The sequence below is a fragment of the Nicotiana tomentosiformis genome, chromosome 5 (assembly GCF_000390325.3).
Source record: "Nicotiana tomentosiformis chromosome 5, ASM39032v3, whole genome shotgun sequence".
In the NCBI taxonomy this organism is placed as follows: domain Eukaryota; kingdom Viridiplantae; phylum Streptophyta; class Magnoliopsida; order Solanales; family Solanaceae; genus Nicotiana; species Nicotiana tomentosiformis.
Window position 1 is genome coordinate 91,372,802 of NC_090816.1, and position 72,089 is coordinate 91,444,890.

Sequence of the window (72,089 nt, forward strand, 5' to 3'; positions counted from 1 at the left end):
TAGATAGGATTATATGATTCATTCTGACTGAGTTGTGTTGCCAGCTGTTGTAAGTGTTGATCTCCTTCATAAGATGACATCACCCTTGCAAGGAAGTTTGAAGATACAGTAGAGATTGTTAATAATTGAATGTTATTCATAGGGAATCTTGATAGAGCATCTGCTGCCACATTCTCTTTTCCTTTCTTGTACATGATGCTATAGTCATATCCCATGAGCTTAGCAACCTATTTCTGCTGACTGGGAGTAGATACCCTCTGCTCTAAGAGGTACTTGAGGCTCTGGTGGTCTGTTATGATAAGGAAGTGCCTACCAATGAGGTATGGTCTCCATTTGTCTACTGCAGTTACAATAGCCATCATTTTCTTTTCATATACTGAGAGGTGTTGGTGCTTATCATGCAATGCCTTCCTCAAAGAAGCTAGAGGATGATCTCCTTGAATCAATACAACTTCTATTCCATATCCACATGCATCAGTTTCAATAATGAATTCTTGGGAGAAATCTGGGAGTGCTAGTACCAGTGTTGTACTCATAGTCACCTTCAGAGCCTCAAATGCTTTAGTTGCTGCCTCAGACCATTCAAACCTGTCTTTCTTTAAAATATCAGTCAGAGGTCTAGCTATCACACCATACCCCTTCACAAACCTTCTATAGTACCCTGTTAAGCCCAGGAATCTCCTAAGTTCTTTCATAGTCTTGGGAACATGCCACTCAACCATCACCTTCACCTTCCCTGGATTAGCTGCCACCCCCTGTTGAGTGATAATATGGCCCAAGTACTCAACCTCTGTTTGACCAAAAGTACACTTGCTAAGCTTTTACAAATACATTATTATCCTTCAAGATTCTAAAAGTTTGCTCTAAGTGTACTAAGTGTGATGACCAAGAGGAGCTGTATATTAAGATGTCATCAAAGAATATCAGTATAAACTTCCTTAGGAAAAGCTGAAATATGTGGTTCATCAAACTTTGAAAAGTAGATGGTGCATTGGTCAATCCAAAAGGCATAACTACAAACTCATAATGCCCATTATGAGATCTAAAAACTGTCTTCTCAATATCTTGGTCAGCCATCTTAATCTGGTGATAACTAGACCTTAAGTTTAGTTTTGAAAAGAATTTTTCCCCTCCCAATTCATCTAACAGTTCCTCTATCACATGAATGGGAAATTTGTCCTTTACAGTGCAACTGTTTAACTGTCTATAGTCTATACAGAATCTCCAAGTGTCACCTTTTTTTTACCATGACAATAGGTGAGGAATAGAGGCTTACGCTAGGCATGATAACACCAGAATCCAGCATTTTCTTGATCATTCTTTCTATCTCATCCTTCTGGTTAGCAACATACTTGTAAGGTTTAACATTGACAGGTAAAGTTCCCTCTTTGAGTATAATCCTGTGATCACGGCTTCTTTGAGGAGGTAAGCCACTAGGTGCTTCAAAGAGAGCAGTGTGTTTGCTCAATAACCTTTGCAATTCATCAGAATATTGCACCTGCTGGGAGTTCAGGGTAACAAGTTCACCCCTGATTGGTTAAACATAGGTTGTGACCATCATGCCCAACTCTCCAGATTTATGCAGCAACCTTTGCATTTTGTGATTATCCAACAACATGGGAGCTCGTGGTTGACTTCTTTTGAGTGACACCTTTTTACCCCCAATCTGAAACTCCATCTTTAACTGCCTAAAGGTCCATTTTATGTCCCCCTAAGGTGACCAACCATTGTATCCCTAGAACAACATCAGCCCCTTCTTAAAGGCATGACTAGCATGTCAGTCCTGAATTCCACTCCTTGCACCTTCCATTTAATTCCCTTGTTCATGTATCTACTATGAATCTTGCTGCCATTGGAAACTGCCACAGAGAAAGGAGGGATAGTCTCCAGCATGTACCCTAACCTTTTGGCTATATCCAGGTCTTCCATCTTCCCTTTTACACCTCCTTATACCCTCATTGTCCTATAATCTACTGTTCCATCAAGTGCATGAATAGACATCTGAGGGCTTAGAGTTGATTCCTCCTTATTTTCATCCTCACTAAAATTTTCAGTAACATCCCATTCTTCCTCCTCTTCTCCTACTTCGAGAAGGTATATTTGCTTCCTTCCCCTGCAATTATGGCTAGGAACAAACTTCTCATGGAACCAAAAGCACAACCCCTAGGCCCTCCTCTCATCCATTTCAGCCGTAGAGAGCCTCCTAGATCCCTTCACTACAGACTTCCCATTGGAACCAAGGAAATTATTCCCTTCTCCACTTCTTCTACTCCAAGCGCCTTGAAACTGCAAGTTCCCTCTTGAGTTTGAATACCCAGAAGCGGTTGGAGTTGGCAATAAGAGTCTGAAGTTCCTCTGATTATTTTGTAAATTCAATGAGTGTTCAGCTAACTTGGCTAAGTTGTAGGCCTCTGTTAAAGTTCGTGGAGACAACATCTTCACTTGCACCTTTATCTTTGGTTTAAACCCCTTTAGGAAACAACTGATGAAGTACTCTTCAGATAGCTCAACCTGGTTTAGCAATCCATCAAAAGAGTCCAAGAAATACTGTATACTCCCTGTTTGTTTCAAGCTAATTAGCTTGGCCATAGGATCCTCATACAAGGTATGACCAAATCGATGGTATAACCCCCTAAGGTAGTCATTCCAGTTGGCTAACCCCCTTTAAACTCGAGCTTTCATCATTGCTTGATGCTATTGCAATGCCCTACCCTCTAGATTAATGGCTGATATTCTAACCTTTTTCTCCTCACTCGTTCCCTCATATTCAAAAGATTGCTCACAACAATAAATCCATCCCTATAAATCATTCCTACTGAACTTAGGGAATTCTACTCGAGAGTATTTGTAATTAGGGTTACCTCTTTCATAAAATTATCCATCATCCTCGTGAGCTACAGATGGAGGCGCCGCCGCCTGGTGATTTTCCACCATTGCCGCTATTAGTTGTCGAATTTCCCGAATCACATCATGTTTTTCCCCCAATTCCCTAAATTGTTCTCTGATTTCCTCAATTTTTCGCCGCATCTCGTTATTTCTCATTGCCTCCGGCATGATTTTCGGCCAAAGATACTAAGGCTATACCAAATGGAGTGTACTTAATTGAATAAGTGTGAATTTTGTAAATCTAAGGAGTTAAAACAGAATAATAACCCCTGAACAATTTACAAAGAGTCGGTCTAGACTGTAGAAAGAGAAAGAGAATATTATTTCTTCTTCAATGCTTTACAATCAGAATTATTCTCCTTTAAGTAGTTTCTAATCCCCCTCTAACACCCTAACTATTGTAACCACTATAACAACTTCCTAACAACCTCTAACTGCCAGCTATTGTTATTTGCTAAGGTACCCCATTATTTTCTATTAATTTTCTTTACTGCCCTGTGTACATTATTGTCATATAATAGACGGAGGGAAGGTAGATGAGGGCGGGTCAAGCAGGACTGGCAGGCTTCTAGACTGACAAGCTTCTGAAGAAGGGGTGCACATATCACCTTAGGCGAATCCCACATCAGAATGGGAGAGGAATGTGAAGAGCTATATAAGGAATGACACAAGTTTACATGGTACGCGCACTTTTAGGGCTCGAGGTGGCGTACCCCAAAAGGATAAATTCGTGCGGGCCTAGGCCCAAAGCAGACAATACGTTCCATGGGCATAGATCGTGACAACAACAACAAAGATTCATTTAGAAAATGATAATTATGAGAATGACACTTTCGATTGACTATTTTCTTTACGCATGCAGATAGACTTTTCTTAAGTATATTAACTTAATTTTTGCAAGAATCAAACGAAGCTCAACTTATAGGCTCAAAACCAAATATACAAAATATCTGATCTGATTAATCTAAATCCGAACTCGAAAAATCTGATCCAATCCGAGCTTATTTGGATTGTAATTTATTTAATTCATAAACCAAAAATTCAAACAGAAACTTTCATATTCCCATACCTAATATTAAGCACTTATACTTGTTAATGACCAAATTCAAAACGTTACTTAGTTTCTATAGTTATCATTTTAGAACCTTATAGGTGATGGAGAAATATATTTTACCTAGTGCAATTATTCCATTATAAACTTTAATATTTTCTGGACTTGTGATGTAATGCTTCTCGTGTTTTTGGATAATATCAGGTTGGTGGGTGGAGCCAAGTATACAAAGGGCTGACTTATGTAACAGTAAGGGGAGCAGGACACAAGGTTCCCCTTTCCCGCCCTCGTCTTGCTTTCATTTTATTTAGGTATTTCCTCAAGAATCAGATTCTGCCACCATCTCCAACTTAATTTATAATTTCCCAATAATTTTAGATGTATGGTGTTGTAAATTCTAATATATATTGATAATTTGTCCCACTATATAGGTCTAAATACGATTGTTATTTAAGCTATGCTTATTTCGTTAACTTTTCTGTTTGGCATGTGTGCATTCAGCAAGAGCCATTAATAAGTCTAATCTTATTCTTAGCCAAGGGAATAATAATTATCGATCCCATATAACCTTCTAACATAACCCCTGTTCAGCGAATGCTTAATCAACATTGAAGATAAATGCAGTTATGCAGTAGATAGAATTAGTACAACTATAGGAATGCATAACTCTCGTTAACCGAAAGTAGTCTAAGTAATTCTCCCTACAGTATATTCCGTAAAATAAGAAAAATTGAGTTCTGTCTCAAACAAAATCATTCATCAATTTGAAGAAGGAACAATAGCAAAGGAGCTGAGATTAAGGAACACCTTTGTCAATATAGCTGAATCCAACACTAGTTGACTAGAAGGAAGTAGTGCAAGCTCGTAGCATGGTAGGCAGAGAAATACATAGAGAAGGAGGCAAACCTTTTATTTATTTATAATGTTCCATCATATTGATGGAGGAGTTAGGCATGACTCTAACCCTTATATTCCAAAAATCATAATTACATGGAGGAGGACATATACCTTGGCTTCTATAACAAAATGTAGGTTGATAGATTCCAACCTAATAACAAAAGGAGAATGATTGATGGGAAACAGATTAACGGCCTCATCCCTAAGCTTAAGGATCTGTTCAGGTTTGTAAAAGGCTATTGCATACAAAATTGTAACATCAGAAAGTTCACAAATAAGTTGATAAGTTATGTGCCTTTTGTTTTGATGACTTAACAAACTTCATATGAGAACAAGATAGGGAACCTGATACAAAGCCTCTCCGTGCTCAGAATAACAAGTCAAATATCTCGCACAAGTTCTAATGAAATATGTTAAGGGATCGGTAGAGAAACAGATAGATATCAGTTTCTCCGGTCACAGTACAAGTCAACTCTTTACAGTTGTTAAAGCTGCTGCACTGCATACGTAACAATGCAACAGTCACTGTTGAATCATGTTGTGTACCGGACACTTCCTTGCATCATCCTTGTGACCTCACTTATATATTACCAACATGAGGCAGGAGATTATACACACTTACAAACCCTAAAACATATTTTACTCTCAAGTGTGCAGCCGCCTTTATTTACTCCAAGGCATTGAAGAACAAAGTAGCAACACAACGAAGGACCAGATCCCAGCATTGAGTATATCGTGTGTCATTAGTATTGTTGTATCTTTATTAATGTCATTCACTTGTAACTCCTACTCAGCTTATTTAGAATCATCTCGTAAGATATCTTTGTAAACCATAAACCCTGTGTTTGTGTTTGACTAGAGTTAGTCAAAGTAGTTAGCTTTGTAATAGAGTTATTACAAAGAGGCTTGCAAAATAGTTATTTCAAGTAGGTGAGGGATTAAGAGTTTAATTCCTAGGTCAAAATAGGTTGTAATCTAAAGTTACTAGGTTAGTGAATTTGAAATCCTACGAGTGTAGGTCGTAATTTTTTATCCCGTGAACTGAGAGTTTTTCACGTAGAATATTGTTGCATTATTTACTTACTGCTTTGTATGTATTCCATGGCAACTGATAGAGAACTAGGTTCTCTATAAAGTTTGGTGGACTCTTAGTTTACATCAATTGGTATCAGAACAAGTTCTTTCTATAAGGTTAACACCTAGAAATGAGCTATATGGCTTCTCCACCAAATGTTGAAGAAGGTCAATCAAACTACATACCACCAAGATTCAATGGACAATACTATGGCTGGTGAAAGATAAGAATGCATGATTTTATCATGGCTGAAGATTCAGAGCTTTGGGATATCATCTGTGATGGACCCTTCGTCCCTATGAAGACAATTGGAGAGACAACAATCACAGTTCCAAAAACAAGGAAGGAGCATAATGATGCCAATCGTAAAGCCATCGAGAAAAACTTCTGAACAAGGAAGATCCTCGTCGGTGGTATTGGACCAGACGAGTACAACTGAATCTCAGCTTGTCAATATGCCAAGGAGATCTAGGAGACTCTCCAAACTGCACATGAAGGTACCACTCAAGTCAATCAGTCAAAAACCAACATGCTCACTACTAAGTATGAACTCTTCAAGATGAAGAAGGATAAGTCTATTCAGGACATGTATACTCGTTTCACTTTCATCATCAATGAGCTTCATTCTCTAGGAGATATTATCCCAAGGAACAAACCGGTTAGAAAAATACTCACTGTATTACCTGGTTCCTAGGAGAGCAAAGTCAATGCTATCACAGAGGCAAAAGATCTGCAAAAGATAACGATTGACAAACTCATTGGAAATCTGAAGACCTACGAAATGAAGAAGAAAAAGGATCATGAAAGAAGAGAACCCAAAAGGAGAAAAACCTGTTTCTCAAAGCATACAACAACAATTCAAGTGGTGATGATGCTGACATGGCTTATCTAATATGGAGGTTTCAAAAAATGGTTTGTAGAAATGGAGGTATTCCTAAAAGGGGTAGCTCTAGCAGAACTCAAGGCTATGATTGCGGTCACAAATGCGGGAAGCCAGGATATTTCATCAAAGATTTCCCTATCCATAAGCAGGACCATTACAAGCACAACATAGACAAGACGGCCAAGAGGAACCCGGTCCCCGATAGGAAATTCAAGAGAAAAGATGCAACTGATAATATTGTGAAACAAGCTCTTGCTGCATTGAGAGATTCCTTTAGTGAATCTGATGGTGATGATGAAGAAGGCAACACATCCATGATGGCCGTTGAAAGCGAAGCAGCAGAATATAACTCCACATTTGCCCTGATGGAAAAACCCGGCGAGGATGAAGATGATGATGACGATGAGGTAAACTTTCTAGACGTTCAAAGAAACTTGAAGTCTTATTCTCAAAAGAAGTTGGTATCTTGAGCTAATGTCTTAATTGATGCTTGCCATAATCTTATTAATGTTAAAAATGCTTTAACTGAGAAAATAGGAGAGGTAGAGCATGAGAGAGATAATTTACTGGCCGTAGTTGTTGATTGAAAGAAACAATAGAGGACTTAAAGAAAGAAAAAGATGTTTTAACTGAGAAAATTGAAGAGATAGAACATGAGAAAGATGACTTGCTAGTACTAGTTGTGGATCTGAATGAAACAGTAGAGGAGTTAAAAAAGGAGAATAATCCTGTAAAAACTTCAATAGAAAATTGCGTGAACTCTTCAAAAGGAAAGGAAGTGGTGAGTGAGGCACACCTTAAGCTTGAAAATGAACTCAAAAGGGCAAAAATGAGTCTTTGTGCCGAACTTGAAAGAAATAGACAACTTCAGAAAGATCTAAGCAGGATTAAAAATGAATTACATAAATCTCTGAAGTGGACCTGGTCCTCTGACACGATCACTTCCATGTATAAAAGTAACGGGGGGAACATGCAGGGAATCGGGTTCCAAAAAGAAAAGGCTCCCTACAACCCACATAACAAGTATGTTACTATGCTTGATAACTGGCTTTGTACTCATTGTGTTAACACTGACCATTTCAAAGATTCCTGTAAAGCAAGGTTTCAGTCCCACCAAAAAAAAAGTTTTTGTTGAAAACGTATTTACTACTAAGGAACCTGGTTCTCTAAAAAAGAAACGTGTGATGCCTGCTTGAACAAAAAGAAGTTTAATTCACCCCTTTACTCATTACAAGGGACCCAAAAGTTGTTTGGGTTCCTAAGTCTAATCTCTGATTTCCTTGTGCAGGCAACAATGAAAGGAAGTAGCCAAAGATGGTACATGGACAGTGGCTACTCTAAACACATAACTGGAAGTACTAATGATTTTCTTTCACTCAAAGACCTGCAAGGTGGGAGTGTGTCCTTTGGTAATGGAAAAAGGGGATACATTCTGGGAGTTGGAGAAAATGGGAAGACACTCACTCATTCAATTGAAAGTGTGTATTATGTGAATGGCTTGAAATACAGCATGCTGAGTGTCACTTAAATCTGCGACAAAGGAAACAAAGTGGAGTTCTTATCAGACACTAATCTTGTAACTGGTGAAGTAGTTCTGGTTAGGGTTGTGTATGGATCGGATCGGGTCAGATTTAGCACATTTCGGATTCTATAAAATGCAATCCGAATCTAATCTGAATTAATATCGGATAGGATCAGATTTTAAAGTTTGGATCGAATAAATATTTCGGATTTTCGGATTAGATTATACGTATTATTAAGGCTATTGTTAATCTAATCGGCTAATACATCTGCCTTATCTGCTTCTTCTGTGTTCTATGCTAATATAAACATCTCTTTGCTTTTCATCCCTTTTACCAGCATTGCGTCTCTAAGAAAATATTTCTCTGGAGGTTCGAGTTATTATGCCTCTAAGTTGTAAAATGCATACTTATATTTTCTTCGTAGAAGAGGCAATACATCAAGAAAAATTCATGTTTCTGCAATTATGAGGGTACTATAGTGCCAATGTAGCTAAATCTAGCAATTGTAAAGGTAATAACTTGGAGAAAGATGTAAATGAAGTATTGGCTATCCGAAATTAAAGTTTAGTATTTATACATGTCCTAATAATTTTGGATTTCGGATCGGATCGGATTAAAATTATACCAATCTGAATCTGATCCGGATATTCGTAATTTTAATAAACATAATCCGAAATTCGATCCAAATATCCAAAATTTGAAATCTGAAATCCGAAATTGAGCGGATCGGTTCGGATATCCGATCCTAATGCACAACCCTAGTTCTGGTGGTAAAAAGATTTAAAAACATCTATATTGCAGACTTTGAGTCTCTGAACAGTGGCAATCATACATGTTTGAGTGTTGTTGATGATGATGCTGAACTGTGGCACAGAAGATAGGACATGCAAGCTTCTCTCTGTTGAACATGCTAATCAAGAAGGACCTGGTTCGTGGGCTACCGAAGTCAAAGTTCAAAGATCACAAGGTGTGTGATGCATGTGTGAAAGGGAAGCAAGTCAGGTCCTCATTTAATCCAAAGAAGGAAGCAAGCACCTCAAGGCTACTAGATCTTCTCCATATGGATCTGTGTGGGCCTATGGGGATGCCCAGAAGAGGAGAAAAGAAGTACATCTTCATTATTGTTGATGACTATTCCAGATTCATATGGACATTGTTCCTCAGAACCAAGGATGAAACCTTTCCAGTCTTTGATGCCTTTGTGAAGCAAATTCAAGTGAAGATGAGCCATAATGTTGTGAACATCAGATCTGATCATGGTACCGAGTTTGGCAATATAAATTTTGATGAATTCTGTGCTGAAAATGGTATAAGTCATAATGTTTCGGCTCCGAGAACACCCTAAAGAAATGGTGTTATGGAGAGAAAAAATTGGACTCTTGAAGATATGGAAAGAACGATGCTAATTGATAGTGGCATACCCAAGAGCTTTTGGGATGAGGTAGTAAACACTGCCTGTTATCTGACAAACAAGTGCATGATCAGGTCCCTCCTAAACAAGACCTTGTATGAATTACTAAACGGAAGAAAACCAAAGCTGACTTACCTGAGAGCATTTGGTTGTAAATGTTTTGTTCTCAATAATGATAAGGAAGCGTTGGGAAAATTTGATGCTAAAAGTGATGAAAGAATTTTTCTTGGCTATTCTTCACAAAGCAAAGCATACAAGGTCAACAACAAAAGAACTCAATGCGTAGAGGAAAGCGTACATGTAATCTTTGATGAATCACACCACTCAAGTGGAAAGGATTAACATGATAAGAATGGTCATGATGGAGAGTATTCAAAGGTCCCTGGAGAAGTCATTGATATGAAAAATGGGAAGGTAGATCTGATGAGTCAGGTCAAGGTGTTGGGAAGAAGAAGTCTCACAAGAGAAAGCTAAGTGGTAGTGAGGAACCTGGTTCCTCAAAAAGGGCTAGAGTTAATGTGTCTGAGATTGAAAGAAAAGTAAAGCTGAAGAAGCAAAAAGTGTTGTGGGGAAGGGTTTTTGATACTGACATTCTTGACAAGTCAGGCATAAGGCAATTCGTTGAAATATGTGAAATCCAAAAATGGACTCATCTCTTTACTGTTCTAAGTCCAAAGGTCTATGAGGAGGAAGTACGCAGTTTCTATGCTGATATGTTCATTGTTGAGGCTGATAACATCTGCTAGAAGGTAAATGGGGTGGATTTTGTGCTTGATGAGGCTATGTTGGGACATATTTTTGATGTGCCTGTTGAGGGGCTTTCAACTGTTGAGGGGACCTATTCCTCAAGTTTTAGGAAGCTCATTCTAAAGCCTCAAACTGTTCAGCAAGGGGAACGAGTGCACAAGAAGGCACTGCTTCTAGTATACCAACTCATGTTTGAGATGGTGAACAAGGTCCTGCTACCTCAAGCAGAAAGACAATCTATTACATTGATAGCGGACCTGGTTCTTTTGGAGGCATTGAACGGATACAATGCTATCAATCTGCCTAGGATCCTGATTTAACACATGAAAAATGTGGCAAACTTCAAAGATAGGAATCATGGTCTGCCATAGGGGTTCCTACTCACCAAAGTTTTTGAACATTTTAAAGTCCCTTTTAGGAGAGCAGCTGTGGGAACTCATAAGCAAATATTCTCAATGAACACCTTGGAGGAATGCGAGTGTATTGATAAAAATGGGGAAGTTGGTAGCAGTTCCATAATTTCTCAGTTGATTGATGCTCAGAGTGCTGGTAACGAGGAGATAAGGAGGCTGAAAGACCAGAATGTCATTCTTAAGGAAAGCTTAGTCAAGGGAGCGCGAAACCTGGTTCTAGCAGTGCTCAAAGTGTAGAAGTTGCTTGCTTAACGGCTGAGAATGCAGAGTTGAGGAAACATGTTGAGAACCTGAAAGAGCAACTGATCAATGAGAAAAGGGTTGCTAATTCTCGAGTGGATGGTCTCCTCAAGGCTCTTGCCCCTTCGTCCTTCCCTCCCTTTTCTAGTGACCCCTATATTGTCCCCTTGTCAGTGACCAGTATGTGAGTCCCCCTTCTATTCTCCAGTGTCCTGTTTTGATATCTTTTCCCTATGATTGTGGTACTTTAGTAATGTTTATTCTGTGCATGTTTTGTAATGAAGGTACTACTACTTGTTGTTTTTCTCCTTCAATTAATGAGCATCATAGTCCTTTTTAAATGCATGTTATACTCTTGTGTTCTATTTTTAGCTATGATGTGTGCACACAAGTGGCATGAGTTAACTTTGCTAGACTTCTTTTTTGCGTTTACTTGAAAAAAAAAATTATGATGCAAAAAAGGGGGAAGAACATTGAAAGGAAGAACAGGTTCTCAAAGGAGAAACAGGTTCTCAAGGGAGAAACATGTTAACAGGTTCTCAAGGGGAATATGGCTATTCTGCAGGGGGAACAATATGGAGATCTGATTCTCAGGGAAAATTTCAATTCTAAATTTGTCATCATCAAAAAGGGAGAAATTGATAAGTTATTTGCCTTTTGTTTTGACTTAACAAACTTCATATGAGAACCAAATAGGGAACCTGATGCAAAGCCTCTCCGTGCTTAGAACAACAAGTCAAATGGCTGGCACAAGTTCCAATGAAATCTATTAAGGAAATGACAGAGGCAACAGATAGATATCAGTTCCTCCGGTCATAATACAAGTCAACTCTTTACATCTGTTAAAGTTGCTGCACTATATGCGCAATAGTATAACAGTTACTGTTGAAGCATGTTGTGTACGAGACACTTGCTTGTATCATCCTTATGACCTCACTTATATATTACCAACATGAGGTAAGGGAATACACACACTTGGAAATCCTAAAACATATTTTACTTTGAAGTGTGCATCCGCCTTCATTTACTATAAGGCATTGAAGAACAAAGTAGTAACACAACGAAGGACCAGATCCCAGCATTGAGAACATCGTGTGTCATTAATATTGTTGTATCTTTGTTAATGTTATTTTCTTATAACTCTTACTCAGCTTATTGAGAAGCATTTCGTAGGATACTTTTATAAATCATAAACCTTGTGTTTGTGTTTGACTAAAGTTAGTCAAAGTGGTTAGCTTTGTAATAGAGTTATTACAAAGAGGCTTGCAATATAGTTATTGCAAGTAGGTGAGGGATTAAGAGTTTAATACCTAGGTTACAATATGTTGTAATCTAAAGTTGCTCGATTAGTGAAGTTGAAATCCTACGAGTGTAGGTCGTGATTTTTAATTCTGTGAGCTGGAAGCTTTTTACGTAAAATATTATTGTGTTATTTACTTATTGCTTTGTGTGTGTTCTGTGGGAACTGATAGAACCCGATGCTCTATACAGTTTGGTGGACTCTTAGTATACATCATAAGTCTAGGAAATTCCATCAATAATATTTTAGTGTTTCCTCTTAGTTTTGAATCTGAAATTGGGTATCCCATTTTGATCAAACTTCAAAAAAGTTCTAACTTGACTAGGGATGGAAACAACTTCATTGAAGATATCATGATTCCTTATTTAAACTTCCAGATTAGCAAGATGATCTGCAATAGAATTACCTTCTCTAAAGGTATGTATAAATTTATAGTTATAAGTAGAGATAACATCCCAAATATTTTCAAGTATGTGCTTAATTTGCCAATGAATTTTGTTCCTCTTGTTGATCATATCTACAAGCATCAAGGAATCAGATTCCACCAGGACATTTGTTATCCCCAAAGTGTAAAAGTCTTACACATACGTACACCTTGTAAAATAGCTCTAGCTTCAGCAATATTATTTGCTACATATGCCATAGAAACCAATAAAAGATTTGACCAAATCACCTCTGTAGTTTATAATAATTCCTCCTCCACCTGCTAAGCCAGGATTATCCTTAATGCAGCCATCAGCATTAAACTTGAACCATCCATCAGTAAGTTTCTTCCATGGAATAATTTGAGATTGGATGACTAGTCTCAGGTTGTCCACGACTTTACATTTGTCCAGCTAGGAGGAAGGTAGTTGAAGAGTAGAAAATTGGCATTTGAGAATAAGGTTGATATAGTTGAAAACTTGATGAATAATAAATCAGCTGGACATGTTCTTGTTATTAAATCTGGCTGCACATCTATTCTTCCAGATCTCCCAGCAAATTACAAGAGGAATGCATTTAATCATAGTGTCATGCACCTCATTGTTAGTTTTGGACAGCCAGCACATCATGAGTCTATCTCTGATATGATGGTTATTGCATTGAATATGACTAGCTTTACCAAAAAAGGACCAAACCTCCTCAGCAATTTGACTAGCATTAATAAGATGGTTAGAAGTTTCCTCTTTGTAATTAGAGCCAGTGTTTTAAAAGGCGTGGGCGTAAGGCGGGACATTTTACATATGCCTCAGCGGGGCGTAAGCCCTATAGGTATTTAATTTTTAATATTTTATAAAATAATATAATGACAGTTAATATTTATAAATAGGTAAAATTGCATAAAAATTAAAAAAAAAACTATATATATATGTGTTCTCCATCCCCACAAAAAACTAATCAAAACAATCTATTATACGTTACTTACAAGCACAAGTAATTTGAGTCTAAAAGAATAAAGTTTTCTATATGGAGGAATAAAAAGGATAATTAACCTGCAATTTAAACTTTGAATTTGCTGCTATGAAGAAAAATGTAGTTCTCTTTGTATTTGTAAAAAAAAATTAATTATTCGTTGCTTTTGAAAGATATTAGTAGACTAGCAGACAAGATAAAAATTTGAGAAAATCATGAATTAGGGCTTAAATCAATAAAAAAGATCTTTACTTTTAAATTTAATACTTTTGAGTTCCTTTTAAAACCTTTTGAGTAATTACCAAACTGACTTTTGAGAATTTGGGTATTATATAAAGGACTAATTCAACAAATTTTATTTTAATTTAAAAAAGTCTCTGGGGCTTACTCCTTACTAAAATAACGCGCCCTGAACGCTCGGGCGTATGTCCCGAATTGCGAGACATACGCCCCAAATTGCGGGGCGTACGCCTCTTGAGAATTTCGCCCCACACCATTGCTCCGGGGCATTTTTGGTACGCCTCGCCCTAGAAACGCTTTTTAAAACAGAGATTAGAACAAAAAGAGCACCTGGAGGGAATTACTACCCCAAACTTCTTGAGAGCATCATTTATAGCAATTTTCTTCTCAAGAAGTCTTTTAACAATAATAAAATTTTAATGGGAATAGTTTTTTGCCAGATGCTTTTACAAGAGAGTGTACTCCCCTTTCTATCTCTAAGTAATTGCTGAGCTGATTTAGTAGAAAAAAGTCCAGTATTTTCAGGTAGCCAGTAAGGACAATCTTTGCCACTTCCAGTAATATCCACCTTCTCAATGGTATTGACAATATTTACAGACAAATAGTTAATAAGTTTATAATGATTCCATGTCCCATCTTGGATGAAATCCTTTATTTTAATACGTCTAGAAGCCCTTTCCAGTTGAATAACATTGGCAAGAGGACCAAGACCAGTCCAATTATCCCACTAGAATGAGACATCACCATTGCCAATTTTCCTGAAGATATGAGGTTCAATATCTATCTTGATGTTCATAAGTCTTCTCCAGTTATAGGAGTGCCCATAGTTCCACTTCTTTGCCACATGATGTGATCTTTTGCAGTATTTAGACGTAAAGAAAGCCTCGAGCATATTGTTTTGAGTTCTACAATTCCACCAAAGTTTGGCAGAGAAAGCTTTACAAATATTCTGGAGAGCTCTAAATCCAACTCCTTGTTCAAGGACTGGAAAACATAGGTCTTTCCAAGCATTCCAATGCCTTTTGCTCTTGCTAATGTTTACCCTAAAAAAACGTTAGCCACAATCTTGTGAATTTGATCCAGAGTATTTTTGGGGGGTTGAACTACCGAGAGGATGTGGATAGGCATAGACTGGATAAGAAACTTGATCAACACTGCTTTTCATCCGTGGGAGAGGAGTTTCCCATGCCAACCCTGGAGTTTGTTAGAAATTTTGGCCACCATACTGTTGAAGTAGATAACCTTTTTCCTCCCAAGGTATATAGGACAACCAAGATAGATCACATGGAAGGGTCATAAAGAAAAACCAGTGATCCTTTGAATATCAGCAACTTTGGGATCATCTTCTCTGAAGGATACATAAAAATCAGATTTGATTTTGTTGATCAACTGGCAAGAAACGTTTTCATAGAGTCCAAGGTTGGTCATCACCATGTCCAAAGACACAGAATTACAAGAACAGAATATGGTAGTATCATCTGCATAACACAAATGAGTAATGTTAGGACCCTTTTTTCGCAAAAGTAAGGAATGAAACCTGAATCTATCATATTATTTAGTAATCTAGATAACAATTTGTCACCAATAACAAAACGGGATGGAGAAAGAGGGCCCCCTATTTAATTTCTCTACTAGTTTTGAAAAAACCATGACTTTCTCCATTTATATTAATAGAGTACCAAACAGTAGTCATTAATCTGCATATCATATATCCAGCATTCAGAAAAATCTATTTTTCTAAGTACTTGACACAAATAATACCAGTTAACCCTGTCATATGCCTTGGTCATATCCAATTTGATCATAACATTTTCACTTGAAGATGGTTTGTGGATATTATGGACCATATCTTGTGTAAGCAAGATATTTTCAGCGATAGATCCGCCCTTAATAAAACCTGTTTGATTAGGAGTGATCAGTTTCTGCATCAAAGGGCTTAATCTCTGATTGACCAATTTGGAAATAATCTTGAATGAAATATTACTGAGACTTATAGGTCTTAGTTTTGTACATATTTAAGGGCATTCCACTTTAGGGATTAAACTAGACAGGTGTGAGTGAGAGCTCTTAGGATTGGTGTACCTGCAAAAAAAATCAAGGATCATAAGAAGTAAATCATTCTTAATAATTTTCCAATAAGATTGATAAAACTTCTCTGAGATTCCATCTGGGCCCAGTAAGCTTGAGGACATATTGAGAAAACTATAACCTATACTTCATCCATGGTGGGAGTAGCAGTAAGCATATTGTTGTCCTTATCAGTGATTAGTTTAGGAATGCAGTTTAAGATGGAGAAATCAGGATATTGCTCTTCTCTAGTGAATTGTTTTGGAAGAAATCCACAGCCTCATTTGCAATATCATCATCCCCTTCTATCCAATCACCATCGTCCTTTTTCATCTTCTTAAGGGTCAATCTCTTTTTCCTTCCATTAACCACAGAGTGAAAAAACTTGGAGTTAACTTCATCCTCCACATACCGTTTTACTCCAGACTATTGTTTCCAGAAGGGTTCTTCCTTCTTATAAGCTCTAATCAAAAGAAAATTAGCAAGGTTCAAAGTTGCTCTATTATTCTCAAAGTTATCAATAATAATAGTAGTTTCCAAGTTAGCCTCAAGATCTTTGACCTAATATAAAATGTTTCCCACAGTATTCCTTGACCATTCTGATAGAATTTTGCAAGTATTTTCCAATTTTAAATGGAATCTCCACATATGAGATCCATGAACATCACTATTCCAAGATATTTAAACCATTGAATGAAAATAAGGTTCTTCTGTCCAGAAGTCCAAAAATCTGAAGTACTTGATATATTTTTTCTGGCTATTGTTGGCAGTGATAAAAAGAGGGGAGTGATCAAATCCAGTCCTGATCAAGTGGTTAACACTAGTTGAATCAAATAGATTTATTCATTCATGATTGACTAGAACTCTATCAAGCCTTTTCCAAATTCTTTTGTCAGGGCACCATCCATTACACCAAGTATAAGGTGATCCTAAATAACCAGGATCTATAAGATCACAATTCATAATGCATTGGTGGAAAGGAATACTTTTTGAGATTCTATGAGGGTTTCCCCCCCTTTTCTCGACGGGTCAGTGAAAAAATTGAAATCTACAGCAATGTACCAAGGCAATGAATATTTATCAGCAATATTCTTCAAACTATCCCATAACCCTTCTCTTTGGACATCATCACATTGACACACACAGAAGAGATAAGGATTGTAACTTGTTGCTCATCTTCTTTAATAACCTGACATTCCAGAGTATCATCCCAAAAAAACCATATCTGACTATTACTATTGGAATAAGCATTACTAAAGCCAAAGAGCCTTCTGTACTTGTCCAGTTTATTGACCTTGTAGAAAGGTTCATAAAGGGCAATAAAAGGAAAGTGTTAAGATCTGATGAGTTGTTGAAGTCTCTCAAAAGCACCTTTTGAATGGATGCTTCTATTATTCCAAAAAAAGAGACTTAATCATAAGATTAGTTGGTGAGTTATTTTTCCTGTGATTGAGTCATAGGCATTTGTCTAGAGTTTCTGCCACCCCTTTCTCTATTTTGTTGTCTGCCACTTTACTTAGCATATCTACCTCTTCCCCTACCTCTAGGGGATAGTTGGAGATTACCAATACTCTTGTCAAATTCTAAGGTAACCTTTACATCAACCAAGGTTTGAGAGCAGAAAGTTTCCACTAATTTGTCAACATTAGCATCACTATTGTCTTCATCAGTTTCATTGTTCATGTTGGTTTGGCCAGTATCATTAATCCTTTCAATGATTCTGGTGTTTTGGTCCTCACTCAAGTCTTCTTAATTGATCACACTAGCGTAATCTTCATTGTCTGTATAGATGTTCTCCTCAACATAATACAAGTCTTCTGAGAACTCTTCTTTTTCTTCAACAGAATAATCAGGTTGATTCCCATCATATTCTGGCCCACTGTTCTTGTCTTCCTCCAAGCTAGAACCACTTATAAGTTTTAGGTAATTATTCTGTACCTCACTAGGATCAATTACCTAAGCAGGGTCCATATTACTGGTGGTATCATTGTCTTGGTGAGCAACTTTCTATCGTGTACTATTAGTTTGTTGTTCACCAGTTTTTATGTGTTGCACGACTTCCTTAATTGCAATTGTAGTACTATTACCTTCAGCAATATCCTTTTTGTTGCTATTTTGTTCTTCTTGTTGAGCCTTGGTCTCATTGATATTCTCCGAATTTTGGAATTGTTTCTTCTTGCTTCTTTTCTTCTTCTTCTTCTTCTTCTTCTTCTTCTTCTTCTTCTTTTTATTGACATCAGTAACCTGTTGATGTTAGTTATTCTCTTCTCCAACCTTCTGCTTTTCTTTTCCTGACACTTCCATCATTGTATGTATATGATTATCAGTGATATTTTCATTAATATTAATACCTTTGTACCTGTTAAATGTTTTGATGGGATCCTTCCTCTAATTGTTGTTAATTTGGGGTTGCTCAATAGGTTGTGTTAGCTTCTTTGGATCTCTGTCATCTTTGGCCGGGGATTGAATGTTCTTGTTCACATTCTCTTCCGTAGCTTGTTGTTTGGTATATCATTCTTGATTTTTAGTCCTCTTTTACTCTTTAATGTCTAAAAATCCTTCTCCCTTATGGCGTCCACATCATTCTTAATTTTATCTCTTTTAGTTGTTCCCTTTGAGCTTTGATCCTCTCATCTCTGGTCTTATTTCTTCATTTTCTCTCAAGGTGACCTTGCATCTTGCAGTAAAGGCAATAACTAAAAACTTTTTCATACTTGATGTCTACCCATTTTCCATCATCAGAACCATCTAATCTTTTGAAGCTAAGCCATATCTGATCAGTTCTTGATTTTAGAAGGTCAATTTCAACTTTAATTTTTGCAACATTACCTCTTGAATTTGAATACGTGGCTTGATCAGGGGCCACATCAGTCCCCACTTCTCTTATCATTCTGCCTATAGTTTGCCAGTTAAATAAGTGCCATAGAAGTTGGTGGTAACTGGAACAATAGATGTTTCCTCTTCCGACTTGAAATCCGTAGTCCATTTCAAAGTTTTCATAGGTGCATCCCCAATATTAATATATTCTTTGAAGAAGATATGATTATAGTCTACTTCATTTTCACGATCGATATAAACATGCTAGGGATCAAAATAGGCAATCTTTATGGGGGTAGTGAGATGGAATTGCCAAGAAAAGACTTTCTTAATATTTTTCATAGTTGGTTCCCTCCCCCCCTCCCCATAAAAAGTTTCCAATAATAGTAAACTTACACTCTTTGGCAAGATTAATTAAATAGTCCCGTGCCAAGAAGAAGACAGCAGGCTTACCAAGCCATGTTGGATCTCAGTAGTTGGTTCTCCTACATTCAATTTGGGGAGTATATCTTGAACCATAGCTGCGAATGTTGGTTTTGACACTATTTGCATCCTACTATTTTGGGGATCTTCAATTTTACTGCTAGCATTAAACGGAATTCCTTTTTTGCATGTTGATAGTCGTCTTGTTTATTTTGGTATTGTTCTAGTTGGGTATTGGGAGTTTTGGTGGCTTCAGTTTTTTGGGAAAGGATTTTGGTATTTTCGATTTCACTGATTTGGTTTCTTCCTCGATTTAGTTTGTCGAAATTGGAGGAAACTTTAGGTTGGGGTGAAAAAATTGGATCTTTGACAGATGAGATGGTGTTATTAGTTTTGGGTGTTGGGTTTCTGGTGGTTTCATTGGTGGTGCTAGTGGAAATGGGTGTTGGGTCACTAGCCGTTGTGGGTGCTATTGTGACTGTTGTAGGAGGGAGGGTGGAGGAGTTGGTGTTAGGTTGTTGATTTGTCATTGGAGCAATAGATGGATCTGGTGGGTACGGTGGTTGTACGGTGTGGGGTCAGTTGTCGACATTTGCTGAAGTGAGATCAAGGGTAGAGATAAGTTAGAGAGTTTTAGAGAGAGAGAGAACCGGTAAACTATTTCCTTTTGTTAATAGAAAACTTCACTTCTTGTTTGAAGAAGGCAAACTAAGCTCATACGATCCAGATCAAGAGAGTTTATCGATCCGTTTTCTACACATATCTATACAAATCCACAAGAAAACTATCAAACATCTAAACACTATAATAATTCATAACACAATTCACCCAATTAATAAATTCGCATTGTAGCTTAAAGTGCAAAAAAGTTGAAGATCAAACAAAAAAATATTGCAATAATATGGGTCGAGGTCTAAGTGAGTGGACATCCTAAATGTAAAAGCCGAATAAATTTCGTGGAAGGTCACACAATTGTAAATTTTTTCATCAAAGTTACATAACTTTGATTTGTAATAGAAAAATCATAATGCTTTCACTATACTAACACAAAAGCTATAATGCCAAAAACCAACCTTCCGAATTATGATGCACTGATCCAATTAAAAAATGACACGGCCCTATCCAAAAGCCACCTGCCCTTTGACAGTAACCAATCACTGTTATTTGCTTAAAATTGGTAAATAGTCACTTTTGGGTCGATTATTAGAGTTTGAACGTCCTTTCAATTGTATTGGCAAAGTTGCCTAAAAAGCACCCCTATCTAAAATACGGAGGAACTCCAAAAATCTATATTGTATTTCAAACATTCTACAAATGAAATTCAAATATAATATACTGGAGTCCAAAAATTCTCTACAAGAATAATCCCAAATACACACTTTACTGAATTTCGAATATTCATAAGTTCAAACTCCAGCAATAATTATTGGGATTCAAACTTGTATAGGTTCAAACCCAAGCAATGATTACTAGGTTTTGAATCGTGTTCACATTGTTTCACTCGAAGATATGTTGTTTTGAACTCCATGACACAATTATGGAATTCTAACTTCCACAAGGTGGAACTATATGATATTATCCTTGAGTTCAAAAGATGTACCATAGAGGAAACAATCCTTAGCAACAATTACTGGGGTTTGGATCCCTTTTCACATTATTTCACCCATGAAGGTTTGATCCCAATTATTTTAAACTCCAAGAATTGTTCTTGGATTGTACACTAGTAAAGGTTAAAAAATCAGGAAGTGTTCCTGGGACTTCGAACTATACTACCGATTGTTTGAGTTGTATTCCATGTTTTAGTTGGAGGCAAAAATGTTAGTTTAATCAGACCCGTGAATACTTTGCCATTATAATTTAGAATATAGCTAAAACTCTAATAGCCGGCCCAACAAGTGACCCACCCAACCAATTTTCCCCTGTTATTTATGGTCTACTAGCGGGCCTCGTTTGACAGCAATGTACCCATTATTGTTTGCTTTTAGTTCGTTTATTGTTTTTGAAAACAAAAATACATTCTAGTTTTCTAATTGTTAGGCGTTTGGACATTAAAAAAATGAGAACTGGAATTCTTTCAAAAAAAATTAAGTTGACAAAAAGATGTTTGATAATTAAAATTATGTTTAGACATGCATTTCACTTGAAAAACTATTATATTTTTGTGAAGGAAAAATATAATTTTACTTGGCTTGAAAAAGTATAAAACCACTTTTTCAAAATTGAAACTCCATCTTCAAAAATTTAGTCCAATATATAATCAGAGGCGGATCCAGGATTCGAAGGTTGCGGGTGCCACCATGTTATGCATAAAGTATATATGTCAGTAGCTACAAAGACAGATTAGGAATAATGGGTCGGTTCGCTAAGTTTTTGGTTAATTTGAATAGGTCTTTCATTCACAAAGCAAATAAGTTTGATTTTAGTTTAAATTTTTAACGCTTAATTTAAACAAATTCTAAATAAAAATTTAAAAGAAAGATAATATTTCATGAAAGAGTGCCTCAAATATAAATATTTGCTTACAGAGTAGCTTAACTACACTATATATTCTTTGTTTGACTAGATTAATTTACTTGTATTGTTCTTTGTTTATTTTTCCATCTTAATTGTTGAGTTATATGACAATTATTTTCAAAGAAAAACCTTCAACATTCAACCTATGATATTCGACTCAAACGACTATCAATCAAGCCATTTAATTTTTTTCAAAACTCAATAGAAGATATTGCTCAAATTATATTGCAATATATAAATTAATATCGTTTTATTAAAAATAAAAAAATTATATGCTAATTAAAATCAATTCAAATTACCTATAGAAAATAATTGTTCATAAAGTAAGGTATAATGATAGAAACAAAACGAGGACCGAAAGTTTAAAAAAAATGAAGAAGAGAGACTTAGCAAGTAATAAAAGGAGAGAAAGAGCCGAAAAAGAAGGAAAAAAGGTGAGGCCTATGGCTCAACTGAACCAATGACACCCACTTTTACTTTGTGATTTCTAGGTGCCACTCTATCCATATATACGTTTCTTCACAGAGATATTATGTACATAGTAAGAATTTTAGCGAAGCGAACGGGTGCCGTAATACCCCTACCTCATAAGGTAGATCCGTCCCTGTATATAATCAAACAATGTTTCAGAAGATATATACTCCATAAGTTGTCATGCACGATCTTATACATTTGACAATAGCTCTAATTTGCATGATTAGTCAAATACATATTTATATAGATCGCCGATTGTAGATAATAGAATCTTCTTTGTTTCTTCGGTTCGTCGGATGAACCAATAGTTGATTAGTAGGAACATTCTACTAGGACTTGAATACTCGTTTACTTTATAGCTTTTACTTTCGTGATGAAATAGGACATTACCTTAGTACCATTTCACCCATATAACGATGCTGCAATATCATATTGAAATACTTTTTTTCGCTTTAAGTATATATCATGTACCCAAAATTCATGACTGGCTTGACTAATATATGGATTCACGCTGGATCAGAGATAAATTTAGCATTTGAACATTATAGGTTAAAGTTTTGGATTCTTTTACATCCAAATTTGAACCTTATAAAATATGATCTACATGTGTTGGGTAGCCCCTAATAATAAATACTTTCTACTGTGTTTTCTTCAGGCTCGAACTTAAAAGATTGAAAAATTTGCAACTACCTAACTACATTCGTCGATGAACATAATAAAACACTTGGTGGTGTTAGGAAATAGACGGAAAGCATCTTTAGTATCAAAAGCTTAAAAGAATATCTATTTTAAAATTTAAATATCTAAAAAGGTTATCCACCATTTGCAGCCTTGAGTACGCTTACTTGACTAAACTATAGAAAAGCTTAATATATAGTACTACCTAAAAACAATTCTCTACGACAATATGGGCCCTAAGAATTAGTGGAGCTGAAAAAGAGAACCAGAATCTGAAAACAAAGGCAAAGAGAAGATAAGAGAGATTTATTTTTGAATTATTCCATTCCCACTTCACTTGGATATATACAAAAATACGTAGGCTAATTCTTCTTCTCATTATGCTTTTAAAAAGGAGGCAATAATGGGGGCCCTTATTACTAGCTTTTAATTTTTGAATTGACTGAATGGTCCCTTATGCTTTCCTTGCTTTGAGCAATTTGAGTGAATTTGATGCCTACTTCCTAGCTCCTCGTTTAGTTACTTAGTAATAAAGGAACTAAAAATGATCGACCTTAGACATTTATATACTCTTTTTTTTGTCTGTGATAACTTTTTGGAGTATATGGCGTTCGATTATTACATTTATTAATAAGATGATTATATATCTTTCGTAATGGATTAGTATAATCAAACTAATTTATATACTAGCTCTGCCTTTCCTTGAAAGAAAACTGAATTTTTGATCAAGTATTGTACTTTCCTCTTTAGGAATGCGTGCATGCCCGGTCAAGACGGATCTAGAAATTCTTAAACATGGGTGCACCACTAAAAAAAGTCGAAAAAAAGTATTAAATGAGAATCGATCCTTATTCCTTAGGGTAAATAATCCAATATTCAGCCAAATGCACCATTTAATATTTTTGGAGTATGGGTGCCAACAAATAATATTAGACTAGTTATAGAAAATACTTACATAAAATACATAGTTTGATGGTAAGACCATGGGTTCACGTGCCCCATGATTGGGGCTATAAATCCGCCCCTGCGGTCAAAAGGGTGTTTGGGTAAGCTAATAAGCTGGTCAAACAAATTTATAAATAATTTTTGATTTTGCTACACATTTGTTAAAGTATTGTCAAATTATACAAAAATATATAGGTAGCATGAATTAGAGATGAACAAATTCTGTAGCTAAACAGTAAAGTTCATCGTTAATCCTACTTAGCGACATATTATCGATAGATTATCAAAATATTCTGTTAGCTATGAACGATTTAGTGATAAATTATATAAAGTTCATAGCTAATAATATATATATATATATATATATATATATATATATATATATATATATATTTATTATATGTCATAAACACCATTAACAAAAAATTTCACCATTACTCCTATGTGTTCGAACTTTTTCAATGTCTCTGAGGGCAGATTCTTCAAACATAGAATGTGACAATTTTATCAAGTATTTATATATGTCATAAACACCATTAACAAAAAATTTCACCATTACTCCTATGTGTTCGAACTTTTTCAATGTCTCTGAGGGCAGATTCTTCAAACATAGAATGTGACAATTTTATCAAGTATTTACCACTACATTATGTGAGATTTACTTCATAGCTAAGAAATGCAAATCTTGGTCAGTCACTGTTATCCAAATAAAAATATTCCTTATTCCCCGTAAAGTAATAAACGGATGTTCATATATACTCACGTCCATAAGGTTCTTCTATTTGAAACAATTTGCCTCCCCTTGAAATTAAAGCTAATACGGAAAGCTGAACAAGCCAGCACAAGAAAGAAAAACCCAACACCATAAAGAAACCCACCAACCCCCACGTACAAATAACTCACTAAGACATTCCTTCAAAAACACACACACACACACTAAAGAGAAACTTAGAAGCTAGTGAATTAAGTAGCTAAAAGAACATGTATAGATTCAGCAACACAGTGATAGGTTTCTTGAATCTTTTCACACTGTTAGCATCAATTCCAATCATAGGAGCTGGATTATGGATGGCAAGGAGCAGTACAACATGTGAAAAATTCCTCCAAACACCACTCTTGTTTCTAGGTTTCATAATCCTCATAGTTTCATTGGCTGGTTTCATAGGAGCTTGTTTCCATGTTGCATGGGCACTTTGGCTATATCTTTTTGTCATGTTGTTCCTCATAGGAACATTGATGGGGTTAACTGTGTTTGGTTTTGTGGTAACAAGCCAAGGTGGTGTGGTTGATGTGCCTGGGAAAGTGTACAAAGAGTATCATCTTGACAATTACTCAACATGGTTGAAGAAGAGAATTAAGGATCCTCAATATTGGATGACTATTAGGGCTTGTATTTTAGGTTCCAAGACTTGTGCTACTGTTATTACTTGGAGTCCCTATGATTATCTTACCAAAGATTTGACTCCTATCCAGGTAACTCTTTTATTACCAACAACTTGTACATGTGTTTTTTCTTTATTATTTGACAAATTTGGTGGTCTAATTCTAATATATGGTTTATGAAAACTTAGTGATCTAAAATTAAACATGGTTTCTGAAAGTGCCCTTGTCCTTCACTTCTTTAAAAAAAGAAAAAAGGAATTGTGTGACTTACCTGGCGTTTGATCATAGATTCTCAAATTTATTCTGAAAAATCTGATTTAGGTGAAGTTTGGTTTGAAGATGAAAATGTATTTAAATATCTGTTTTGGGTGAAGTTTGGTTTGAAAAAAATATGAAATATGACTTATACCCAAAAAGGTACAAAAATGTGTCCATATTTTACTTAAAATATTATTAACTATTTTGCGTCTTTAAACGCATCTCTATTTGATATACACTAATTTATCTTTTTAATGTATTTTCACAGTCAGGGTGTTGCAAGCCACCAACAGCATGCAACTATGGATTGACAACAGTGTCACAAGACCCGGATTGTTACCGTTGGAATAATGACCCGAATTTGCTGTGCTATGAATGTGACTCTTGCAAAGCTGGAGTTCTTGAAGATGTTAGAAGAGATTGGCAAAAGATATCTGTTCTTAATATTGTCATGCTCGTTTTCCTCATTGGAATTTACTCCATTGGTTGCTGCGCTTTCCAAAACACAAAACGGGCTGTATCCGATTACCCGCATGGCGTAAACCGTATGTCTAAAGTCCGACCCAGATGGGATTTCTACTGGTAAATAACAACCAAGCCCCCTTTTATTTAAGGATGTATATGTTACGATCATATCAAATCTTTAAATGTCTTTTGACTTAGCTTTATTCCTATTGCTTTTTTGGTTGATAGGTGGAGATGGTGGCACGACAGAAGACGTCAGCTTTATTAGACCAAACTTGGCAAACTCTTCGTTTGGTGCACATCGTTCTGTAAAAGTTAAAAGTCAAAAGGGATGTCACTTCTCTTTGTTTTCCCTTAAAAACTCAACGAATATTTCAAAGGATTTTTCCACATCTTTTCTCTGTTTATCATAGCTTGTTTTGATCGCCTTTTCTGTACAAAGAAAAAGATTTTACTACTCTACTTTGTTTCACATTCTACGCTTTTCCTTTTCCACTTTTTATCTTTAGTCTTTTTTCATTTTTTTCAAATAAAGAATACGTATACTACTTTCGGAAAATATGTTTCGGCTAGATCCAGAGGTGTAGCTAAGTTGAAGAAAGGGGTTGGACTGAATCCTTTTTGTTGAAAAATTATAATGTGCAAGTAGAGCATAAATATTTTTTTTTAAATAAATTTACACGGTTGAATCCCGGAAGGCAAATTTATACTAATTAAAGTGGCAAAGAAAGTTCAAAATAGTTTTAGGACATAAGTTCAAATCCCAGGTGTGATTTTGTATTATTTTGGATCCTCTTGTATAACTTCCTCTACTGGCTACCCTAGTAGACGTACGGCGAGTTTAGCAACAGTTTAATTTGAACTTACAGGTCAATCTTTAATTTAATCTCGGTGAACACAAGATTGGAATTATAGAAGAGTTGCAAATAATTACAACTTCATCCTATACCACACAATTGAAGGATTAAATTTTATCAAACATTTTTCTCCAAAAACCTAAAACCATGGCACGCATGATTCTCTCCTTTCTGTTCGATTGCAAGCCAATCAATTTTTAAATTCCTTTTGTTCAGAAGTAGTTCTCAAATACATTGAGAATCATATCATGGTGACGTGACGGAAACAGAAAAGTTATAGAATAGACAATTTACTGCAAAGAGATGTGGAAAGAAAGAAAATTGCTTTTTTTGTTTCCTTTGTTTTTTCTTGTCTAGAAGTTGTTAATTGAAGCGCTTAAGATTGAGACAAACACGATCTTCTTGTGTTCTTATTTTTTGTGAGAACTTTGATATAGGCAAATCACTTTTCATTTTGAGCAAAGGTGTTTATCGGACGGGTCGGACCGGACTGGGTGAGAATTCCGAGCTGGTAGTGGGCTAGAAAATTCCAGGTTTAGGTCGGCATGTCTGGCTTTGGGCCTATCCGGTTCGAGCCGGGCCGTGTTTTTAAAGTGTATTATGATTTCTTGATAAATGTAATTGATACTTAAGTGTTTACAAACTTCTAAATTATAAAATAAGTTTTTAAGACATAAAATTACACTTTTGAACTTTAAAGTGTTAAATTTGAAAATTGAAAATATTAAGTGGTAATATTTAATTACTTAATAATACCAATAAGTAAGGATAAAACTTCAAAGGCTTTTCATTCATTGTATAATAATACATCAAATTAACTTGCAAGTTTTATTTTAAATTTTTTATTTTTGAACTTCCAAATTAAAAGTTTAAAAAATTTATAAAAAATAAGAAAGAGTACATCACTTGCTTTGCATCATTTTTATAAGTTCTTCCATGTCAACACGAGGTTCTTGATTTCCGACATTGCTTGAATCAGAACCATAAACTATTATATCTCTAATTTCTTGACCCTCTGGTTCATCTACCTCTTCACGTCCTTGATTTCGCCGTTATAATCTTATCCAATCTCTGAAGCACACTAGAATGTAACGACACAACCTGTCGTTTTGAGCATTTGCATTCAGTTCGGTGTTTTGAGGTAGTGAGTAGATTCATATGGTGTGTTATGACTTGCGTGTCTCGTCGATTTTGGTTTTCGACTGGTCTGGGATTAACTTGGAAGAATCATTTTCAACTAGGAAGCTTTAAGTTGGAAGAATTGACCAAGTTTGACTTTTGTATATTTGACCTTGGATTAGAGTTTTGATGGCTCTGTTAGGTCTGGATAGTTGTTTGCTCGAATTTGTATTCGGATGGTTCTATAAGGTTTTGGCTCTAATTGGTGAAAGTTGACAACTTGAATGTTTGGAAAGTTCATAGGTTTGATCGGGAGTTGACTTCGATGTTATCAGGTTCAGATTGTCATTTCGGGAGTTGAAATAGGTTCATTATGCTATTTGGAACTTGTGTGCAACATTTAAGGTGATTCGGAGTTGTTTAGACATGTTCGACGTAAGGTTAGAAATTTGGAAATTTGAAAGAGTTTATTAAGCTTGAATTGATGTGTGATTCATCGTTTGATGTTATTATATGTGATTTGAGGCTTCGAGCAGGTTAGGTTTATATTTTGGGACTTTTTGGTATGTTTAGATGGGATTTTGAGGGTCTCGGGTGAATTTCGGGGTGGTTTCAGACCATTTTCTCACATGTTTGCACTGTTGATTTCTTTGATTTTTTTGGTGCTGGGAGTGTTCTTCTCGATCGCGAGAAGAGGACCGCAATCGCATAGTTTATGAATGGAGCACAGTGTTTCTTTTATTCACGTTCGCGGGTGGAGGGTCTCATCCACGAAGGTTGTGGGACTTGAGCATAGCATTCGGAGACTGTGGTCGAGTTCATGCTGGAGAGCTGGGGGCTGGTGAAATTTTCTTTGCATTGGCATTGTCCAAGGTGAATTCACGGAGCGCTGGCATCTGTGGGCATCACATTCGTGTGGTCAGCATCGCGAACGAGTAGAACATTGTGCCACAGAGTATTTTTTGTGCATCGCGATCGCGATGGTACAACCGTGATCGTGTAGGGTACCACTAGGCAGTGCTTATAAGATGTTATATTCGAGGGTTTTACTCATTTTACCATATTTTGAGATTGAGAGCTCAGAATTGGGTGATATTTGAAGCGTATTTCACTATTTGAATTGGGATAAATAGTTTTGACTCGGAATTTATTATTTCACATGATTCCATCTTTGATTTTGGAATTTGAGTGATGAATTTAAAAGTCAATTTGAGGGTTTTTGTCAAAAACTTTTCTAACGTGAATATTTGAGTTTTGAATATCGATTCGGAGTCGGAATTGAATGAAACTAGTATGGCTGGAGTCATATTCGAATGGATTATCAAAATTTATGAGTTTTGTCATCTTCCGAAGTACGGATCGAGGTTGACCTTTTGGTTGACTTTGAGTATTTCATTAAAGATTCGTTCTTTATTATTCGGGTTTGATTCATATAGTATTATTTAATATTATTGAGTTGTTTTTGGCTAGTTTCAAGTCGTTTAGAGGTTGATTCATGTGTGACGGTGCTTCTAGAGTATCGATTTGGCTTGCTTGAGGTAAGTATCTTACTAAACATGGTTGACGCATTAGTTGCCTGAGTTATTTGTGATAGCTATATGCTATGGGTGGCGCACATGTGTCAGGTTGATCCCATGTGCATGCATCGAGATATTTTTCTTGCTCAGAGTAGTATTTAGGCTATGATATTCCTTGGATTGATTGCGAAGCTTCATACTGTGACGATTCTTATATTTGTACCCCTGTTGTGAGCTATTCGAGCCATGTCTGAGATTACATAGAGGTTAAAATCCTGATTTAACCTAATAATTGCTACTTTTGTGATGTATTTGCTGATTTGAGCTATGATAACACACCTTGCACATTTATAAACCATAGCATGTCACTTATAGTCCACAGATATGAAATTTTATGTTCTTTGATCATGTACATATACTCTTGTATATCCACTTTCTGTATGAAACAGAATGTGATATTGAGCCTTTGACCACACCAGGTGGATTGTGACATTGAGCCTCTGACCACGCTAGGCAGATTATGAGATTGAGCTTGTGACCACATCAGGCGAATTGTGATTTTGAGCCTGTGACCACGCCAGGCGGATTGTGATATAGATCATGTGACTAGGTCAGATAGATTGTCATATTGAGCACGTGAGTTGTCTGTGCACTTGATATTATTAGCACTTGATTTGTCCGTGCGGATCAAAGATATTGTTATTAACATGTGAGTTGTCCGTGCAATCTGTGAGTTGTTCATGCGATTGATATTATTAGCACGTGAGTTATCCATGTAGTGTGTGGATATAGATCCACTCCCTATAGTCAGCATCTCATGTTCCTTCTTGATGGTGCACACACGGATTGTGAGAAGCCAACAGGTTTTTGGTTGATGTGGACTTTAGAAAAAATTGTTTAGAGGTTTGGTTCGATTATTGTATTTCTGAGGAAAGACTGGCCAATGTTTGATTTGGTTATTGTATTTCATCTTTACTTGAAATACCCTTGGTTCTTTACTTGATTTATTTGCATATCTTCTTTATATGCAATATCCTTGGTAAGTTATTGTATGCACTAAGGTTGTTTATCTGTGACTCATGACTTGATCATATTATTTTTTGTACTTGTTACAATTATGAACTGTACAGGTGATTATCGAGTATTATTTATAATTCTTGCTTATATTACCTCACCGAGGTTAGTTATGATACTTACTGAGTACATAGGGTCGGTTGTACTCATACTATACTTATGCACCTTGCGTGCAGATCTTGGAGTTGGGATGCTGTGGATGACGGGCGTTGGCACTGAAGATGTACCTACTTTCTGGATATAGTTACCACTCGTCCTTGGTGGTTTTAGATTCAAATTCTGTTTATGCATATTCCAAATAGATGTTGTATTTATTTCACACCACCTTGTAAATCTAAGTTTTAGTGGCTCATAACTTGTACCATCAATTCTCAGTTATTTCATTTATCAATTTATTATTAATTTTATTAGAATTGTGTTGACTGTTATTTGACTCACCTAGCGGGTTGGGTGAGGTTCCATCAGAATTATGTGGATTTTGAGTCGTGACAAATTGGTATTAGAGCTCTAGGTTCATAGGTTCTACGAGTCATGCGCAAGTTTCTAGTAGAGTCTTGCGAATCGGTATGATGACGTCCATACCTATCTTTGATGGGCTACAGGGCATCTAGGAAACCTCCCATATTTCCTTCCTTATCGTGTGATATTGATTTATATTGAAGCGTATCTCTTTGAATACCTTCCATCCACTCGAATGTTATGTTGAGCACTCAGTATCAACTGTGCATTAATGACTTGAGATGTCAAGGATGAGGTGAGAGATGTGTTCTTTGTGTTGAGGAGATAGGCCAGTCTAGAAGACTCTGGGCCAGGTTCAAACCGCAGATTGGGTTCGGTAGTTTCAGTTGTGTGAGTATCTACTTTTGGACTTATATGTCTGGTAGTATCCCTAGGAGTGGGATTAATGGCTCAGTGAGTGGTTCGATAGCTATATAATGAGTATTATGTGACTAAGGAATCTGCGTAGATGGTTCGGATGTGACAAGAAGAATTTTGCTTGGGATGTGAACGGACTAGGGATGCTTGATTTCTGTCTTGATGTGTTGTACAGTCTTGAGTTACAAGTGTGTTAAGGATCTTTCAGTTGCTCATTTGTAAGTGAAGCATATTCTTATGTCTTGTTGAAGAGTTCAGAACCAGAAAGATTAATTGATTACATAGTAGTTGTGACTATGATAGGGTTATCGAGAGATGCCAGTTTGAGGCTAAGCAGGTAGGTTAACTCCTTCACAATGTTCTGAGGTTGTGTGATACTTATGATATTTCTGTGAAGAGTTTTCTTTCTACCCTGTGGGATGTATGTGATGCAATTTGGTTCATATTTCTTGAGGAAGGCTGCACAACTGTCACGAGGATTGATATGCGTTTAGAAGAAGATTTAAGGTATTCTATGACTGGTACTACATGAGTGTATGAAGGATTTAGTTAAATTATAGTGCGAGATTATGACAATGATGGAGTAAGGGTATTGTGGGTAATCATATGTTATATTCTGTGGCTTCGAGCCAAGTGGGGGAGTGTCCTATCGACGATCATATTGCATGTTCATGTGTTATATTATTTTTGGTATAAGGCATACTTGTGGATTTCTTATGACTTGAAGAGGTTGATTTCTAGGATGACTCGAGTAAGAAAATTTCTAGATGCATGAGGTATTACACTTTATGGATATATGAAAATCTAGGAACGATTTAGTTTTGTTATTCATGGTGATGTCGTGTGCTAGGAGAAGTAATTTACTCGGTTGCTGAAAAGCAATGTTACTTCTTTAGGTGTTTGTGTGCTAATGGAGCACAAGTCGTTCGACTCGTTTGGGCGATGTATTGGAGATTAGAGCGGAGTGGATGACTTTTGAGATAGTTCTAATGAGTTCAAGATTCACATTTGGTATTTCAGGATGTCCCCGAATTTGTATATTGCTAAGATCTGAGATTTGCATTTGGTTGGTGTCTAGACTTGGAGTATGTTTGTATTATTAATTATTCTATATTTAAGTATCAGAAATGTTAAAAAAGCAGTTTCAAATTCATATAAGGTCTCTTTAGAGTGGGCAGTCTAGCTGCGGTACTATTGGATGCTTAAGAGGGAATGCAATGGCTTATGGGTTATGAGACGACATGGTTTCATGCGAGTATCTTTTGTGGTGAGCTTTGGGTTAAGGATCGTAGTACACTGGCAACGAGAAGTGTTAAATTGAAGGAAAGTTGAGAGTAATTCGAAGAAATGAGTTAGCTAAGTATTGGTTTGGGTCAACATAGTAATGAGAGTTATCGGTTCTTTCGGTGCAACAATCTTACATATGTTTTGTGGCAATACTCTTGGGTTGGGCCATCTGCATGACTTGGTTAGGTTAGAGGAATTCAATTTTGATGGCTTGGCTTTGTGATAGCGGGTTTCAAAGAATTCTCGATAATTTCGACCACAGTTTGGGTCACATATTTTCTGCAGGCATGGAGGAGTTTGTTGCGTGTTGTGAATTTCTCCTGGATAGGGTAAAGTGGAAGGTTACCGGTGGATGAAGTGTGTATCCTTCTTGTGATTCAAAGTTGATAATGAGATTATCGTGTTTTCATATGATGGCATGATAGATGCGGTCCGATGTGTGGGATCAAGGTTTGCATATACAAGGTTGTAGTTCAGTTTTGAAGGAAAGGTCATGAGTTCTAGACATCATGGACAGTTTTAGATCTTTAGAAGAAAGTTGGCACTCTTTGGTATCACCTGAGAGGGGTGGATATTTCAGAAGGCACACTGTATTTGGACTTGCGGATGCTTGACTGCTATTATGATAATCGCTTGGTTGATCGACTACTGATGTTTTGATTTTGTATGTGGAACAGGAGAATTATGAAAGTAATTCTCGTGAGATGATTATGTATGAGGGACGTGTCAGTCATTTGAGTGGTGGAGTCGGGATCAGACATGGAGATTCTTGTATTACAGGGATTTGAAGACTAGGAGGATTTTCATAGGCAAATTATTCTTTGGTTGCGGATGGTGAATGTATGTTAAGAGGTTGGCAGTTGATTGTATGTGTTATGTATAAGTTATTGTGGACTTTTTGGAGGTTATCTACCTATTTCGGAGGATCAAAATCGATTTAGAGGCTATTGGTAGGCCCAATGAGAATGTGTATTCTGATAAGTGGGGATTTTGACTGCTTATTAGCACCTTTTAGCTTTTGTTTTAGTCCGAAAGTACTTAATTGTGTTTCCGAAACTAATGAAATTGTGCAAATTGCATGAATGCTAGAAGTTTAGTCTCCCATGATTAAATCCGACTAAAACATTAGTGTTCCGAAGCAGAAGGAAAAAAGTTGGCTCATGCCTGCCTATTTGACTTAGTCTCTACTTGAGAAAGAGGGACCTAGTCTAGGATAACTTGGCTAACAAGGAATTGGGTTAATTGAGAGATTGATTAGCCTAATTAAAGGGTTCAAATTAGATATAGTAAGAACTTGACTTGAGCTCATATCAACTATTTTGCTTGATACACATTTGGACTTGAGAATGCCAGATTGAGAAAAACCACTATTTGACCGAGAGGTATTGAGTGGGTAATGTTGAGTTGAGAGCTATAATAGACCCTAGTCAACAAAACAAGTGTTAACGTATTTATCCCATTAGGCAAACACCTAGGTTATGGTCACATCCCTAGGCCATTAAACTATTTGGTAAAACATTCAATATATTCATCTCTAGTCTATTTGCTTTACCTTGCAATCATTAGAGTAATAGTAGAAGTAGAAATCAAAACTCTATTATGGAAGTACAATTTTAGGTAGTTCATTCGCTTGCTTCAAATATATACTCCTGAAACCCCTTATAACTCCCAGTGGATTCGACCCCCGAACCATTCCATTAACACTTCAGATTAGTTGGCGAAAAAGTTCATTCCTAAGTTCTTCTCTCCGGGGCGCATGGCTACACTTCGAGATGAGATTTTGTCATTCAAGCAAGATCCGAATTAACCACTGCACGAGATATGGGAACACTATAGATAATGGTTAAGTAATGTCCCAACAACGATATAACGGAGAATATGATTCAACAAACTTTCTGTTACACCCTGTGTGTCCCAAGGTGACGTAATAAATATAAGACTTGTTATTTAAAGTTATAATATGGCTATATACGATGTTTAATAGAAAATATAAAGTTTGGAAAAAATCGAATTAAAGTTGCGGAAAAACCGACTAAGGATTTGCCTTGTAATAGAGCTTTTTGAGAAAAACGATTTCGTGTGCTATATATGGTCTTTTTGGCACATATTATATACCAGATTGAAGATCTACGAGTCTCGTTTCCAACGTATTAAACTTTTCAGAGATATCCATATTTTTACGAGACTGCGCAAGCAACTCAGTTGGGACCCACTTGAGACGACCACCGACCTTACGTCTTTTAAAAGATATTACAGCCTCATTTCGGGTCATTTCTCACCCAAATTTCATCCAAAAGCTCTCCAAAACCCTCCATAACATATCCCAAGATCCCAAGAACCAAACTCAAGGAAAATCAACTTAAATCATCATCGAAGGTGTTAAAGACTACAAGAGAATGCTTCTATGATGTTGTGGTGTGATTGAGGGCTATTTTGAGCTAGGTTGAGATCGGGTTTTGAGTTGTATCTACTGTGCAAGGTATGTGTAACATCTTCTTGATTGTGCATAAGGTTAATCTTATGTTGTTTGAGTGAAAAACCATAAGATAGCACTTGAAAGAACATGAGATATGGTTGTCTTTTTGGTTGGACTATTTTGTGGTTAAATATATGGTTTGTGGTGGCTGGAAATTGTGAGAAATAATAATGTTGTGGCTACTGTTGTTAAGCTTTTCTAGGTATTAACTAAGTTGATTGAATAAGAAAAGATGAAAAGCAAGTGATTGACGATAAAAATTAAGGTGCTAGACGTATGAGGCTGTTTTGGAAGGCATTTTGTGGATGTTTTGAACTAGAAATAATATAGTACATATACGTATGATGTTATGAAGGTTGTAAAATAATTTATGGAATAAGATTTGGATTCAATTTATATCTTGTTATGAGTAAAAATGAGCTGGCCGCTCAATATGATTGTTAAGATAATCAGAGAAACTCATATTGGATTATATTGTTGTTGTTGCTATTGTTGGTTATAGTTATTTTTGTTGGGCTGTTGATGACCCTTAGTGGTTTTTGGGATGTATTAAAAATAGGGGAGTTGCTTCCCGATTTTCCTTAATCCATACGACTAGCCAAATACGATGGTACAATATTATATGTTAACGGCAATATCATTTCACTTGTTGTAGATGCAAGAAGTTGTGTTGAGCTTGGTTGAGTAATAAGGAATAGATCATACAGGTATGTTAAGGCTATCCCTTCTTTCCTTTTGGTATGATCCATATGATACAACGAAACGAGCAAGCATGCCACTTTCACGAATGATTCTATTCCTAGAAGTACTAGGGTTACCTATGTTCTTGATTCTCCATATGTCCTACTATCATATCGTCTGTTCATGGGTCTCATGACATTCCGAGAGATCTTATTGACTTACTTCATTATGAATTGCATTTATTTAAACATATATATTGACCCATGACCAGATGGCATTATATACGCGTATAGTATATATATATATGGGGTATGGGGAAAGGTTATGGCATTATATACGTACCTCCACCTGATAAGCTGGTATACGCTTATGATTTCGCCCACAAAGGTTGAGATGATATGATGGGATGCCCTCGGAGGCTTGATGATGTTATGCATGCATATACCTATGCATGATTTGACATTTATACGCATGTACATGACATTATAAATATTTTCATGATTCATAGAGTTATTCATATTTACAGGTTGAGTTCTTTACTCCATGTTTCTTTCATGAATTTTATATATTGATTTTTATGCCTTACATACTCGGTACATTATTCGTACTAACACCTCTATTGCCTGGGGGCATGCATTTCATGCCCGCAGTTGCAGGTAGACAGGCTGGCGGTCCCTCTCCTTAGGATCGTAGCTCAGAGAGAGTTGGTGTGCTCTATTTGATCCGGAGCTGCTATTGGGTTTTGTTACGATACCTTTGTATACATATAATGGTTTGACGGGGCCTAGTTCCATCTTTTATACAGTTTTACACTCTATTAGAGGTCTGTAGACAATCATCTATAGTTGGATAGTATGTGGCCTTGTCGGCTTGCCCTACTGTATTCCGCATGTATATGTATATATGTCTTTTGAGTATGTTTCCTAACGTATGTTATTCATATGATTCAGCAGTTTAGGGGCAGATGCTATGCATAACCTATACATATTTCATATTTATATCTTAGATGTATGCTTAGGGGTATTCAGTAAGTAGAACTCGGGCACTCGTCAATGTCCATCAGTTTGGGTCGTGACAAAAGTGGTATAAGAGCAGTTCCATCCTAGGGTTATCTACAGACCATGTCTAGTAGAGTCTTGTTTATGAGTGTGTTGTGCACCACACTTATAAACAGGAAGTTGCAGGACATATAGGATATTACCCTCCCTTCTTATCTTAGATCGTGCGATATAAGAATTCATTTTCCTAACGTTATGTTATGTTTTTCAGCGATGCCCAAGAAGGCTACAACCACCTAGAAGGGCAAGTCCATGGATGATAAGACTACAATTCGAGCGCCACGAGTTACCAGGGCTCGGGGAGAGTCACATAGTGAGACTCTATCTCATACTTCACACACCCTACACTCTTTGGAGGAGATCCGAGGGGCACCAGCTCCAATGCCAGCCCCAGTACCCCCAGTTCCTCAGCCAGATGAACATGTTCTGGAGATGAGAGATGTTATTCAGCTATTGACTCGATTAATGGTTGCACAAGCTCGACACCAGGAGGTAGGTATTGGTCATGCAGATAGGGCCATCAATGCAAGGGTTCACGATTTCAATAATTTGGACCCTCCCGTATTCACTGAAGCAGATCCAAATGAGGACCCTCAGGTATTTCTTGATAGGATGCAGAGAACTTTGAGGGTAATGAAGGCCACTGTGACTGAGTCATTTGAGCTAGCTTCCTATAGACTTCGGGATGTTACAGTTAATTGGTACGAGTCTTGGGAGTTGTCTAGAGGTGAGGATGCCCTTCCAACAGTATGTCAAGAGTTTACAGAGGCTTTTCTTCGTCATTATTTGCCACCAGATCTTAGACAGGCCAGAGTTGATAGGTTCTTGACCCTCCGGCAGGGTAATATGAGTGTTCGGGAGTACAACGTTCAGTTTGATTCTTTGGCTAGGTATGCTCCCCCTATTGCAGCTAATATGGAAGATTGGGTTCAGTGGTTCATGATGGGGTTGAAGCCGCACCTGCTTAATGACTGTATATCAATCTCACTTCAGCCAAACATAGATATTTATCATATTTAGGCATACGCTCAGGGTGTAGAGGAGCGTAAGAAGAAGCAGAGGGGCGATCGTGAGCATGATAGGGGTCAGAGTAAGAGAGCGAGATCTTCAGGTCCTCCTACTAAGTTTTGAGGTGGTCAGCGACAACAGTACCCAAGGTATCTAGCCCAGCCATCGGCTAGTGCACCCCCTCAGTTTGCCGATAGGATATGTGATTGTTCCACATATTTAAGGCCCAGTCAGAGTTTCAGAGCCTCTAGTTCTCAGTAAAGGGGTAAATCAATTCAGATGAGGCCACCCTTGCCATGATGTGCTTAGTGTGGTAAGCAGCATGCTGGGCAATGCCATGCAGGGTTGGGTGTTTATTATACTTATGGTTATCCGGGCCACGTTATGAGAGATTGTTCGATAAAAGGTGGTGCAGGTATAGTTCAGTCAGTGAGATCTGTAGCCAGTTCGTCATCATCAGTATGCCCCCCTGGTAAAGGTTCACAGGCACCAACTGGTCGTGGTAGAGGCAGAAGTGGAGCATCTAGCTTGAGTGATCCTCAGAACCGTATTTATACATTAGCTGGTCGACATGATCAATAGTCATCACCTGATGTTGTTACATGTATATTATCAGTCTCCTCATATGATGTATATGCATTGATTGATCCAGGTTCCACCTTATGGTACGTCACTTCGTTGGTTGCTAGTAAGTTTGAGATAGAACCTAAGTCGATTAAACCTTTTGAGGTGTCTACACCTGTTGGGGATCCAGTGAAAGTTAGACGGGTATATAAAGACTGTATAGTAGTAGCTCATAGTCATTCTATAGTAGCAAACCTGATTGAGTTAGATATGGTGGAATTTGATGTTATAATGGGTATGGATTGGTTGGCTTCTTGTTATGCTAGCGTTGATGGTAGATCAAAGATGTTTCGGTTCCAGTTTCCAGGGGAGCCAATTCTGGAGTGGAAAGGTAATACTGCATCACCAAGAGTTAGGTTTATTTCCTCTCTCAAGGCAAGGAATATGATCACAAAGGGCTATATTTATCACTTAGTTCAGGTACAGGATGTGAAAGCAGAGTCACCGACCCTTCAGTCTATCCCGGTGGTTAATGAGTTTCCCGATGAGCTTTGAGGCCTTTCGCCAGAACGAGAGATTGAGTTTGCTATTAACACATTACCAGATACCCATCCAATATCTATTCCTCCGTATTGAATGGCACCTATAGAGCTGAGAGAGTTGAAATAACAACTGAGGGATTTGCTTGAAAAAATCTTTATTAGACCCAGTACATCACCGTGAGGAGCACCTGTGTTATTTGTAAGAAATAAAGATGGTTCCTTGCGGATGTGTATTGATTACAGGTAGTTGAATAAGGCCACGATCAAGAATAAGTACCCACTTCTGAGAATTGAGGATTTATTTGATCAGTTGCAGGGTGCCAGGTGTTTTTCAAAGATAGACTTGAGGTCTGGTTACCATCACGTAAGGGTTAAAGAGAAAGATATTCCGAAGACAACATTAAGAACCAGATACAGGCACTTTGAGTTTCGAGTTATGTCGTTCGGATGGATCAATGCCCCAACAATATTCATGGACTTGATGAACCGTGTGTTCAGACCCTTCTAGATTAGTTTGCGAGTGTATTTATAGATGATATTTTGGTTTACTCCCATTCAGAGGCTGAGCATGCAGATCATTTACGTACTTTACTCAGATTTTTACAAGAAAGGAAGTTGTATGCAAAATTCTCTAAATGTGAATTCTGGTTGAATTCTGTAGCCTTCCTTGGTCATATTATTTTAGATGAGGGTATCCGAGTTGATACAAAGAAGATTGAGGCAGTGAAGACTTGGCCTAGACCCACGACACCGACGGAGGTTCGTAGCTTCCTGGGTTTGGCAGGTTGTTACAGGAGATTTGTAGAGGGTTTTTCTTCTCTTTCAGCACCATTGACAAATATGACTCAGAAGGCAACTAAGTTTCAGTGGATTGATGCTTATGAGCGGAGTTTCCATGCATTGAAGGACATAATGACTTCAGCACCGGTTCTGACATTTCGAGAAGGGACCGATGATTATGCTATCTATTGTGATGCTTCGGGGTTGGATTGGGTTGTGTATTCATGCAACATGGTAAGGTTGTCGCTTACGCTTCTAGACAACTAAGAAACCACTAGGAGAATTACCCGACCCACGATTTAGAGTTATCCGCGGTGATGCATGTACTAAAGATGTGGAGGCACTATTTGTATGGTGTTCATGTTGATATCTATATGGACCATAAGTGCCTTCAGTATATATTCAAGCAAAAGGAATTGAATTTACATCAGAAGTGATGGTTGGAGCTACTAAAAGACTATGATGTTGATATTTTATACCATCCAGGGAAGGCGAATGTAGTAGCCGACGCCCTCAGCCGTAGATCTATGGATAGCCTATCATATTTACAGCTAGAGAAGAGTAAGATAACTTGTGAGATTCATTATCTAGCTAATCTTGGAGTTCGATTACTAGATTCAGGTGGTAACATAGTTACTATTCAGGACACGACAACGTCCTCTCTAGTAACTAAAGTGAAGGAATGCCAGTATGAAGATCTTGTGCTAGCTCACTACAGAATTACAACCCGTCAAAAGGGGAAGACACCATTTGAGATTACAGGAGATGGAGTCTTCAGATATCGAGGTCGATTATGTGTTCCTAATGTGGTAGGGTTGTGCCAGCAGGTTTTGGGAGAAGCTCACTATTCTCGTTATTCTATTCATCTAGGAGCGACAAAGATGTATCATGATATCAGGGGAATATACTGGTGGGACGGAATGAAGAAGGATATATCAGAGTTTGTTGTTCAGTGCCCTAATTGTCAATAGGTTAAGATTGAGCATCAGAAACCCGGTGGATTATTGCAGGCTATAGAGATTCCGTCTTGGAATTGGGAAGTGATTAATATGGATTTCATCATAGGCTTACCTCGCACCCAACGTAAGTTCGATTTTATATGGGTTATTGTTGATAGACTTACAAAATCAGCCTATTTTCTGCTTAACTGGGCTACGTATTTAATAGAGAATTATGCAAGGCTTTACATTAAGGAGATAGTACGACTTCATGGTGTCCCTATATCAATTATCTCAGATAGAGGTGCTCAGTTTACAGCTAATTTCTGGAGGTCCTTCCAAAAAGGATTGGGGACTCAGGTAAGTCTTAGTACAACATTTCATCCCCAGATAGATGGTCAGGCTGAGCTTACTATTCAGACAATGAAGGATATGCTACGGGCTTGTGTGATGGACTTCAGGGGTAGTTGGGATGATCATCTTCCACTTATTGAGTTTGCATATAATAATAGTTATCATTCCAACATTCAGATGGCTCCATACGAAGCTCTTTATGGACGAAAGTATAGGTCTCCTATCAGATGGTTCGATATTGGGGAAACTAAGTTAGTAGGACCAGAGTTGGTACAACAGGAAGTTAAGAAGATTAAGCTTATAAGGGAAAGGCTATTAGCAGCCCAGAGTCGTCAGAAGTCTTATGCAGATAATCGACAACGAGACTTGGAGTTTCAGGTATATGGTTGGGTATTCCTAAAGGTATCACCGATGAAAGGCGTTATGAGATTTGGTAAGAAATGAAATCTTAGCCCTCGGTACATTGGACCTTAAAGGATTATGCGCAGAGTAGGCCAAGTAGCATATAAGTTAGACTTGCCTTCCAACTTGGAGTATGTACATCTAGTCTTTCATGTATCTATGCTCTGTAAGTGTATTGGAGATCTCTCTAAAGTCATTCCAGTTGATGATGTTCAGGTTACAGAGCAGCTATCATATGAGGAAGCTCCCATTGCTATATTAGATAGACAAGTTTGGAGATTGAGAACTAAGGATGTAGCTTCGGTTAAAGTATTTTGGAGAAACAATAATGTGGAGGAGATGACTTGGGAAGCTGAAGAAGAAATGAAGACTAGGTATCCTCACTTGTTTCCGCTTCCGTAGGAGGATCGGGCTGAGACATCACAGCCTTTAGGTACGCATATGATACTTGACTTTTATGTTAGTTATTGTTATTGGTCGTGTGAGGCCATTGGTGTTATTGATAATTGTGGCCCTCTGTGGATTTATATTGTTGGGTTTTCTATGTGACAGGTTGGTAGTAGTACCGTTACAGAGGAGGCTCTGCCAAAATTTCTATATATTTCTGGGAGTTTAACATTCGAGGACTAATATTTCTAAGGGGGGAAGATTATTACACCATGTGAGTCACAAGGTGACTTAATGAATATGATACTTGTTAATCATGATTAAAATATAATGTTTGGGAAAAATTGGATTAAAGTTGCTAAAAAACCGACTAAGGATTTGCCTTGTAACATATCATTTTGATCAATACATTTCGTATTATATATGGGTTCTTTTTGGGACATATTATATACAAAATTGAAGATCTATGAGTCTAGTTAACACATTAAACCATTCATTGATACGACATTGGAGTAGAGAGATATCTGTATTTTTGCGAGACTGCGCAAGCAGGAGCGGTTGGGACCCACTTGAGACGACCACCGACCTTACGTCTTTTAAAAGATTTTCAGCCTCATTTCGGGTCATTTTTTACCCAAATTTCGTCCAAAGGTTTTTCAAAATTATCACTAACATATCCCATGATTCCAAGAACCAAACTCAAGGGAAATCAACTCAAATCATCATCAAAGTTGTTAAAGACTATAAGAAAATGCTTCTATGATGTTGTGTTGTGATTGTGGGCTATTGTGAGCTAAGTTGAGATATGGTTTCGAGTTGTAGCTTCTATACAAGGTATGTATAACATCTTCTTGATTGTTCCTAAGGTTAATCTTGTGTTGGTTGTGTCGTTTGAGTGAAAAACCATAAGATATCACTTGAAAGAACATGCGATATGATTGTCTTTTTGGTTGGACTGTTTTGTGGCTAATTATATGGTTTGTGGAGGCTGGCCATTGTGATAAATAATTTGATAATGTTGTGTCTGCTATTGATAAGCTTTTATAGGTGTTAATTAAGTTGATTAAATAAGAAAATATGAAAAGCAAGTGGTTGACGATAAACATTAAGGTGCTAGACGTATGGGGCTATTTTGGAAGGCATTTTGTGGATGTTTCGAACTAAAAATAATATAGTACATATAAGTATGATTCTATGAAGGTTTTAAACTAATTTATGGAATAATAGTTGGATTCAATTTATATCTTGTTTTGAGTAAAAACGAGCTTGCCGCTCAATATGATTGTTAAGATAATCGGAAAAACTCATATTGGATTATATTGTTGTTGTTGCTATTGTTAGTTATAGTTATTTTTGTTGGGATATTTATGACCCTTAGTGGTCTTTGGGATGTATTAAAAATAGGGGAGTTTCTACCCAACCTTAAGCCATACGGCTAGCCAAATACGATGGTTTGACATTATATGTTAACGGCAATATCATTTCACTTGTAATAGATGCAAGAAGTTGTGTTGAGCTTGGTTGAGTAATAAGGAAGAGGTCATGCAGGTATGTTAAGGCTATCCATTCTTTCCTTTTGGCATGATCCATATGATACAACAAAACGAGAAAGCACGCCACTTTCACGAATGATTCTATTCTTAGAAGTACAAGGGTTACCTATGTTATTGATTCCCCATATGTCGTACTATCATATCGTCTATTCATGGGTCGCATGACATTCCGAGAGGTCTTATTAACTTACTTCATTATGCATTGCATTCATTTATGCATTTATATTGACCCATGACCAAATGGTGTTATATACGCGTATATATATATATATATATATATATATATATATATATATATATATATATGGGGTATGAGGAAAGGTTATGGCATTATATACGCACCTCCACCTGATCAGCTGGTATACGTTTATGATTTTGCCCACAAAGGCTGAGATGATATGATGGGATGCCCTCAGAGGCTTGATGATGTTATGGCATATACCTATGCATGATTTGACATTTATATGCATACGCATGACATTATAAATATTTTCATGATTCATAGAGCTATTCGGATTTACAGGTTGAGTTCTTTACTCCATGTTTATTTCATACCTTTTATATATTAATATTTTTGCCTTACATACTCGATATATTATTCGTAATGATGCCCCTATTGCCTGGGGGCCTGCGTTTCATACCCGCAGGTGCAGGTAGACAAGGTGACGGCCCCTTTCCTTAGGATCCTAGCTCAACGAGAGTTGGTGTGCTCCATTTGATCCGGAGCTGCTATTGGGTTTTGGTACGATACTTTTGTATACATATAAGGGTATGACGGGCCCCATTCCTATCCTTTATATAGTTTTACACTCTATTAGAGGTCTGTAGACAGTTATATATAGTGGGATAGTATGTGGCCTTGTCGGCTCGCCCTACTGTATTCCGCATGTATATGTATATATGTGTTTTGAGTATGTCTCCTCATGTATGTTATTCACATGATTCAGCTGTTTAGGGTCAGATGTTATGCATGACCTACACTTATTTCATGTTTATATCTTAGACGTATGATTAGGGATGTTTGGTAGGTAGAACTCGGGTACTCGTCAAAGTCCATCGGTTTGGGTCGTGACACTTTCTATCGTGGGATTAACACAACCAACCAATGTGTAGTGAATCAACTTGCCGGTGGAAACTTCATGACTACGCCTTATATAGAGGCGTGTGAGATTTTGGATTAGATGGCGGAAACGTCATCAACTTGGCAATCCCGAGATAATGTTCCACAAGGTGATCCAAACATGATCCAGCTTCACAAAGAATTGAAAGACCATGGGAAAGCCATTGCCGAATTGACAACTACCATGACATAACATGGAAGGCCCAACTAAATCAAGTGCAAAATTCCAAGCAAGTCAATGCCATGGAGGGAGTTAACATAATGGTGAACAAGAGGACCAAAGGTCCACAAGTGATAAATCGAGTGAAGAATTATGTGCAAGAAGATAGTGGTTTTGAGCAAGATGATTCCTGTAATGAACAAGAAGAGGAGGTGCAATACGTGAACAATTTTCAAGGGCAAATAAACAATTTTCAAGGCCCAAACCAACAACAATGATGACCTCCAAACAGTCAAGGCAATTGGAATTCTAATAATCAAGGCAATTGGCATAACAACAACAATAAAAGGAATTGGCATAACAACAACAATCAAGGAAATTGGAATGGAAATAATCAAGGAAATTAGGGGGGCGGGGTAACAATCAAGGCGGATGGAAACATAATCAAGGCAACCAGGGGTCGGGTTTTCAAAGGCCCCCGATGTATCAACAACCAAGTAACCCGCCTCCTTATCCTCCCTATGGTTCAAGTTCTTAAAACAATGAGATGGGTCATATTGAAAATATGTTCAAGCAAATGATAGAAAAGAATGCCGATTCGGATGCCGAACTTGCCTCACACAACACATCAATCCGTAACTTAGAAGTTCAAAAGGGTCAAATATCTCAAGCTCTAAATTCTTATCCTAAGGGGGAACTACCAAGTGACATGGTAGTAAACCCAAAGGGTGGAATCAACACGGGGCATGCCATGTACGTTACTGCAAGAAGTAGAAGAGGTGGGAATGCACCCACCTCAAGTCAAAAGCAACATGTGGATGATGAGAAAGTGGTGCAAGAATAAGAGATCCCGGACGCTGTGGTGCAACCTAATAATGAAGTTCGGATTGATATTGATGATAGTGTGGAAGAGACTCAAGAGGAGGTGAACCCGTATAGGGATCACATTATTGACATACCGAAGCAGGTAGTGCAAAAGGCTAAGGCACCATTGCCTAAGCCTCCACCTCCATACCCTCAAAGACTTGCCAAGCAAAATGGTGAGAATCAATTCAAGAAGTTCATTCAAAGGATGAAGAGTCTCTCAATCAATGTGCCATTCGTTGAAGCTTTGGAACAAATGCCCAATTATGCCAAGTTTATGAAGGATCTCGTGACAAAGAAGCGGTCAATGAATTTTGAAACTATCAAAGTCACTCATCAAGTGTGTGAAATTGTGCATTCAATGGCTCCTAAGTTGGATGATCCCAGTGGTTTCAAGATTCCTTGTACAATTGGAAGTGCCGAGTTTGCTAAAGCTCTTTGTGATCTCGGGGCAAGTATCAATTTGATGCCCTATTCGGTTTTTTAAGACTTTAGGGATTGGGAAACCAAGACCCATCTCTATGAGATTGCAAATGGCCGAATATACTATGAAGAGGCCTTTGGGAGTGATTGAAGATGTCTTGGTTTGAGTTGATAAATTCATTCTTCCGGCGGATTTTATCATTCTAGATTGTGAGGTTGATTATGAAGTTCCGATTATTCTTGGGAGACCTTTCCTTTATACAGGGAAGGCTCCTCGTGATGTTGAAGCCGAAAAACATATATTCCGGGTTGGTGATGAAAAAGTGATATTCCATTTGTTCAAGTCCATGCGGCAACCAAATAGCAATGAGGTGTGCTCTTTTGTGGACTTGGTGACCAATGTTATTGTTGATGATACAAGTGATACAATCAATGTTGGTGATATGTTGGAGGCCGTCTTGCTCAACTTTGATGATGACGAGATGGATGGCTTCATAGAATGTGTGAACTCTTTTCAAGGTATGCACCCCGAAAATTATCTTTGGATCTTGAAAATAGGACAACTCTTCATACAAAAACTTCTATTGAAGAGCCTCCTACCTTGGAGTTGAAGCCATTGCCTCCATATCTTCGGTATGAATTACTTGGCCTTTGTTCTACTTTACCAGTTATTCTTTCTTCTTGTTTGACTAACATACAGGTAGATTCCAATTTGGCGGTACTACAAAAGAGGAAGAAGGCTATTATATGTACTTTGGCGGATATTCACGGGATAAGCCCCGCCTTTTGCATGCATAAGATCCAATTGTAGGATGGTGCCAAACCATCCATTGAACATCAAATGAGACTCAATGTGGTTATGCAAGAAGTTGTCAAGAAGGAGATTATCAAGTGGTTGGATGCTGAGGTTGTCTACGTCATCACTAATAGTTCGTGGACTTCTCCGGTTCAATGTGTCCCAAAGAAGGGGACATGACGGTGGTCACCAATGATAAGAATAAGTTGATTCCTACAAGAACGGTGACCGGATGAAGGGTGTGTATGGACTTTCGCAAGCTCAACAAATTCATAAGGAAGGATCACTTTCAACTTCTTTTCGTAAATCAAATGCTCGATAGATTGGCCAGTCGTGCTTTATATTTCTTTCTTGATGGGTATTCAGGCTAAAACCAAATTCTTATTGCCCCAAAAGACCAAGATAAAAAAACCTTTACATGTCCATATGGTACTTTTGCCTTCACGCGGATGCCCTTTGGTTTGTGCAATGCACCGACGACTTTTCAAAGGTGTATGATGGCTATCTTCACGGACATGGTGGAGGACAACCTTGTAGTTTTCACGGATGACTTCTCGGTTGTTAAAGATTCTTTTAATGATTTACTTTCAAATTTAGATAAAGTGTTGGCTAGATGTGAAAAAATAATTTTGGTGCTTAATTGGGAGAAATGACATTTCATGGTCGAGGAAGGCATTGTCCTTGGCCACAAAATCTCAAAGAATGGAATTGAAGTTGACAAGGCAAAGATTTAGGTGATTTCTAAACTTCCACCTCCAATTTCGGTGAAGGTGTACGAAGTTTCTTAGGCCACGCGGGTTTTTATCCGCGCTTCATCAAAGATTTCTATAAGGTGGTGAATCCGTTCTACATGCTTCTTGAGAAGGATGAAAATTTCAACTTCAATGATGATTGCATGAGAACTTTTGAATTGTCGAAATTCAAGTTGATAACTACCCCCATCATCATCGCTCCAAATTGGAGTGTCCCTTTTGAACTCATGTGTGATGCAAGTGACGTAGCAGTTGGGGCTATTTGGGGCAACGTATCAACACAATTTTTCATTTGGTCTACTATTATAGTAAGACTATGAATACCTCCCAAGTCAACTATACCATTACGGAGAAAGATCTCCTTGCCATTGTGTTTGCAATTGAGAAGTCATTGTCCATAAGGATCATGCGAAACTTCGGTATCTTATGAGCAAGAAGGACTCCAAATCTCGATTGATGAGATGGGTGATTTTTTTGCAAGAGTTTGATATTGACATTCAAGATAGAAAAGGGAGTGAAAACCAAGTGGTGGACTACTTGTCTCGTTTGGAGGAGGATGGGAGGCCGCTTGATGGCCTTGAAACCAATAACTCTTTTCCCGATGAGCAACTCTTGGCTATTTCAATGAAAGAGGTTCCATGGTTCGCATATCTAGAAAATTTTCTTGTGTGTGGAATCATTCTGGATGAGTCCTCTTCAAACCAAAGGAAGAAACTCAAACGAGATTGTCAAGATTATTATTAGGATAAACCATACTTTTTTTGGATTTATACGGATGGGGCAATTAGAAGATGTGTACCGGAAGAAGATAAAGGTAAAATTCTTGGGGCTTGTCATTCTTTACCATATGGTGATCATCATGGCAGAGTAAGAACGACGGCCAAAGTGCTTAGCTGCAGCTTTTATTGGCCCACTCTTTACAAGAATGCTAATGAGCTAGTGAAAATATGTGATGAATGTCAATGGGACGATGGAATCTTAAAGAAGAATGAAATGCCTCTCACAATCAATTTGGAGATTGATATTTTCTATGTGTAGGGTATTGACTTCATGGGACCTTTTGTAAGTTCTTGTGGAAACACCTACATCTTGATCGAGGTTGATTATATGTCCAAATGGGTTGAGGCCATTGCTTTACCCAACAATGAGGCGAGAAGTGTGGTGGATTTCTTGAAGAAGAATATTTTCACAAGGTTTGGTACTCCACGTGCTATTGTAAGCGATGTGGGGTCACATTTTTTCAACAAGGCTTTCGACACTTTACTTAGCAAGTATGGTGTTACTCACAAAGTCACGACTTCTTATCACCCCAAGCTAGTGGGCAAGTGGAAGTCTCCAATCGGGAAATAAAGAGTATCTTGCCCAAAATGGTGAATGCTAATCTGGAAGATTGGTCCAAGAAGCTGATGATGCATTATGGGCTTATCGGACAGCTTACAAAATACCTATCGGAATATCACAATACTGGTTGGTGTTAGGAAAAACTTGTCATCTTCCGGTGGAACTAGAGCACAAGGCCATGTGGGCTCTAAAGATTTTGAATCTTGATTGGGATATAGCCGCAAACTTGAGGGTTGCACATTTGAATGAATTTGATGAGTTCTGGTACCATACTTATGCAAGTTCGTCCTTGTACTAAGAAAAGATGAAATATCTTCATGTAAAATACATTTGGAACAAAGAGTTCAAGGTGGGTGATCTTGTATTGTTTTTTAACTTAAGGTTGAGGATGTTTCCCGGGAAGCTAAAGTCTAAATGGAGTGGTCCTTTTGAAATTGTGGGTGTAACACCTTTTGTTGCATTAGACTTTAAGAAAAAAAAAATGAAGTATTCCGAGTCAATAGTCACTGGGGGGAACCACTATTTGGGAAAGGTTGGAGATAGCCACATCGTGGTGGTCATTCATTTCAATTGATGGTCTTCTGCGTCATGTCGCGACATTAAATCAGGCGCTTCTTGGTAGGCAACCCATGTTTCTTTTCTTTTTATTTTTCTTTTGTAGTTAGGCATTATTTTTGTTCTAACTTGATTTGAAGTGTGCTACACGGCTTAGTGTGACTTACATGAATTGTGAACCAAATATTTGGCTAAGTGCTCTAAGAATTGCTGACCACAGTTGATTTATGCGGACCGCACAATTATGGGTTTTGTAGCAAAAGAGCAATGCGGCCGCACAATTATCTTGCGGATCGCATAAATGAGAGGTTAAAAATACCAACTCTCTGAAGTTTTAGCTTGTGAGAGAAATGGTTGATGTGCGACCGCACACAAAATTGTGTGTACCGCAGATGCAAAGCTGAAATGAGGCCCCCTAGTAATAGAGTGAGGACGGCACATGAAAATGTATGGACGCTTTCGACCTTCTTCCCCTTAGCGAACGTCTGGTATAAATAGAGAAATATGGCTATTTTTACATTTTTTACTCTCTGAACAAAAATAAAATAGTGCTCTCTTGAAATCTTTTGGTAATTATATCCGTCCAAACACGTAGCAAACTTGATCATTCACTCATTACACTCATTCATCTGCTATGCTTCAATTTTATGTTAATATTTTTATTTTAGTTTAATTTGTAGATTTTTAGTTCATTTTAGGCCATTTGTCATTAGAATTCAATTGTGTATCCATGTGAGGTTGATGGTAGGCTATAATCTTGCATTTTAATTGCTTATTGTACTCTAATTTACTGTACTTTAATTGAGTTGGAGCTTTAATCGCTAGTATTTTGCACTAATTATGTGTTTTATGCCTTGTAAGAGTGATTCCAATATATGTAGATATTGTGGAATTAATTCATGCTATTATGGAGCTTTGAAGTCTGAGTAAAAGCCCAAGGATTAAGTTGGGATCATGTTCGAGGATCAATGGATGATAGTGCACTTTAAGAATGAAACGAAGAATCGAGCAGTCATAATGCGCATTGTCCAGTAAAATGCATATAACCTTTAGCTCAGAAATCCGTTTTTTCTTAATAATATATTGTTGGAAATCTATTTAAAAGGTCTACAACTTTCATGTTTTACACTTTTCCGAATTCCAAACTGATACAACTAGGTGTGCGACCAAGTGCGAGATCGTGCATGTCCTATCCGGGAAGAGTCCTATTTCTCTAAGGAAAAAGGTAGTTTCATCCGTTTTTGTTTTGGGGGGGTGGGGGGATTAAATACCCCAAAACACCATTTTAGAAGAACGTTTGACATACCTCAGACACAGGGAAGCTAAGAAGAAGAGGGAGAAGCCAGAGCACAAGGATTTCGTCCTTCCTTCCTCACTCAAATCCGGGTTTGTGTTGTATTTATGTTTTCGTCTACTTTTATTTCATTTGTGAAGAACTTCTCCATTTCTATGGAGTAGAACCTTTTGTGTTTTGATGGATTTGGTGTATTGATGGTTGTTTTTTTTTATTATAACTCTATTTTTATTTATTTGAATCGTTTTTGGAGGATTTAGTTATTGCATCTATGTTCAGTTGTTCTTGTAATCGAAAGAGGCATAACTTGTGATATATTTGCACTATATTGTTGGTTGAGTTCATACATTCTTCTAAGTAATCAAAAGAGGATATTTGAATACTTGATTAAACCTAGTTAGGAGGATAATCGAAAGATGTTCTCCTAAAGACCAATCTATTACGAATTCTTGCATATCTTCACCGAGCTTAAATTGGTTCATATTGTGAGGTTGAGACTTAATTGATAGAGGAGTTTCTACTAAACAATTGTACTGATAATGAAGTGAATTCGAGAGACTCACTTGAACATTAGAAGTGAATTATCTAGAGTTAGATCTCGAACAAATATCTTACACCTATCTTATCAACCCATATTTTCTCCCATTGATAACTTCCTTGCTTACCTTTCTTGATATTGTCATTAGTTAATAGCTTTAGATTCTTAGTTAATTATAGTTAGAATTCATATAAATCTCCATTGTTGATGCTCCTGGATAACAATCTTGCTACAATCTACGATAATATTGTTTAAATCCAATCCTTGTGGACATGATATTATACTATACTATCTTTGACTAGCGAGCACAATTTAAGTGTGTGTTTTGCGCTCGTCAAATTTTGGCGTCGTTGCCGGTGCTCGTCAATCAATAGTGTTTGAAATAGTTTGTAGTGGTAATTGAGGAATTAGCTTTTATATTTTCTTTCTCTTATTTTTAGTTTCTTTTGTTAACCAAAAAAATCTTGAAAAACATATTCTTAATACTGAACTCTACATGTTGTAAAGATGGAGTACAACCAGCCTAAGAGAACGGTTGAAGAGTTAGCATCTGAACATTGCCAGCGCCTGCTATATGTTTTAAATGCGGTGGAAATCATCTATGGGTTGATTGTCAAGCAGGCTGGTATTCTACCTATGGTTCATCTTTTGAACACTCTCACTTTGTCTATATTCCGTATAGGTATGAGGATTTATATGGGCATAATTCCGACTCTGGTTGGGATGAATACCCTTATTATGACTGGAATGCAAGCGAAATGAGACAACCATATCAAGCAGAGAATGTTAGTTTAGAAGAGCTTATGTATAAGTTCATTAATAAGGTGGAAGAGAGATTTACACAAGATGATGAAGCCATTAACAACCTAACAATACAAGGGAGTCAAATAATAAGTACACTTTCAGAAAGCTAATTGCATTGTGATGATGAATATATGGAAGAGATACCGTGTGAAATTAAGCCTACCCGAGATGTTGGACATCTACCAAGAGAGTTTTCCACTCTGCAAGAGGACTCTTTTTCAACTGATATGATTTAAGATGAGGCTTGGGTTGATTGTGCATCAATAAAAGAAGAGTTCAAATCCCCATCCACCTATCCACAACCACAATTTTTATTTGAAGAAAATGAGGAACAAATGGTCTTGGACATACTAGAGGAACACTCACATGACCCTTCTTCTTTATTTTCTTATTCTAACCTTGATCATATGAATTTTGTTTTGGGGGATTTACAGTAATATGCATGGATTGATCTTGTGAATGAATGCAGAAACAAGTTGAGGATAATGCTACAAGAATAATCCACCGCACAAAATGAGGCCAAGAAAGAAAGAAAAGAGCGGATCTTTCAAAAATCCCTAAAGGACTTTGGCCTGATGAGATCCATAAACAATCCCGATGAGCGAAATCGAAAAATGCATTCAAAATTAGGGGTAGAGTTCACAGGTTCTGGAAACAGAAAAAGTCCATGGGCATTTTCTTTACCTCTTCCTTTTATTTGTGTGTCATGGGGACATGCCAAAATTTAAAGTGTGGGGTGGGGATGTAAATATGTAATTAACTGTTGTTTTCATTTCTTGTGTGTATTTTCATTTCTTTTGATTGAAATTTTTAAAGTAAAAAAAGAATTATAATTTGTTTTAGGTAGTATAATAATTTTCCCTTGATTTTTCTTTGTGCCACAGTTCTTTTCCAAGAGTTTTGTTTGAATCGGGTGTAGTTAGTTTTATTTTTTTTGGAGTAGGAGATATTGTACTGTGATTTTAAATGAAAGCAATATCTCTTGACTTTATTATGCCTTGAGAATAGTAAGTGATGTAGTTGTGACGCTTAGGCTCAGTTTTTGACCCTTGTATAAACACTTTATATTGCATGATCTTAACTTTGCTTAACTACTTTAATTAGAGTGTCTTGATGAGTCCGATCCTGAGTGAGTTTTGTGCCATGTGTGTGTGAGATTTTGTGTATTTTGTGCATTGCATTTGATGTCTAGAACTTGCTCCGTGTGTTTGCAAAGCGAAATAGTAGATTTGTTCAGTCTTGAAAGTGATATAGGCATTTCTTTGTTGAGCCAACTATATATTTTAACCACCAAATTGTTATGTATCGCAGTTAACCTCGTTGACCCTGCAATCCTATTTCTTTGGTAACCACATTACAAGTCTTACCCTTTTATTTGAATTGACCATCTATTTGAACCATTTACCCCTCGTGAGCACTTGGAATTGGTATGAATTTTGTAAAAGTTAAAGTGTGGGTGGTTGGTTTGGGTTTTGAGTGGAACTATTAAAATAAGGAGAAAGTTGCACTGTTATGAAAAAGTATGAGCCTCTTGAATCGAAAAAGAAAATGAAGAAAAAAAATAGTTTATATTCATTGATAGTGGTAACTCTTGATGTATTTGTGCTTAGAGAAGTTAGGAGTTGACGTATATTGATGTAAATGTGGAGTTATGGTTTGACATAAGTGTGGGATTTTGAACGGTCAATTGTATGTATTAAAGTGCTTGGGGAGATGTAGGTATCTTACCCATCCCGCAGCCTACATTACAACCAAATAAAGTCCTACTTCATCCTTGACTGAATAAGCTCAATTAGTAGAGTAGTACAATACGGGCAAGCTTATGGTACATATTTTGTTGCACATGAATATTGTTCTGAGAGTGAGCGAATTCTTCCTATCTTGAGTTCCTAATTGTTCTTAAACTTTATTGTTTGTGGAACTACTCTCTATTATTGTGCGAGGGCACTTGATTCATGAAGGAATGGTAATGTCATTGACCTCTGTGTTAGAGTAAGTGAGAAGATTATGAAAAATGCATGGTGCTATTGAGTCAACTCTTGAGGTTAAAATGTTACACTATTGTGCTTAGTCTATTTTAAATATTCTTGGTGTAATGAGTTGGGGGAGTTGTTTAAAAAGGCAGTGTCTATATAAAGTGTGGTTTGATTTCTCGAGGATGAGGAATGGCTTAAGTGTGGGGTGTTGATGGTAGGCTATAATCTTGTATTTTAGTCGCTTATTGCACTCTAATTTACTGCACTTTAATTGAGTTGGAGCTTTAATCGCTAGTGTTTTGTACTAATTGTGTGTTTTATGCCTTGTAAGAGTGATTCCGATCTATGTAGATGTTGTGAAATGAATTCATGATATTTTGGAGCTTTGAAGTCTCAGTAAAAGCCCAAGGATTAAGTTGGGATCGTGTTCGGGGATCAACGGATGATAGTGCACTTTAAGAACGTAACGAAGAATCGAGCAGGCATACTGCGTATTATCCAGTAAAATGCACATAACCTTTAGCTCAGAAATCCATTTGGGCTCCACAATATATCGTTGGAAATCTATTTAAAAGGGATACAACTTTCATGTTTTACACTTTCCCAAATTCCCAGCTGATACAACCCAGGTGCGCGACGAAGTGCGCGATCGCGCACTTGGCTCGCACTTAGGGTAGAATGGCTTGCAAAATGCGCGACCGCGCATGTCCTATCTAGGAAGAGTCCTATTTCGCTAAGAAAAGGGTAGTTTCGTCCGTTTTTATTTAGGGGGCAGATTAAATACCCCAAAATACCATTTTAGAAGGACTTTTGACATACCTTAGACATAGGGAAGCTAAGGAGAAGAGGGAGAAGCAAGAGCACAAGGATTTCATCCTTCCTTCCTCATTGAAATCTGGATTTGGATTGTATTTATGTTTTCCTCTACTTTTATTTTATTTGTGAAGAACTTCTCCATGTCTATGGAGTAAAACCTTTTGGGTTTTGATGGATTTGGTGTATTGATGGTTGTTTGTTGATTATAACTCTATTTTTATTTATTTGAATCGTTATTGGAGGATTTAGTTATTGCATCTATGTTCACTTGTTCTTGTAATCGAAAGAGGCATAACTTGTGATATATTTGCACTATATTTTTGGTTGAGTTCATACATTCTTCTAAGTAATTGAAAGAGGCTAGTTGAATCCTTGATTAAACCTAGTTAGGAGGATAATCGAAATATGTTCTCCTAAAGTCCAATCCATTATGAATTCTTGCATATCTTCACCGAGCTTAAATTGGTTCATATTGTGAGTTTGAGACTTAATCGAGAGAGGAGTTTCTACTAAACAATTGTACTGATAATTAAGTGAATTCGAGAGACTCACTTGAACATTAGAAGTGAATTATCTAGAGTTAGATCCCGCACAATTATCTTTCACCTATCCTATCAATCCATATTGTTTCACATTGATAACTTCTTTGCTTACCTTTGTTGCGATTGTCATTAGTCAATAGCTTTAGATTCTTATTTAATTGTAGTTAGAATTCATATAAATCTCCATTGTTGATCCTTATGGATAGAAGTCTAGCTATAACCTACGATATTACTGTTTAAATCCAATCCCTATGGACACAATATTATACTATACTATCTTTGTCTAGCGAGCACAATTTAAGTGTATTTTTTGCGCTCGTCAGAGGTAAACTCTGAAGTGGGATAACTAATACATGCACTATGGGGACTGGGTTAGCATATTTTCATATTTCTATTATGTTGCCATGTCAAAATGTGCACAAACTTGAAAAACCTAAATAGAAAAAATTAATTTGTACGTAACTATTGAAGTTTGCGGCCGCACTAGAATTCATGCGGCCACAAGATAAATTGTGTGGATCGCAGAATTCCTATTGCGGCCGCAAAATAGCACCTTTACTATCATCAGAGAGTCACTACATAGAGACTCCAATATGCGGCCACAAGTCTAATTGTGCGGACCGCAGAAATCATGTTGCGGACGCACATTAGCCAATTCTCTGTCATCAAAGAGTTGGCATTTTCTAGGTTTCAGAGGTGCGGCCGCAACTGAAATTGTGAGGACCGCACTTCACTTTTGCGGCCGCACAACAAAATTGTGCGATCCGTGATTCCCCATCTACGACCGCAAATGAAATTGTGCGGACTGCATATCACTTCCGTGCAAGTATGATCTAACTGTGTACCCTCACTGTGTCCTCTGGTTTATATTTTACTTATATATCTCTTGTGTGTGTTTGAAAATTGAATTGCAACTAACAATTGCCTTTGCCTGATACAAACAATGGTTCGATCTAGAGGACGCAATGACACCTCAAAAGGTAGAGGTGAACCTTCTCGGGATCGAGATAAGACTGCCTTACCCCTTGCTCAAGAAAAGACAATTATAAAGAAAGCAATAACCAACAGAGGGAGAGGTGTAGATCTCTCCGAGATGAACTCATATGTCCCATCTAGGGAAGTATCAGAGGGTAACTCAGCCTCTGTTTAGGAGAAGCCAATCGTACAGTCAAGGCTGCAAGGGAGATACCAACTCAGGGATGAGCCGTCCCCATCTCATAGCACTTCTGAGGGATTAAACAGTGCTAGTCAGGATTCTGAGCCATCGACTACACCATTCCCTGAGGCACAGGATACACCAGTTCATGATATCCCCGATGATGGCATAGGGGGAGATGCTACAGCTGCTAGTCTTGAAAGATCAAAAACGAAAGAGGTTTGGAAGGACCGCTTTGTCAGCTTGGCCGCCTTCACCAGCTTCCATGTGTGGTGTAGAGTGCGGTCTCTAACTCTTGAGTGACAATTTCTAATTACGGATTTGGATAGGTACAACCCAACAACCCAGCCATGTTAAGTCAGTTCAGGGAACACAAAGGGTGGATGTGGTTTACCCAGAGTAAAGTGGATGCCAAAGAGTACCTTGTCCGTAAATGTGGATCATATCAAAAGGGGGACGAAGGTGAACAAAGTATGTAACCTCAACGTGAGGTTTGATCGGCATACACTCAACGCGTACTTGGGCTTCGAGGATGTTGAGCCGACAGAGTATTTGGAGACATGTGCACGAAAGAAGGTAGTCCATCCTTGGTTAAATGAGATTCTGGCACCACTAGGACCACCACCACCATTGATTAACACTGGGGTTCCTATCTACTGGAACACTGTGAACTTTTAGGCAAAAGGGTGGAAGACATTTGTGTGCAGCAGACTAGACCCGAACCAAAATAAGACTCACCTTCCAATCCCTAAGGCAGTTCTGGTGACTTCTACTATAGCCTGGTATCCAATCAATGTGGGTGCGGTGATGTCGGCCAACATCTCAGTGATCGCTCAGCAAGATGACTCATCCTACACGTATCCCAATACTATTACAGAATATCTCACTGATGCAAAGGTAGAGCAGAGAGATTATGACACAAAGGTAAAACCAAAGAAGCCTTTTACTTGGTACTCACTAATGGATGCGGGCAACCCGAAGAATAAAGTTCAGCCTCCTACCACCACATCCCAGTCTGATGAGCCAGTAGTGGTAGCTCCTAAGACAGTTGATTTTCCATCCACTTTGGCTGAGCCTTCCTCCAGTGCCACAGCTATACCTCCATCACCGTCCACAGCCCCTACTGCAGCTTCTGCAATAGCTCCCACCTCATCTTTGAAGCTAGTGCCCGTGTCTACTCACCCACTATTTGCACTGTGAGTCTCTTTGACATTGGCGAGTCTCAAGAACTAGATACAGACATCCACTGTAAAGTTGTCTGACTTGTCCACTATTGTTGCAACATAGTCCACCTCACATGCATCATAGGTTCCTTCTAACATTGAGGAGACATTGAAGAAAAATCTGGAAAAATAGAAGACTATCATGGACACCTTGGTACAACATAGGTCGGTGATTGAAGAGTTGGGAAAGGAAGTAAAAAAGATGAGGAAGTTCCATGCCAGCAAAAAGTCAATGGACAAGCTACGGAGAGTGATGACCAGGATTATTACAGCCGAAGATCTCCCCTTTGATATGCTGCTTGACCAACACCATTCCGCCCCAAATCCTTTAGCACTATCTACACTGGTAGCACCAACTAGACAGTCTGAAGAGCCAGACTTGGCTATCAACACTGCTGAGGCAGTGCATCAGATGTTCACCAACCCCGCCACACCTAGAGTTAAGGATGATGAGATTCAGTTGGCTGATCCTGAGGGCGATGACATTGTTGGGGACACAGAGATGTCCAAGGAGCCATATTGAGTTTTCTTCACTCTTCCCTCTTTTACTTTTATTTTGCTAAGCATTGGGGACAATTCTTACTTTTATTCGGGGGGGGGGAGTTTATTTGACACATTTGGTACTTTGATAATTTTGGACTGTAATAATTTGATGATATTCTCTCTTTTCTTATTTGTATGTATATATCTTCTCTATCTTACTATGTATATTTATTCTATATTTAGTAGTTTTGCTCATTAGCTTCTTTATCTTTGTTTTTGCTTGTTAGCTTCTTTTTATGTTTTAGTAGATAATAAGCCTTTGGTTTTCTTAATGCCACGGTTCTATCCAAAGGTCGTTGATGTGTGAACTGGGTGACTCGTCCTAACACTGGATGGCATGACGACCTTCTTAAGGGAATGAGTCTGTTTTTGTATTTAGGTAATAATAGTAGTAGTAATGAATAAAAAGACCTAATTAAGTCATGCTCGAAGATTCAACCATGATTCAATTGGCACCAACACACTTAACTATGTGCTTATGGTTAGAGACAAGGTTTTTGAAAGAAATAGCTTTAGCAGTGACTTTGTGACTCTTGTGTTGACTTTGGCAATCATCGAGTGGTTTAGTTGGACATAGTGATCTTTAAACTTGAATGTGGTCATTGTGGGCCTTCGACTCTGTCCTCTTTTACAATCTGGTTGTGTGAGGGGTGATATGAATTATTGCTAGTCCAAGTATCTGTGCGGAGGGTCTAGAACTTGCCCCGAATATGTTTCAAGGCGAAATCCTAAGTTTTGCTTGGTTTGAGAAAAGATTATAGGCTCTCCTTGGCCCGTTTGAGTTTTTTATTGCCAACCAATGTCGTTATCCCTAGTTAACCTCTTTGAGCGTCTAGCCTTTCTCGTTTGATAACCATGTTACAAGACTTTACCCGTTTTATCGTGACCCTCTCTTGGCATCCGAGCTTTATTTAACACTCTTGTGAAACAAATGGATTAAAACATAAGTTTGGGGGAGACATGAGTAACTTGAAAAATGTATCAAGTCACAAAAAGAGAAAGTAAATGATCTCTATAAGAAGAGAAGGCAAGAAAAGAAAAGAACAAAAATAAAATGCAAAAAGTGAATAAGTGGAAGGGTTGAGTGGATTCAAAAAGAGAAAATGATCCCAAACATGGAGAAATCAAAAAGGGAGAAAAAGAATGAAATGATCAAGAAAGAGTGATGCTAAGTCTCTCTAGTCCCCAATGAAAAGAAAGTGCCTCTAAGAATTGGAAAAGTATGAGCCGAAAAAATAAAATATGGAGTGCTTAATGAAAGGTGTAACCACTTACCCATACGGTATCCTACCCTAACCCAAAAGCGTTCATTAAATCCCAAAAGAAATCCTACTTGATTTCAAACTGAGTGAGCTTACATTAGTGGCGATCTACATGAGGGGCAAGCCTATAGTACTTGAAGTCGTACTTGTGACATTCTCTTGAGAGAGATGAGTGAACCTTTCATAAATTTTAAGATTGAGTGCTAAATTTCTTAAGTGACCTTTGAAAATGGAAAATAGAGGAGGAAGAGTTTGGAGTCCACCATGACCTACATGATAGAGCAAGAGTCCTAGATGAGTAAAGTCAATTCTTGAAGCTCAAGTGTCACCGTAGAATTATATGTACATGAATGCTTAACTTGTCGCCTTGTTGAAAATGCATGAGTAGTATGGGTAATTGTTGGTCCCAACGAATATGTGAATAGATCACCTTTGACACGCTGAAATTATCCTTAACTTTTGGAGGTGGGAACAAATTTATTTGCTTGAGGACAAGCAAAGATTTAATTTTGGAGAGTTGATAAGTGGGGATTTTAACTGCTTAGTAGCACCTTTTAACTTTTGTTTTAGTCCGAAAGTATTGAATTATATACTCGAAACTAGTGAAATTGTGCAAATTGTAGGAATGCTAGATGTTTGGTCTCCCATGATGAAATCCAACTCAAAAAGGAGTGTTCCGAAACACAAGGCAATAATGGGCGCAAAAGCAAAGATGTGCGGTCCGCAGAAGAAATTGCGGACCGCAGAATTCTATCTGCGGCCGCAAACCAAGCAGTAGAACCCAACAAGATTTTCAGCAATGTGCGGACCGCACATGAATTGTGTGGCCGCAGAACTGGGCTTTCACTGATAAAGATTCAAAGTTCAGAGAATATGCAAAAACAGACCAAGTCCTGACTCCTTGTGAAGTGCGGACCTCACAAGAATTGTGCGGCCGCAAAATTTGCTTTGCAACCGCAATCCAAAAATGTACGGCTGAAAAACTCCCCTTCCTGCTAGCTGAATAAATCTGCAGACCGCTCATGGAATTGGGCGGCCGCAGAACCTCCTGGAGGGAATTTTTGTCTGTGATTTTTGGCCCAGTATAAATAGACGAGTTTCACAAATTTAGGTCAAGTTTTTAACATTAAAAGATGTTGTAGCCGTTTCTTTTTACTACTTTAGGAAGTTTGACATTATTTTAGTGTTTAAATATTAGTTTTCATCATTTTAATCTTTTATTATGAGTTTAATTAACTTTTCTTCTTTATTTTTTTCAATTTTCATTATGAGTAGCTAGATTTTTACTAGGGTTGTCACCCAACCCTAGTGTGTAAACCTTATGGGTATTTAATTTAATGCTTATTTATGATTGGTTGTTAATTATTTGGCTTAGTTCATGCTTCAATTCTAGAATTAATGATTGTAAATATTTATTAATGCCTATTTGACTTAGTTTCTACTTGAGAAAGAAGAACCTAGTCTAAGATAACTTGGCTAACAAGGAATTGGGTTAATTGAGAGATTGATTAGCCTAGTTAAAGGGTTCAAACTAGAGATAGTAAGAACCCGACTTGAGCTCATATCAATTATTTTGCTTGATAGCCATTTGGACTTGAGAAATCCAGATTAGGCAAAATCACTCTTTGACCGAGAGATATTGAGTATGTAACGTAGAGTTGAGAGCTATAATGCACCCCAATTAACAAAACAAGTATTAACGTCTTTATCCCATTAGACAAATACATAGGTTATGGTCACATCCCTAGTCCTTTAAACTATTTGGTAAAATATCAAAAATATCCATCTCTAGTCTATTTACCTTAGCTGGGAATCATTAGAGTAATAGTAGAAGTAGAAATAAAAATTCTATTGCGGAAGTGTAATTTTTGGTAGTCCATTCGCTTGTTTCAAATATATACTCCTGACACCCCTTATATATCCCAGTGGATTCGACTCCGACTCATAGTTGGGTAATTATTATTGTATACGAACGTATCATAGCTCTTATTGAGGTGTGTCGTGGACATCATCATATTCTACATCGGATCAAATTTATTTACTCAGCACAACTATTGTTGAGAGGTGTGTTATCAATTAGAGTTGATCTTATTCGTGCTCTGATATGTTCCATGTGTTACTCTTCTATAATGCGATGGGTTGTGAGACTGTTGACTATTTACACACATAATGTAATATTATTTGGGTCTTTTGGCCGAATTCGAGAGAGATAGATCTTAGGGTATTGGATAATTGGCGATGCCTTGGTTTTGGTCTTCATGTTGGTGGTATATTGTGTTATCCATTTCTCCATGGTTATGGTTATTCACTTCGCGTATTTTTTGTTGATATGCATGTTGTTGTTGATTATGAACATCATGGCTTGAGGTATTCCATGTGGACTAGTGTATGGATTAGGTCATGCATCGTAGTGGAGTTATATTGGGATATGATCCTTCATGCTTATTTTGTGTGTTTTGTTTCTTCACTTTGAGATGGGTTCATAGCATTGCGCTTTGTGGTGGTATCTATTGAGCTTGCGAGACGGTTCTCTTATTTAATTCTATTTCCATCATTGGGTACATTTGAGTTCTTATTGGTGCACGGATTGCATGGTATGTGGAACTAGGTGGTATTGGTGTAGCATGTTGGTCGAGTAGCTTGTACTGTATGAGGTGAGGTTATTGGACTTTAAATGAGTGCTATCGAATTTGATTAAGGTATGTTTGGAAGAATAACGTCACTAGTCATCTTAGAATTTGGCTATGGTTTTTATCGGGCAAAATAGCTCCACAACTTGTTAATCTTATCATTGGTTATTAGTTTTTGCATGTTTATTTCATCATTGGAAGTGTATGAAGGTTTATAATAAGGCTTTATTTGATAAGAGGTTTGTTATCGGTACCGAGTTTGTTATTGAGTAGCTATTGTTGCCAAAAGTTATTGCTAGGAGTATCTGCGTTATGTGGTTTATCATGTGGAAATATCTTAAAATATGGTTATGGTTTGATACTGCTTGTTCAGACTTATACATTGTTTAGATGTGAGAGTCGGGTCTGATAATGGATTACATGTGTTGGAGATTTAGTTCTAAGGTTTATGGACTAAGGTTAAAGTAAGGATCTTCAGTTAGGCTATGTTGTGGGACTTATATGGATCGGGGTGACGTGTAATCACCCATTGGTATGTGAATGGTGACTTTATGAAGTGATTTGATGGCTTTGGAACGACTCTGGGCACGTTCGAGGACAAACGTAAGTTTAAGTGGGGGAGAATGTAACGATCCGACTGGTCGTTTTGAGCATTTGTATTTAGTTTGATGGTTTGAGGTCGTGAGTATCTTCATATGGTGTATTATGACTTGCGTATATCATCGGTTTTGATTTTTGAGTGGTCTAGGATTGACTTGGAAGAATGATTCTCAACTAGGAAGCTTTAAGTTGGAAGAGTTGACCATGTTTGACTTTTGTGTATTTGACCTCGGATTGGAGTTTTGATAGATCCGTTAGGCCTGAGGGTGATTTTGGACTTGGGCATCTTCCCAAATTCGTATTCAGATGGTACTAGAAGGTTTTGACTCTAATTGGTAAAAGTTGGCAATTTGAAGATTTGTAAAGTTCATAGGTATGATCAGGAGTTGACTTTGATATTATCAAGTTAAGATTTTCGTTATGGGAGCTAGAATAGGTTCGTTGTGTCATTTGGAACTTCTGTACAAATTTTGAGGTGATTATGAGTTGTTTAGACATGTTCGGCGTGCGTTTGGAAATTTGGAAATGTTAAAGAGTTCATTAAGCTTGAATCAAGGTGGGATGCGTGGTTTGATGTTATTATGTGTGATTTGAGGCTTCGAGTTGGTTCGTGCTATATTTTGGGACTTTTCGATATGTTCAGACGGGGTTTCGAGGGGCTCAAGTGAATTTCGGAGTGGTTTCAGACCATTTTCTCTCATGTTTGAACTGTTGGTTTCTCTGATTTTTCTTGTGTTGTGAGTGTTCTTCACGATTCGAGAAGAGGACCGCGATCGCGTAGTGTATGATTGGAGCTGGGTGTTTCTTCTCTTGTCATTCGCGGGTTGAGGGTTGCGTTGCAAAGGGTATGGGACTTGAGCATCATGTTCACAGAATGTGGTCACGTTCGCGCTGGAGAGTTGGGAGCTAGTGGACTTTTTTCGTGTTCCTATAGTCCAGGGCGCATTCATACAGTGTTAGCCTCTCTGGACATCGCGTTCGCATGGCCAACATTGTGAACTCATAGAGTATTTTGTGGCAGAGTATTTTTCGCATTTCGCGAGGGTACAACCGCAATCGTGTAGGTTACCACTGCCTTATAAGTTGTTATATTCGAGGGTTTTACTCATTTTATCACATTTTAAGACTGGGAGCTCGGATTTGGGCGATTCTTGAGGCGACTTTCACGATTTGGATTGGGCTAAGTATTTTTTTACTCAGATTTGATTATTTTACATGATTCTATATTTGATATTAGCATTTGAGTGATTATTCTAAAAGAGAAATTGGGGGGTTTTGTAAAAACCTTTTCTCAAGTGAATATTTTGATTTTGAACATCGACTCGGGAGTTTGAATTGGATGAAACTAGTATGGTTTGAATCGTATTCGAATGGATGAGAAGTTATAATTTTTGTCAGGTTTCGGGGTGCGTTCTCGGGTTGACTTTGAATATATGATTAAAGATTCGACCTTTATCATTGAGTTACTTTTGGCTAGTTTCGAAGCAATCGGAGGTCAATTCGTGAAGGATGGTGCTTCTAGAGTATTGATTTGGCTTTCTTGAGGTAAATATCTTACCTAAACATGGTTGAGGCACTAGTTGCTTGAGTTATTTGTGATAGCTATGTGCTATGGGTGTCGCACATGTGTGGGGTTGAGCCCATGTGCATGCACCGGGGTATTTTTCATGCTTGGGGTGGTATTTAGGCCATGATATGCCTTGGATTGATTGTTAAGATTAATGCTGTGAAGATTCTTATATTTGTACCCTTGTTGTGAGCTATTTGAGTCATGTTTGATTTTACATAGAGGTTAATCTCTTGATTAAACCTGATAATTGCTACTTTTGTGATATATTTGCCAATTTGAGCTATGATAGCACACATTGCACATGCATACACTTTAGCATGTCACTTATACCAGTCCAGGAGTATGAAATTTGATATTCTTTTATCATGTATATGTATTATTGTATATTTGCTTTCTGTGTGAAACAAATTATGATATTGAGCACGTGACCACGCTGGGCAGATTGTGATATTGAGCATGTGACTACGCCTGATAGATTGTGACATTGAGCTTGTGACCATGTAGGGCAGATTGTGATATTGAGAATTTGACCATATCGGGATGATTGTAATATTGAGCCTAAAACCATGCCGGGCGGATTGTGATATTGAGCATGTGATCACACTGGGCGGATTGTGATATTGAGCACGTGAGTTTTTCGTGTGGTTGATATTATTAGCACGTGAATTGTCCGTACAACAGGTAAGTTATCCGTGCGGATCTGAGATATTATTATTATTAGCTTGTGAGTTCTCCATGCAACACGTGACTTGGTTGATATTATTAGCACGTGAGTTGTCCGTTCAGCGTGTGGATATGAATCCATCCCCCTTGGGTCACCCTCTCATGTTCCTTCTTGATGGTGTACACGCAGATTGTGAAAACCCGATAGGTTTCTGGTTGATGTGGACTTTAAAAAAAGCTGATCAGTGGTTTGGTTAGGTTATTGTATTTTTTAGGAAAGACTAGCCAATATTTGATTTGGTTATTGCGTTTCCTCTGTACTTGCAATTTCCTTGGTTATTTACCTAATTTATTTCACTTTTATATACTGGATTGTTGACTGAGCAAAGTACGTTAAGTTATTGTGTGCACCAAGGTGGTTTATTTGTGACTCGTGGCTTGATAATATTATTGTTCTGTACTTGTTAGAATTATGAACTGTACAGGTGATTAGCGAGTATCATTTACAATTCTTGCTTTTATTACCTCGACGAGGTTAGTTATGATACTTGTTGAGTGCATATAGCCGGTTGTACTCATACTATACTTCTGCACCTTGCATGCAGATCTTGGAGCTAGGATGTTGTAGATGACGGGAGCTGGTAATTTACTAATTTCATTTATCGATTTCTTATTAATTTTATTAGAATTGTGTTTATTGTTATTTGGCTTACCTAACAGGTTGGGTTGGGTGCTATCACGACTATGTGTATTTTGGATCGTGACATAAAACATCTAAAGTGTTTCTACCCAATTAGTCATGGGTATATCTTAGATGTTGCCTTGTTTGGCTAAATGTGCTCTCTGATGTGACTGTTGAAATCAATACATTTAGCATGTCTCGAGCCATGGCACAAAGAACAGAAAATTGATTAGAGTTGGTCTTCCACCAAGCCAGTAGTAGAAATTTCTGTATGCAGGGATCTGTGTCCTTTTGCAAGTTGCATTGGAGTTCATAAATATTCATGTTACTGGGTTGTTGAGGCTCACTTAGTGTAGAGAAAATTAAATAATCTTCAACATTGTCACCTTCCTCCATAGCATGTGGATGCGGATGCAGATGTGGATGTAGAAACTGAACTTGAAGGAATATTTGCATTTGCATCTACAGTAGAAGAAGCTTCAACAATGTTAGCATAGTAATTATATAAAGCTTGTAAATGTTTGTGTAGATCAGAAATACAATTGTCAATATCAGAGGTTTCAATTGGTCCAATATACATATAGACATATAAAACATTGATTAATTAGCGACAAATAGACATCTTGATAGAAGGGTTTAAAATATCACCAATTAGATAAATAGGAGGAATATGATAGAAATATTTATTAAATTTTTCTAACATAGATTCAACAGCAGAACTATATCCTTCTTTCTAAAAAGAGAAATTTTAGCCATATGTACTAAACCATTTGCAATAGTAGGATAATAAGCTCCAAAAAACTCAAGTGTAGCTATTTTTGTACAAATTTTATAACATGTTCAATGACATTCCAAGTACTAGATATTAAGAAACGGTTAGGATCAGTACAATGAGAATTAACAACTTCAATTATAGGCATTATATTATTAATAGCATCTTAGGAATAAATAAGTATAATTCTACCTAGTAACTATTTTTTCAGGCATGAGTCTTGGTCTTAGTTATATTATTCACACTTATCCTTAAATGCATTTAATCTAGCACTCCTTATATTTCCTTGAATTACACCAGCAATTCTTCTAACTAAAGTAATCGTATTTCTAAATAATTCAAGGTTACTCTTAACAATTAAATTATAAATATGACATGCACACCTAACATAAAATATTTGAGGAAGTGGTGGGGTTAACAACAATTTTAATGGTGAAATAACAACAGTGTTGTTAGAAGCATTATCAAAAGACATATACAAAATTATTTCTTCAAGATTGTAAAATACAACAACTTCATGGATAGTATTACTTATAAATACAAAAATATGACTTTGATCTTCATCATATATAAAAGCAATAATATATTTTTTTAATACAAAAATTATCATCTATTCAGTGGCATGTAATAGTCAAATAATCATTTTCATTAACAACACAACCAATATAAGAAATCAGAGAAACTCTACAAGGAAGACTAACGAACAAATAACGAATATATATATATATATATATATATATATATATATATATATATATATATATATATATATATATATATTGTCCAAAAAGCCTAAAGATATCAGCTCTACAAGTACTTCTAGGAATATCTTTAAATAAAGGGTTGAATATAAGTAACAAGATATGGTAAGAAGTAAAGGTAAAAGGTAAACAAACTAAAATAATCATTTTAGTTAATTCTTCCCGGTCTTTCAATATATCGTATTTACCTAATAAATCGCCAGTACCCATGTTAAGTTTTTATTAGCAAGATTGTTCATCAACACTCTATACAATATAGTGGTTATCTACTATGTGCCTATGAAGTTGACATGGTCCCCCTTGCTTACCCCCGGTCTCATATTTATAAACTTCATGACAAATCATACATCTTACATAATTATAATCTTCTCCTAGACTAGTAAAAAATTTGCAATACTTACTTCTCAATATTCGATTCTTCTTAATAGGGAGATGAGGCCTACCTATATTACCACGACCGCCACCCCTAGGAGTTTGACTAGTAGTGCCATGTGTAGGTTGTGGTATTTCAAGATTATCAGGTGACTCAATATTATATAAATTATCATCTATACCATAATCTTCTTGTAGTTTTTTATAGTTTATATTTATATTTTCAAGTGATCTTTCAGAAATATGTGTAAAGCTACTAGAAGAATCACCTCTTAATTCTTTTTACTCTTACCAGTACCACCCCTACTAGTACACGCTTTTTTGGCAGCTCTAAATATATCCATTATGCAAATTAAATAAAAAAAATTAAATTAATAATTTTAAATAATAAAATAAAAATAAATACCAAAGAAGAGTATGAAGTACAGTTTGAACTAAAGCCTACTCAACAAATAGGGAAAGGCTTCAAAAGGTGCAAGCTGGATTCATAAGGTACTTGACACTGGAAGAAGAATTTCGGAAGGAAAAAGCGGGTATGTCATGGTTTCAAGATGGGGACAGAAGAATGGTAGAAGAAAGAGGTTACAACTGAAAAGAATTCAAAACAGTGATGGCAACTGGATTGTTAACAATGATGATATAGCAAAAGAGGCAGAGAAGTTCTTTTAGGATCAGTTTCATGAAGATAAGGTTACTACTTCTTTTGGGATCATAGATCATGTACCTAGAATGGTAAACATGGAGCGTAATCAAGATTTAGTGAAACAACCTACTAAAGAAGAAGTTAAAGTGACAGTCTTTGGCTTGAATGGTGATAGTGCGGGTGATCCGGATGGTTTTACTCGTAGTTTCTTTCATACATGTTGGGACATCATAGGAGATGACATTGTTGATATGATTAAGGCTTTCTTCAATGGTCAAGAATTACCTGAATTTGTAACTCATATAAATTTGGTGCTTCTACCAAAGAAGAAAGAAGTGACTACATTTTCAGACATGAGACCAATTAGCCTTAGCAACTTCATCAACAATATGTTTCCTAGGGTGATGCATCAAATTTAAAGGTTAGTTGACTTACTTCCAAACCTAATTTCTGTTGAGCAGACAGGTTTTGTGAAAGGTAGAAGGATTGTTGAAAATGTTCAACTAATGCAAGAGATAATCACTGACATAAGGATGAGAACTAATGCATGCCCTAATGTTGTGCTCAAACTAGATATGACAAAGGCATATGATGGGCTATCTTGGTTGTTCTTGACAAAGGTGTTGAGGAAGATGGGATTTGGTGAGAGGTTTATTGTCTTAGTGTATGGTATTGTGTCCAACAATTGGTATTATGTGCTTATCAATGGCCAACCTTATGGTTTCTTTAAGTCTACTAGGGGTTTTAAGCAAGGTGATCATCTATCTCTCACTCTTTTCATACTGGTTGTTGAAGCTATTTCATGGGTATTGAATGCTCTACATATAAACTTATACTTTTGTGGCTATGGTATGCCTAAGTGGAGTCCCAAGATCAATTATCATGCCTTTGCATATGACACTATCATTTTTCATCCTCATATGCCACTTCACTTCAATTGATTATGGAGGTTTTGAGTGCATATGATGTAGCTTCTGGGTAGTTGATAAATAAATCAAAATCTACAATGTATATGCACCATTCAGCTAGTGAAGAAGTGGTTACTAAAGTGCAGAGGATCACAGGAATTGGCAGGCAAGAGCTCACTTTCAGTTATCTTGGATGGCCAATTTTCTATACTAGAAGAAAGATGGATCACTATCAAGGATTAATCAATAAGGTTCTTGACAAGCTACAAGCATGGAAGGGAAATCTTTTATCAATTGGAGGAAGAGCAGTATTGATTTTACATGTGTTGCAAAGCATGGTTATTCACTTGCTCTCAGCAGTAAATCCTCCAAATTTTGTGATAAACAAGTTACACAAACTTTTTGCTAGGTGTTTTTGGAGAAATTATGTGGATGAAAGGAGTAGACATTGGGCATCATGTGACACTTTATGTCTTCCTAAATAGGAAGGAGGTGTTGGTTTTAGGTCTCTATATGATGTATCCAAAGCTTTGTTTGTAAGCTTTGGTAAAATTTTAGAACCAAACCTACATTGTAGAGTTCATTCATGAGTCAAAAATATTGCAAGAAGATGAATGCAATGGTGGTACCTTGGAGAGATGGTTCACATGTATGGAGAAAGATACTTGAATGTTTGGATCTCATTGAGCATCAAATTGGTTGCCATAAAAAAATGGGGTCATCTTTGTTATGGTTTGAAAACTTGACAGGTTTGGGTGCTTTATACTTTATCACTCCTCCGGATATCTTTTATGAAAAAATAATTCAAATTGTGTGTGATGTGGTGCAGTATGATGGCTGGGACGTGGAGAAACTTAGGAACCTACTATCGGATGAATTTGCTAATCATATTTTAGACAATATCAAGCCTCCAGTAGTGCATGATGTGATTGACAGCCCATACTGGATTCTTGAAACTAGAGGCGAATTTAGTGTCAAGTCTGCATGGGATTATTTTAGGAGGAGGAATGAGCCTTGATATGCATATAATATGATTTGGATGAAGGGATTGACTTTCAAAATTTCTTTCTTTATGTGGAAAGTATGGAAGAACAAATTGCCACTGGATTACTTCTTGAGGAGGATGGGATACTTAATGGCCTCTAGGTGTTGGTGTTGTGTGAATCTGGAGGAGGAATCAAAGCATCATCTTTTCTTCAGATCCTATGTTGCTAACAAGGTGTGGTCTTATTTCTTTTCATGTGCAGGAATAGCTTTGGAGGGGCTTTCTTTCCATCAGGCAGTAGTAATGTGTTGGACTGCCAAAGTAATACCTAGGATGCAGCCAATTATGCCAGCATTGCCTTCAATAATTGTTTGGGATCTTTGGAATAGAAGAAATAGCTACAAACATGGTGAGACAGTCTCTATAAGTAGGGTAATATATCAAATGTCCTCTACTCTTCAATCACTTGTTAAAATAAGAAAGCCAAGCCTTCAAAATATACCTCATAAATGGCCGGATTTGCTAACTTTGTTGGAGCACTATACTTCTAATTTGAAGGTCACTAAGGTGATTTGGGAATACCCTACTTTAGGTTGGATTAAGGTGAATACTGATGGAGCTTCTAGGGGCAACCCAGGGAGGAGTTCAATTGGTTTTGTATTGAGAAATGAGGAGGGTGATGTTGTGTATGCGTGTGGAAGGGAGATCCAAGAAGGAACTAATACTGAAGTTGAAGCTATGGAAATGTAGGAGGCTTTAAGATACTTCCAAGATCATGACTATACACTCATACTATTGCACACTGATTCAATGTTGCTCAAAAATATAGTTTATGTGCATGGACTGCCCCATGGAATGTGGCTGTGTTCGTGGAGGAGATCAAGGAATTGATGTCAAGATGCAATGTCAATGTTTTGCACACTCTTCGGAAGTTAATTAGTTGGCTGATCACTTGGAAAACTATGCCTATGTATCATGGTTTTGGTGACTTAGATGTTCAAGGAAGGAGGTTGGTGGACAATGATAAGTTACAATGTCCATACTTAAGCATCAAAGTTACAAGAAGTTAGGAGGTGAGCAGGAAAGGAGTGAAATGGAGATGGAGATCACTGATGGCAAACACGTATGATCACCATGCACAAATCCTTAGGGAGGAGAGCTTGGTGATTTTGATTTTTGCTAACCATGTTTTCCTTTTTGCAGGACAAGTTACTGTGTTCATACCTTACTATTTGAAACAACTTCATAGTGCTACTCTTGATTTCACATATAGTGGAAGGCACAACCAAGAGCTCCAAAACTCTAGTAACTACTACACCTTAGATTTTAGAATTTGCATCTCTAAATTAAGGGCAACCATCACAGTTAACTGCATGAATAGACCACTATCCAGTGTTTCCTTCAAAGTGCAAACTCAAAGTATTGAGCTTTGGAGAGTACTGTAGATCACCGCTATGACTATGCAAAGGAAAGGCCAATTATACATTGAAGCTACACTATCAAATGAGGATTTCATGCTATGGCTTCATGGAATTTCAGCAGGATGGCACGGCTTTTGGACCTCACATAGTGTATTCCCAGTTTTGCACAAAATATCTTGGTAGTGGAGAGAGCTACGTTTGTGCGTGGTTGGATTCATATATATGGTTTGACAGGTATTCAACTTTATTTTAGGTACAATGAAGTACATTTTTCTGCTTGGGATTGGATATGTTCAGCTCCAGAATCACAAGGACAAAATGAGACATTATATGAGCCCAGATGGACACAGAAAAGCCGTTGT

The 72,089-nt window shown here is 37.3% G+C and overlaps 2 protein-coding genes and 1 long non-coding RNA gene across 4 annotated transcripts; 2 read left to right on the plus strand and 1 right to left on the minus strand.

Moving 5' to 3' along the window:
* Nucleotides 1-14,455: 14,455 nt before the first annotated feature.
* LOC138891571 (uncharacterized) lies at nucleotides 14,456-20,344 on the minus strand. 2 transcript variants are annotated; one of them, XR_011407946.1, is made up of 2 exons: nucleotides 19,396-20,344; nucleotides 14,456-15,536 (listed from the first exon to the last, which is right to left on the minus strand). It is a non-coding gene; the product is annotated as an uncharacterized lncRNA (long non-coding RNA). The 2 variants fall into 2 exon arrangements; XR_011407947.1 differs by having other exon boundaries at nucleotides 18,213-20,344.
* Nucleotides 20,345-24,756: 4,412 nt separating this feature from the next.
* Nucleotides 24,757-26,539, plus strand: LOC104111124 (tetraspanin-6). The gene is made up of 3 exons (XM_009620736.4): nucleotides 24,757-25,449; nucleotides 25,886-26,199; nucleotides 26,311-26,539. The coding sequence occupies exons 1-3, from the start codon at nucleotides 24,958-24,960 to the stop codon at nucleotides 26,348-26,350; spliced, it is 846 nt and encodes a 281-aa protein (XP_009619031.1). The 5' UTR covers nucleotides 24,757-24,957; the 3' UTR covers nucleotides 26,351-26,539.
* A 10,740-nt stretch (nucleotides 26,540-37,279) lies between these two features.
* LOC138892782 (uncharacterized) lies at nucleotides 37,280-40,892 on the plus strand. The gene is made up of 6 exons (XM_070176520.1): nucleotides 37,280-38,000; nucleotides 38,379-38,582; nucleotides 38,688-38,990; nucleotides 39,803-39,900; nucleotides 39,991-40,155; nucleotides 40,473-40,892. The coding sequence occupies exons 1-6, from the start codon at nucleotides 37,280-37,282 to the stop codon at nucleotides 40,890-40,892; spliced, it is 1,911 nt and encodes a 636-aa protein (XP_070032621.1).
* The last annotated feature ends 31,197 nt before the right edge of the window (nucleotides 40,893-72,089 follow it).

Excerpts from the sequence above, each read along its gene's own strand:
- LOC104111124 (XM_009620736.4), top strand. The coding sequence starts at position 24,958 with ATGTATAGATTCAGCAACACAGTGATAGGTTTCTTGAATCTTTTCACA. Across the intron at positions 25,450-25,885 it reads AAGATTTGACTCCTATCCAG|TCAGGGTGTTGCAAGCCACC; the intron begins GTAACTCTTTTA and ends GTATTTTCACAG. Across the intron at positions 26,200-26,310 it reads CCCAGATGGGATTTCTACTG|GTGGAGATGGTGGCACGACA; the intron begins GTAAATAACAAC and ends TTTGGTTGATAG.
- LOC138892782 (XM_070176520.1), top strand. The coding sequence starts at position 37,280 with ATGGATGATAAGACTACAATTCGAGCGCCACGAGTTACCAGGGCTCGG. Across the intron at positions 38,583-38,687 it reads CTTGAGTGATCCTCAGAACC|GTTCCACCTTATGGTACGTC; the intron begins GTATTTATACAT and ends TGATTGATCCAG. Across the intron at positions 40,156-40,472 it reads TTGTGTATTCATGCAACATG|CTAGAGAAGAGTAAGATAAC; the intron begins GTAAGGTTGTCG and ends TCATATTTACAG.